Genomic DNA, 60,948 nt, shown 5'->3' with positions numbered 1-60,948 from the left:
TCTATTGGCCACATTTAGTTAGGTCCCATTCCCGTTTCCTTTGTTTCCATCAGTTTGGTTCTTTAACCGTAACCGGTTTCCGTTGCAACTTCAAAACGTAATGAATACAAACCTGCTAATAAACTCGGAATGGAAGTCCGTCGTTTTAGTTGCTTTAAACCAATAGGCCCCATAATTTGAAGACGTCGTTGTTAAATACAGCCTATACGATAGTATACTGATACAGTATTGTTTATTCGGTAGGCTAATACATTCTGTATAATAAATGTAATTAGTAGTTGCACCGCCAATGTAACCTTACATGGTCAAATGAATTAGGTCTACCCGTGTCATTTGTATCCGTGATGTTGCAGGTTTCACCGGTGGGAGGCGCCTGATTAGAATTTTCTCACAGGTGAGATGCATAAAACAGGTAAGATGAGGATCGACGCCACTTCTGCTTCGTTTGTCATTGGCGTTGAGGTGAGTAGCGAACGTGTTTGTGGTCAATAGATTTTTAACATAACCTGCATTCCTATTTCTTGTTGAGCATATGTATATTTCTGTGCCATGCAGCCTATAGGCTACCTGGTGAGAGAAATCATATTTCCTTTTTTTGTGGGTGGGGTGTAGCATTGAGTTTATTTTATAGTGCTTCTCTTTTGATTATTGCACATTTTGCCATCTCTTTTATAATTGCCTACATTAGGCCTGTTGATAACTATACAGTGTACAAAACTTTAGGTACATCTTTTACCCTAAGAAGGGCCTCAATTTGTTGGGGCATGGATTCTGCAAGGTGTCAAGTGCTTCCCACAATTGTGTGAAGTTGGCTGGATGTCCTTTGGGTGGTGGACCATTCTTGATACAAATGGGAAACTGTTGTGAGTGGAAAAACCCAGCAGTGTTGCAGTTCTTGACGCACTCAAACTGGTGCGCCTGGCACATACTACCATACCTGGTTCAAAGGCACAAATCTTTTGTCTACCTGCCATTCAGAGGGTGAATAGGTAGTCTAGTAGTTAGTGTTGGATCAGTAACTGTAAGCTTAATCTGTCATTCTGCCCCTGAACAAGGCAGTTAACCCACTGTTCCTAGGCTGTCATTGACAATAATATTTGTTGTTAACTGACTTGCCTAGTTTAATAAAGGTAAGATAAAATTAGGCCCCCCCCCCGAGCTTGAATTACTAGGATAGCTGCACTCATCACTTTCCCACCGCACACAAAAGACTGAGCTACATTATTTATGCATCTCTGGGGATGACAATCAATTGCTTGGAAACCATCTAGAAAGTTACTGAGATACCTGATCGTTTTGTGGTTTACACTGGACCCCTGAGAACAGCAAGGTCTGACTGTTTCCTCTGTGTAGGCCCACCAGGGCTGTATTGGTGACGTGTGCTCACCTGGGCAACCAATAGCAATGTCTCATTCTCCTTTGGATCAATATTTTTCAATTTAGTTGCTGCTGGAGTCAATATTATTTAAATTCATGTGTTGCTAGTTATTGGCTGCCTGTATGTAGATCATAGTTTAGCATGTACTTTGTTTTTCAAAGAGAATTTGAAAGGTGGCTAGATTTTAACCTACATGATCATTTGGAACTGGATGAAATGAAAAGACAACTTGCCCCAGTGGCTTTTGCATACAGTTTACAATGGTCTACACAGACAAATGTGTTAAACAGGAACCAGTAAGCGGTTCACTTCATGCAAATTGACTTCTACTGTGGAAGTTAATTGTCCATACAGTTTATACACTGTCGTGGATTGACCTATCCCTTTTTTTTAGGTATCCACAGCTCTGTAAAATGGGTTCCAAACTCGAGAGTGCAATGGAGGGGCTAATTCGAGTGTTTCACTCATACTCTTCAAAAGAAGGGGACAAGTACAAGCTGAGCAAAGTTGAGCTGAAGAATCTGTTACAGGGGGAACTGAGTGACTTCCTGGCGGTGAGTTTGATTCCTAATGCTGTCGAGGGGAAGGATATGTGTGGTTTCAATATTACATTTTTATGGACATAAACAAAATGAACTTCCCCAAAGCAAGTCATACAAACAATTATTGGGGAAGTCTTGATTTATTGAACAGTTGTGGGACCCATCACCTTCAAGACATATTCTACTAGAATAATTTAAATAATTCTATGGCCTTGTCTAGAAACAACGCTTATCACCTAGACATTTCTTAAATCTGAAATTATTTCACGGGTATAACAATATGGCATGACATCGATCTTTCCATCTGATTGGCTTTGTGCAATTTTCTGTGTATTGTCTATTCCAATTATTTCATATCTACAACTGTTCCAAGAGTCATGTGGCTGCTTCTGGTCTGGACCTACATTTCATTAACCATTCCTACTCCTCTCCCTCAGGCAAGTAAGGACCCTATGGTAGTAGAGAAGATCATGAGTGATCTGGATGAAAACAAAGATGGCGAAGTGGACTTTCAGGAGTTTGTCATCTTGGTTGCTGCGCTGACCGTGGCCTGTAACGAGTTCTTTGTAGAGAGCCTGAATGAATGAGTTTGGAAACAGTCTGTGACCTCTGCGTTCTACTCATTATTTCTTGTTAATAAAACAAACATGTATGCTTTCATTTTTTAAAATACTTTTTGACAGAAACCCGCAAAGGTTTCAATATTCTCACATAATGGTTATTTCTAACAAAGGCTCTTTTGACTGTTGTAAAATGATTGCTGCTGTCGAGAATCCTGCAATGAACTGACCACTTTCAGTGTACTATCACACTCTCATTGCACTAGTAGTTAACATTCTGCTCAGCTCAATAAAGGTGATTGCTGTCTAAATATGTTAAACTTGGCTCATCGTAGACTTGAGTGCACATTACCGGTACATGTCTTTTGCATGTATAATCTGGGGCGGTATGAATAAATTCCCAGGAGTGCTGATTTAGGATCAGTTATGCCTTTTAGATCACAATGACTAAGCTTACATTGACAGTATAGACCTGATCCTAGAACAGTACTTTTACTGAGACTCTACATATGGCCCCTGGTCTGCTACCTATGCTTAAACATGGCAAACTGCACCCAACATTATCGTGAAGGATTTGCACTGAAATGCATAACTCCTTCTGTTTGGCTAAAAACAAACAGTTCTCCCACAGCAGACTGATTAGAATGCAGCCAGCCAGCCAATCTTAATTACATGCAAGGCTTGCTATAAATCTAGTGTGTGGGACTGGCAGCAACAGAACACTGCAGTCTGAACTTAATACTGGCGTCTGAGGCCCAAGTCAGGATGCTTCAGTCATGTGTTAAACACGCCCTGTAACAAACGCATGTGTGGTGCAGACTGTAAAATTCAAACTATTTTTGGTTCAATAGAGGTACATCAAGATACTGTCCATATGGCACATTTGTGGTCATGAGTCATGGACAAGTAGGATACGACCAATGGTATGTGGCGACTGTTCTTATAAAATGTGGCTGATCACGATGTACTTGGTGTAACTCTAGCGGGTTGAATAAATTGAACAATAGCACCAACAAACAAGGTCTGTGGATAAGGTTGAGACGTCTAGAGCTTGCCGGCTTAAAATGAGCGTGCACTGAGCAACAGGTCAGGGGTTTCGTGTATGGCTGCTGTGTGAAATACGTTGGACTAATCCTTCCTTCAAAACTACAGGTCGATTTTGAGTGTCAGTGACTAATGTGTCAATCCCTGAAAAAATTCATGAACAATGACTACTGGAAACAGGCTTTGGAAAATAACGATTCATCTGGTGAAGTCTAAATACTAGTCTTCATTTACACAATTTGAAAGAAAAGGGGCACATTCCATTAACACAAGTTTGTCCAGACATGAATATGAAAAAGCAATTGCTTTGTGTATGGTTGCGTGCCCTTCTTTCCACATTGAAATTAGTAATTTGACTCTGGCCATGTCTGAATACCCATACTTGCATCCTAAATATTTTGATTATGCAAAAAACAGTATGCAACATTTTGAAAATCAAGTATACTTTAAATAGCCAGATATCCTTATTTAAGCTTTGACAACCAGATATGGGGATGTGCTAACAAAATTAACCAATAACATGAAACAATGCAATTTTGCATGATGCATTCTCAGTATGGGAAAACAAAGTTTTATAGTATGCAATTTTCAAATATCAAGTATGGTTTAAATGTTACACATTTCAGCTCATCTAGTTGAATTCAATGCACATTTTTCCACAATACATTGGAAGAGGGGGGCTGTGAGTGATTGGCTACTTAGAACTAGGGCCTAACAAAATTAAACAACTTAATTAGGAAGATGCTGAATAGCAACGCTTCTGCGGTGGTGTTCAAATGTAATGTTTGCCAAGTAGTTTTTTGTTCTCTTTAAAGTGATCATGAGTGTAGCGTCATAGGCTACATCTTTTTAATTTTTATATTTTTTATTACCCAAAGTGGATTTCTGTTCTCAGTGTTCCGATGTCATTCCCAATTATCAGTGCTTTAGTTATGTTGCTGTCCAGCAGTTTTGAATTTGCGATGCACCTGACTACGTTTTTTTTTGTCGATTTGAACATTTGAAAAGTTTGTGTGTGTACTAGGGTATTTGATTTCATTTATATATGCACTTGGGTTTGACTAAATATGTTAATGAAACAAAAACCAGATTTAAGTGCCTTTGAACAGGGTATGGTAGTAGGTGCCAAGTGCACAGGTTTGTGTCAAGAACTGTAACACTGCTGGGTTTTTCACACACGTTTCCCACGTGTATCAAGAATGGTTCACAACCCAAAGGACATCAAGACAACTATAACTCCATTACTATTCTATTCAGACAGTACGTGCAAAATAGTTTGTGACAATGAGTACATAGTATACAGTTGAAGTATGTAGTACGCTAGTATGGATATTCAGACAGCTACTCACTTCTAAACTTACACTCAAGTCCTTGAGCACCAATGAGTAAGGGTGTAAACTCTGAACACAACACACGGTTCTAGAGGTGTCCTTGGTTACGGAAGGGTGCACTCAGTCTCTTTGTCCCTTGTCGGCTGCTTCAAAGCCATCAGTACCAGGTTTCGGGGAGAGAACGCAGGGTCAAAGAGTGGCACCAGCTGACTCTTTATACCTACAACAATCAAGCAATAACAAATAACACCTTTACTGTTAGCACTGGGCCCACAAGAAAAGATGTATGGAATCCAGATACAATATCAGTATACATTAAGATCTGATAATACACAGTCTCTGTACATTTCCTCACCTTTCTCCTGCAGGTATAGCATCCTGTCCAGCAGCACCAGTGTCTCCACCACCGGTGCCAGTAGCAGAGCCAGGCTGAAGTAGACCACCACACGACCCTCCTGCCTCAGCATGGCCTCCACTCTGCAGGTGTCCAGGGGCAGGTCAGGGGGCAGGCCAACGCGGGGCAGACCCAGACGAGCATACCTGTTGGTACATGGTGAGAGGGGGTCAAGGGTACATATAAGATAGATGATCATGTTTGACCTAAAAGCGATAGAGAGAACGCAGATATTGAATTCCTAAATGTGATCATCAAAATTCTCCTTATACACAAGGATAATACCAAATAGTTTCTAAGACATATGCAAAGGATGAATTTCTTAAGTTTTCATCCTAACATACAGTGAAAGCTGCTGCCTAATGATAGACTGAAGAGGTATAGATACAAACTTGGGTAAACACTCACTCTGTAAAGGGTAGTAGATGTGCTTTCTTTATTGCCTGGACTCCCGGCCTGCGCAGCTCTGGCTTCGCCTCCCTGATAACTGTCTCTAGGGTTGCCCGATAACAGTGCATCCTTAGCAACCCACTCTCCTCCCGCAGCCTGTGCATGTAGTCCTCTATGGCGTGACACGCCCCCTCCCGCGCCTTATAGGACAGCTGGTGTCCCGGCAACCCCTGCACCCAGGAGCTCATTGGGTAGCCAAACTCTAAGTGAGATGCCTCACTGGTGGGCAAAGGGGATAGGGGAGGGGCTATGAGGCCAGGGGGGTTGGGGTTCTCACTGGTGGTGATCTTCATGTAGCAGCACGCCACGGAGGTGATGCCACGAACGTGAGGGCAGCTGGCAAAGTGGCGAAGGAGGGTGGCACTGAGGTCCCCGCAGGCATGGAGGCCCGTTAGGATAAAATCTGGACATTCCTGCCCCTCTTCTACAGGGCAGACAACTTCTGTGGATGAACTCTCTTGGCAGAGTGGGTGGACATATGGGCCTTGCCCGGCTTCAGTGTTGCATTGACGTTTTGGAAACAAGAGTGAGTTAGACCGGGGTTCATGTTTTACACTAGTAAAAGAGTTTGTACATGTATTGTCATTATTCTTGGTGGGGATGCAGCCTGGCCATTGTCTGAACAACCCAGGAATTCTGATTCTGTAGTCAACACAGGCTGGTCTCCATGACCATGTTGCTGATCATGTTCTGACATGGACTCCCGCTGTCTCTTCTTACTGGATCCAGCCGGAGCGGTCTGATCCTCACAGACACATTTACCATTTCCTACCTGCTTGACGAAGTCTTTCCATGATGCTTTGGGGTTGACCCAGCCAGCCACATGGCAGGGTGAGGGGCCAGATCTAGAGATCGGAGGTCCATTCTGAAAGAGTAAGAGCAGTATAAATATTGAATTCTTCATTACATTGCATATTAGCAATATTCACCTAATTTCTTAACTCTGGTTTTACAAAAAATGCCTAGTCTGAGCCAATCAACTGTGCCTTTTTTGCACTTTGCTGAGTGTCCTGGTGCATTACCTTCCTCTGCCGCTCCTTCTCCAGCATCCACAGAAGCTGTCCATCATATTTGGATGCCATGGAAACTAGAGTGGGATCAGCCTCAATTCCAGTCACAGACAGACCAAGCCCAAAAGACAAGAAACGAGTCAAATGGCCCTAGGGAGACCAGTAGGGATACACAATCATGTAGCGTGACAAATCTCATTGTTAGGCAGATTACAAAAAGTAATATTGTGTGACACCTAGGTCTGATAACAAGACTGAATATTAGGTTACCTGTCCAGAACCCACATCCACCACACTATTGCAGTCTGTCAGGTCACAAAGCTGTTTCACCAACTGTGGAGAGAGATGAACAGATCAGTATCAACAACAACTGAAATGCGTATTTAAATCAACAGCATATATAAAAAAGCAGTATGCACATTCATATTTATGCAAATGAGTATGCACATCTTTACCGTTCCCAGACTCCGGATCTCATGCTGCTTCTTGGGTTTCACATGTTTCCTAAATATGTGTCCCAGCAGTGAGCTCTGACTCTTGTTCTCCAAGAACTCCTCTGGCTTCAGCATGCCCACTTCATGTCTCCGCTTGCCCTGTGGTGTCCTGGGGAATGTCAGGGCATGCGCGGTGGCCCGGAAAGCCAATAGTGAAAGAGGCCATACACAAGAGTAGCTGAAATAAAAAAGTAAAATTGTACAAGTTATTTCAAACTGTTTTATGATATAGAATCCAATTCAAATTGAACAAATACACTGGTATGACCGAATACCTTCTATTCACATTCAATCTGTCCAATAGGAGGTCAGCTATTTGTGGGGGTGACAGGTCACAGAGGATCTGTTGCCATCTGGTAGGCAATGTAGCCCATAGATCCTCACTGAAGAATTCCTATGGCAGGAGAAAACATGATCAATAACACATTAATTGAAGAGTAGCAAGAGAAATTGATTCAGGTGCCCTTTGATCCAGGGATCCAGCTTCATCGGAGCATGTAGGGTGAAGTTGCCTCTAGACGCTGACTTTTGGTCAGTTTAGCATTTTTCCAAATAATGGTTTTAGGTCAGGACGAGGGAGGGGAAGTTAATCCTAGATCTGTAGGGGAAACTTCAACCTGGAGCAGAGGACGTGATCATCTTATAATCAAATAACATTATAAAAACCTGCAGCAAAGTAACTTAGAAAACAGAGAAATATAACGAGTTGTTTGCTACGTACAATTATGAAGGAATCGGAGATGTGTTTGTATGTCGACAGAAAATATGTAAGCTTTCTTGCCAACTCTCTTTGCTGCTCTTCTGAAAGTGTCGGTGAGCACATCATTCGACCGTCAAATTGGCAACTGACCGGTTATAAATTGTGAACATTAAACATTTCAACAATACAATATTACAACCGATTGAAATAGTTTTATATAACGACGATAAGTAGTGTTTGTTTGTAGCTCTTCCTCACAACACGACCTCTGAACCGGAAATAGTCGATTGTTTGGCTGTTAAGGATGTCGGAAGCATGGTGCTTTGTTTATAGGTCGGTGTATATATCTAATTTGTTGTTTAACGATGATTTGTTCACCATATTATCAGGACACAATATAAGTTTAGACATACAGTTAAATTAGTCTGTCTGGAGAATAAAGTTGAATTCCTAGCTAGCTAATGTTCGAGTCACTGTTTCGGGTAGCTTAGCATCAGAGCTAGCTAGTATTACTGTAGATTGATAGCAAGCTAGTCAAGGGCCCAATGCTAGCTCGCCTAAGCCGTATTTTCTACTGTAATATCCTGACAGCTATCTAGCAAGCTAACATTTACACCTCACGGATTACACATACTTTTCGAAAATACCTAAAGTTAATTGTGGCTAGTTAGTTACGTGGCCTCAATGTGTTTCATGATAAGCTAGTACCAAACTAGCTAGATTATATACACGGCGAACTAGCTGGCTAGTTAACTTCTTTGTTTGTCATGACTAGAATGTTTTCCCACAATTTCAGACATACCAGCTGATTTGTTAACATAAATCAATTTTCTTTCTGTCCAGGTATCACAATATCGCTTCAATTGATGTCATGACAATTGGGTCAGAATGACATTTGATTAAAACAAATATTTGAACCTAATTTTGCACAGCAGTGAAGGCCTTTATGTCCAGTTGGAGGGAGTGGGACGTCAACCGTTTTAGTCCAAGACCAAACCTAGCCCCAGCTGAGGAAGATTCCCCTCCAAGATGTCGGACATTATGTTAAACCTGGACTGTTCTGACAGCAGAGGGCCCTGTAAGGACTCATCGGGAAGCAACAAACACAAGGCATTTGACGACAGGCGGCGACTCTTGGAGAAAAAGGGTTACCTCAACAAGAAGCAGAACCAGCACAATCATAGACAGGGGAATAAACATCAGGGCCCGCCTCCCTGGGCCAATCGGCCATCTCAACCCAATGCTGCACACAACAAAAGCTCTGCTCAGACTCAGAATACTCACAGTAAAAGTTCATATCACATACCCAGTTCAGAGCATGCCAGAGGTGCTGCTTCCAAGCCTGCATCATCCACAAGCAGCTCAACATCCTTGACCATTACTGTGAAGAATTCCACCCATCCTGAGCAATCCACTTCAACTATCACCCTGGGGCACCAACCCCCACCCACCAGGACTGTTGCCCACTGCGCCCCTGTCCCAAGAGGGTCAGCCCCCTTTTGTAACCCCCTGAAGTACCTTGCCATGGACTGTGAGATGGTTGGCACGGGCCCCAAGGGTCGCAACAGTGAGCTAGCACGATGCAGTATTGTCTCCTATGATGGAGACGTGGTGTATGACAGGTACATCAAGCCCACCAACGCAGTCACTGACTACCGGACTCGTTGGAGTGGCATCTCCTGGCATCAACTGGTCAAAGCCATGCCATTTCAACATGCCAGGAAGGAGGTAAGAAGCCTCCCGAAGGAGGATGAAAAATGTTGTTTTTTTCCACCGAAAAGGACCTATGAGCATATCAAATTCGGTGTCAAATGAAAGCAGAGTCTAAATTTTGAAGGCATAGATACATTTTTCAACCATTTTCTATCTTGAAAATGTGATATTAGCAAAGGCTTTGATTTCTGGATAAACAGATGGAAAAGGGGCCTCAGAAAACATATCCCAAAAAAAGCATTTAAAAGGTATCAGAAATACATGAAAACATAGTAATGTAAAGACCCCTGCCAATTAATATCAACTCTTATATTTAGTTTTGGGTGAGTTGTTTACCACCTGTAAGTTTAATAAATATTGCCTTGTAATTCCATTACCAAAGCCCACATGTTTAAAATATGAGGAAGGAGGATAATTAAAGTTCACAGTAGTAACAAGTAATGGTAGACCTACCAATAAGTTATAGTGATTTTACTGACATAAATATTGTTTGAATTATTAAGTGATTCAAACTCATTCTATTACCAAATCCGTTACGGAATTACTGCAACTGAATTGGCTACAATGGGAAATCATAAGTCACAAAGTGTTAAAACAGTCTGGATAAGCCTCACTCTCTCTCACCATGAAGCAGTGTCATTCATTTTGAAATGGACTGTTATGTTTCACTATATTGGATCACTCAAATATATTGGTATATTGGTATCACTCCGCGGCGGAGGAATACATCCGAGGTGAGGAGTTACAGATTTTCTCCAGTGTACACCTGTGTCACGGCTGGGGTCCGCCCCTATACATAGACCCCATGGCCGCGACATGTTGTCTTTCATTTTCTCCGCGGATGTCCGTATGGTTTGAAGTACAAACTTTCTGAAGTTCGCTTGGTAAGTCACTAGTAAATCAAATCAATTTTATTTGTCACATACACATGGTTAGCAGATGTTAATGCGAGTGTAGCGAAATGCTTGTGCTTCTAGTTCCGACAATGCAGTAATAACCAACAAGTAATCTAGCTAAAAATTCCAAAACTACTACCTTATAGACACAAGTGTAAGGCGATAAAGAATATGTACATAAAGATATATGAATGAGTGATGGTACAGAGCGGCATAGGCAAGATACAGTAGATGGTATTGAGTGCAGTATATACATATGAGATGAGTATGTAAACAAAGTGGCATAGTTAAAGTGGCTAGTGATACATGTATTACATAAGGATGCAGTAGATGATATAGAGTACAGGATATACGTATGTATACATATGAAATGAATAATGTAGGGTATGTAAACATTATATTAGGTAGCATTTTTTAAAGTGGCTAGTGATATATTTTACATCATTTCCCATCAATTCCCATTATTAAAGTGGCTGGAGTTGAGTCAGTGTGTTGGCAGCAGCCACTCAATGTTAGTGGTGGCTGTTTAACAGTCTGATGGCCTTGAGATAGAAGCTGTTTTTCAGTCTCTCGGTCCCAGCTTTGATGCACCTGTACTGACCTCGCCTTCTGGATGATAGTGGGGTGAACAGGCAGTGGCTCGGGTGGTTGTTGTCCTTGATGATCTCACCAGGCGGTGATACAGCCCGACAGGATGCTCTCGATTGTGCATCTGTAGAAGTTTGTGAGTGCTTTTGGTGAGAAGCCGAATCTCTTCAGCCTCCTGAGGTTGAAGAGGCGCTGCTGCGCCTTCTTCACGATGCTGTCTGTGTGGTTGGACCAATTCAGTTTGTCTGTGATGTGTATGCCAAGGAACTTAAAACTTACTACCCTCTCCACTTCTGTTCCATCGATGTGGATAGGGGGTTATTCCCTCTGCTGTTTCCTGAAGTCCACAATCATCTCCTTAGTTTTGTTGACGTTGAGTGTGAGGTTATTTTCCTGACACTACATTCCGAGGGCCCTCACCTCCTCCCTGTAGGCCGTCTCGTCGTTGTTGGTAATCAAGCCTACCACTGTTGTGCCGTCCTCAAACTTGATGATTGAGTTGGAGGCGTGCGTGGCCACGCAGTCGTGGGTGAACAGGGAGTACAGGAGAGGGCTCAGAACGCACCCTTGTGGGGCCCCAGTGTTGAGGATCAGCGGGGTGGAGATGTTGTTGCCTACCCTCACCACCTGGGGGTGGCCCGTCAGGAAATCCAGTACCCAGTTGCACAGGGCGGGGTCGAGCTTGATGACGAGCTTGGAGGGCACTATGGTGTTAAATCCCGAGCTGTAGTCGATGAACAGCATTCTCACATAGGTATTCCTCTTGTCCAGATGGGTTAGGGCAGTGTGCAGTGTGGTTGAGATTGCATCGTCTGTGGACCTATTTGGGCGGTAAGCAAATTGGAGTGGGTCTAGGGTGTCAGGTAGGGTGGAGGTGATATGGTCCTTGACTAGTCTCTCAAAGCACTTCATGATGACGGAAGTGAGTGCTACGGGGCGGTAGTCGTTTAGCTCAGTTACCTTAGCTTTCTTGGGAACAGGAACAAGTGTAAGTGTAATATCTTGCGTGGAAGTATACTCACTGGCTGTTTGCAGCCTGGAGCAGCTGGCCACATGGCCAGACCCTCTTGAGTGCTCCACTCGCGGTTGATCTGTATTTTCTGCCCGTGGTTTGTCGTGCTTGGGTTTCGTTAGCGTTACACTACGACTCCATGTGCATTAATATATTGGTGACTCTTGCTGCCACAAACTAATTTACCTTGCACAACTTGCCGACTGACTTGTACAGACTTGTGTTGTGAATTGCTTTTTTCATGCTGATCCCCGCGCCTTTGTTAATTATCTTACAGGGTTTTCTTCTTGTTCTTTCCCCTGCAGAGTGCGAGTATTATGGAAAACTACGTTGAGACATTAACTTTGGGTTCCTTAACCGGTGTTACTCCATATGGTGCTGTTTTTACTGGTTGAATATTAAACCGTTAGGTAATGTTGGAGTAAAACAAATAAATCAATCCATTGCCAGGTTGCTGTTTTTTTTGTCTGCCTGTTTTTCCCACAGGGGTCTTTCCCTGTGTTTGCAGAGGTACTGGGTAATTTATCCCTCACAGGGTTCCTATTCCTCCAAGTGGGTCATGACATATAGTGGGGCAAAAAAGTATTTAGTCAGCCACCAATTGTGCAAGTTCACTCTCACGATACATGACCCCATTCATTCTTTCCTTTACACGGATCAGTCGTCCTGGTCCCTTTGCAGAAAAACAGCCCCAAAGCATGATGTTTCCACCCCATGCTTCACAGTAGGTATGGTGTTCTTTGGATGGAACTCAGCATTCTTTGTTCTTCAAACACGACGAGTTTAGTTTTTACCAAAAAGTTATATTTTGGTTTCATCTGACCATATGACATTCTCCCAATCTTCTGGATCATCCAAATGCTCTCTAGCAAACTTCAGACGGGCCTGGACATGTACTGGCTTAAGCTGGGGACACGTCTGGCACTGCAGCATTTGAGTCCCTGGTGAGGTATTGTGTTACTGATGGTAGGCTTTGTTACTTTGGTCCCAGCTCTCTGCAGGTCATTCACTAGGTCCCCCCGTGTGGTTCTGGGATTTTTGCTCACCGTTCTTGTGATCATTTTGACCCCACGGGGTGAGATCTTGCGTGGAGCCCCAGATCGAGGGAGATTATCAGTGGTCTTGTATGTCTTCCATTTCCTAATAATTGCTCCCACAGTTTATTTCTTCAAACCAAGCTGCTTACCTATTGCAGATTCAGTCTTCCCAGCCTGGTGCAGGTCTACAATTTTGTTTCTGGTGTCCTTTGACAGCTATTTGGTCTTGGCCATAGTGGAGTTTGGAGTGTGACTGTTTGAGGTTGTGGACAGGTGTCTTTTATACTGATACCACGTTCAAACAGGTGCCATTAATACAGGTAACGAGTGGAGGACAGAGGAGCCTCTTAAAGAAGAAGTTACAGGTCTGTGAGAGCCAGAAATCTTGCTTGTTTGTAGGAGACTAAATACTTATTTTCCACCATAATTTTCAAATAAATTCATAAAAAATCCTACAATGTGATTTTCTGGATTTTTTTTCTAATTTTGTCTGTCATAGTTGAAGTGTACCTATGATGAACATTACAGGCCTCTCTCATCTTTTTAAGTGGGAGAACTTTCACAATTGGTGGGTGACTAAATACTTTTTTGCCCCACTGTAGCTCTGCCAGGGTGTCAGTTGACTTGTTGGATTGGCTGAACTTATGGCTTCCCTTTGTGACAGGTGTGATGGTGACATCCCCCTCGGGATCCGCATACCTCGTGTATGCACTGCCTGGGTTTGAGCCACGTGGAGAGGGCGGTGGAGCGCCCTACTAGATGCCTGTTTTGTGTGGTGTTCTCAGAACGCCTGCGCCTGGCGATTGCAGGCCATGCACAAGTGGGTCGGTCAGGCTTGGGCTCAGGCTGGGGACAAGCTTCCTCCCCCAGGAGTGGTGCGGCAGCAAGCTGTTAGTCTGGGCCCAGTACCCCTCCCAGGAAGCGTGGCCAGAGCCACTGCAGGCAGAGCTGGGACCACCTTGAACGGAGAGCACATGCTCTTCGTCAGGAGGTTGATAGCTTCGGTGGCAGCAACAGCTGTTCCCTGTTGGCCAGTGATGAGCTGTTCCCGGGGGACAATGCTGGCACTGTTCACCACTGTGCGCGGGGCTACCAGGCTGACAGGCCATCAGAAGCCACCAGCAGGGCTTCATCGCCCCCAGCAGCTGGAGAGGCTATGAGGAGCCTACTCACTCGTGCCACTGCCCGTCCCAGGTACTCATGGCACCAGAGGAGAGGCGTGCCCCGGCAGGACCCCTGATACACCCTTCCCCGGCCTTGGCGCTTCTCCAGGTCTCAAAGGGTGAAGTGGGAGGAGGGTGTGGAGTCCCCCTGGGTGTTACCACAATGCTCAAGGGGCACTGATTCTGGTTCCCGGCCCCCGTCCTTCAGGACCTTCACGTCACCATGCCCCCCCCCCCCCCCCCAAGAAGTAATCCCTGCCGCTGGAGATCTCCTCACTCCTGGACAAGAGTGCCATCTGCAGGAGCGAGACATCAGTATGACTAGGTAGGTTTCGACCGATTCTGGACCTCCGCAACCTCAATGGGTACTTGGTACTTGAAGGTACTGAGGTTCCACATGCTGTCCCCAGCCTCGTGTTGCAGACCATGTCCAGGGACCAATGGTTTGTTGCGCTGAACCTGAGGTATACGTACTTCCTTGTTCCTATTCACCCAGCTCATTGGCAGTACCTCCGATTAACTTTCGAAGGTACAGCTTACAAATTCATGGTTCTTCCCTTTGGGCTCTCCTTGGCACCCCACACTTCCACAAAGTGCATGGACGCTGTCCTGGCACCTCACACATCCCGAGGATTGTTGATCCTCAATTGCCTGGATGATTGGCTGATTTGTGCCCTGACCAGGACCCAGGTCCTGCCAGACTGACATGCTCCTGACCCACATCGGCATGTTGGGCATTTTGTAAACGGCAAGAAGAGTCAACTGACGCTCACCCAGAGGGGGGCCTTCATTTGCATGGAACTGGACTGAGTCCTCATGAGAGCACGCCTGCTCACGAGAAGGGTTTAGGCGATCCATCTTGCCTTGACCACTTTCTGCAGAGGTGGGTGGAAGCCGCCCTGACCTGCCAACGTCTGTTGGGCTTGCTGACGGTGTCCTCGTTGCTGATTCCCCTGGGCCTGCTCCATCTCTGGCCTTTTCAATAGTGGTTCAACGTCCACCGGCTGCACCCAAAGCACCACCGTCACTGCCAGCTGCAGGCCTCAGGGCATTGTTAAAGTGGTGCTGTCGCTACTTTTTCTCAGGTGGGGTGGAGATGCTGAGGATGTGCAGCCGGGAGCTGGTCAACACCGACGCCTCCCAGATTGGCTGGGGGGTTGTGACCAAGGGCAGGTCGGCCAGCGGCTGTTGGCTACCCCCTTGGAGCAGCAGGCACATCAATACACTAGAGCTCTGAGCTGTACTACTGGCCTTGCGGTCTTTCCTTCCATATCTGAAAGGAATAATAATAATAATAATAATATATGCCATTTAGCAGACGCTTTTATCCAAAGCGACTTACAGTCATGTGTGCATACATTCTACGTATGGGTGGTCCCGGGAATCGAACCCACTACCCTGGCGTTACAAGCGCCATGCTCTACCAACTGAGCTACAGAAGGACGTCCTGATGAGAACGGACAACACCACAGTGGTGGCTTACATCAACCATGAGGGTAGACTGAGGTTCCACCGCCTTAAACTTATAGCGCGGGAGCTCCTTCTCAGGGCTGTCTAGCGTCTCTACACGCAGCACACGTACCTGACATCCTGAGTGTGGCAGCGGATATGCTCTCAAAGGAGGGTCCACCACCTTGGGACTGGCGTCTACATCCCCAGGTGGTGCAGCACCTATGGGGCAAGTTCGGGAGGGTGAATGTGGACCTGTTTGCCTCCCTGGAGAATGCACACTTCCCCCTGTGGTACTCCATGTCGGAGCCACCAGGGCCTCTGGGCTTGGATGCTCTGGCTCACGATTGACCAGAGCTGGAGCCCCCCTTTTCCTCTAATCCAGGCTATGCTGGACAGGACCAGAATGGCAGAGCATCGTCTGCTTCTGGTGGTCCCATACTGGCCCAGACGACCCTAGTTCAGCCTTCTCCTGTCCCTGTTGTCTGGGACATCCTGGCAACTTTCCCCGAGAACGGACTTGCTGTCTCAGGCTGGGGGATCTCTGGCATCCTATGGCCACACCGCCTTGGTCTGTGTGCTTGGTCACTGAACGGCACCAATGATCCATGTTAGGAATACAGGAGGGTTTAATGAACACCATGCAGAGCGCAAGGGCGCCGGCTACAACCGCAGCATACCAGTTGCGTTGGCGGTTGTTCTGCTTTTAGTGCACTGGTATTGAGGTTGTGCCCGAGTCATGCGGGGTGCAGTATGTCCTCCAATACCTGCAGTCTCGCTTGGATGAGGGCTTGACAGCCTCTACACTGAGCGGGTACTTGGCTGCTATATCTGCCTGCCATGTGGGGTGGATGGACAGGCCAGTGGGCGCCATCCCTTGGTCTACAGGTTTATGAAGGGGGTTCGTCACCTGCGTCCAGCTAGGACCCGCTCAATGCCAAAGCCGCCTTTCGAACTGTTGGAGTCTGCCTCCCTGAAACACTTCCATGCTCTTTCGGTAAGTTCTGAGTGGTGGATTGATCCCGGGGGGAGGAGTATATCACTCCGCCCCAACCCTCCATTCCCCCCGCAAGGTTCTGCAGACAGGCATGTGAACATCCCTTTTGCATTGTCAACGTCCGGCGCCGACAGAGATGGCCGCCTCGCTTCGCGTTCCTAGGAAACTATGCAGTTTTTTGTTTTTTTACATGTTTTTTCTTACATTAGTACCCCAGGTCATCTTAGGTTTCATTACATACAGTCGAGAAGAACTACTGAATATAAGAGCAGCTTCAACTCACCATCAGTACGACCAAGAATATGACTTTCGCGAAGCGGATCCTGTGTTCTGCCTTTCACCCAGGACAACGGAATGGATCCCAGCCGGCGACCCAAAAAAACGACTTCGTAAAAGAGGGAAACGTAGCGGTCTTCTGGTCAGACTCCGGAGACGGGCACATCGTGCACCACTCCCCAGTATACTTCTCGCCAATGTCCAGTCTCTTGACAACAAGGTTGATGAAATCCGAGCAAGGGTAGCATTCCAGAGGGACATCAGAGACTAACGTTCTTTGCTTCACGGAAACATGGCTCACTGGAGAGACGCTATCGGAGTCGTTGCAGCCAGCTGGTTTCTCCACGCATTGCGCCGACAGAAACAAACATCTTTCTGGTAAGAAGAGGGGCGGGGGCGTATGCCTTATGGCTAACGAGACGTGGTGTGGTCACAAAAGCATACAGGAACTCAAATCTTTCTGTTCACCTGATTTAGAATTCCTCACAATCAAATGTCGACCGCATTATCTACCTATGGAATTCTCTTCGATTATAATCACAGCCGTATATATTCCCCCCCCAAGCAGACACATTGATGGCTCTGAACAAACTTTATTTGACTCTTTGCAAACTGGAATCCATACATCCTGAGGCTGCATTCATTGTACCTGGGGATTTTAACAAGGCCAATCTGAAAACAAGACTCGAACTTGTCGCGGCCAAAGGGTCTATATATAGGGGCGGACCCCAGCCATGACACAGGTGTACAAGGGAGTAAATCTGTAAATCCTCACCTCGAATGTATCCCTCCGCCGCGGAGTGATACCAATAGCTCACATAACCATGGTTACATACGTAACCTTTGTTTTTACAGCATGAGTAGATGCGCTTGTTTTGAGGTCAAAGCGAGAGTTACATGTAGTGGCGTGTGCATATTTGTTCATATCCTTTGCTAGTTAGTGAGTTACTAGCCCAATTATTGATAATTTGTAGTCAGCAATGGGGGATTTATTGCTGCATAGAAGAGCACAAACATGAGCATTTTCTTTTGAAAAGTGAGTCAGGTAAAGAAAGGGGGCAGTGTTGGCCAGTGTTGTATTTTGAGACAGGCTTGAATAAACTAAGTAGCCAATAGGCAGAGGGTAGCATAATTTGTCTGATTCTCTGTAATGCTTTCGGAATAATTATGCATTTTATTTTGTAAAGTGGTTTCTTGCATCAAACAATATAATTTTAGTCACCTTGTCTGAAGGTCAAGTGGATTAACAGGTTAATGTCAAGCCCTGCATGTTTTTTTTCCAAGTCTCTTGTAATGTAGGCCTACATTGAACACACATTGGCTGTTGTTTTTGATGGTTGGCCACTCTGATAGAACTACATAATGATCAAATACTCACAGTAGCCTAATTGACCACTGTTTAAACTTACCTAAAGCGGGTACAGCATCAGTGTTCACAGTAAACGTGCACCGGAAGTTGCACTGAATTTTCACAATGTTCAAGTTTGCTTGCACTTAGCAGACCTGAAATTTGTTCAGTGATTAAAAAATGATGGAACATTGGTTGTATGGTTTGTTAAACTTTGAAATCAATGGTTTTTGTTTGGCATACATTTTCAAGTAAAAAACTGAGTCAAAGTTTAAATCCGTTACTGTGGAATTGCCCCTTAATTGATTCTTTTTGGACCTTTACTTTACTGAACATGAACATGATATCATTTGATCACTTATTTGTATTCCCCCCTCCTATAGATTCTGAAGATCCTTGCAGGAAAGGTGGTGATAGGGCATGCTGTCCACAATGACTTCAAGTCCCTAAGTTACAGTCACCCTGCTGTCTTAACGCGGGACACCTCCCGCATTCCTCTCCTCAACCAGAAGGCTGGCTTTCCAGAGAAAGATGTTGCCTCACTGAAAAGACTCACCAAGGCCCTGTTCAACCGCAACATCCAGGTGAGAAGAGACTTCTGATTGAAAATGGATTGATTTGAATATAATCTACAGTGATTCAGTCTGAGTTGTTCTCGACAAAAGTAGTAAGCTAATAAACCTCTTATTGTGTAGCTTATGTTATTTGTAGTAACAAGGAATTCCCCTTGTGTTCTCAGACTGGGAAGAAGGGGCACTCGTCTGTGGAGGATGCCAAAGCCACCATGGAACTGTACAAAGTTGTGGAGGTGGAGTGGGAGAGGACCTTGGCCTCCAAATAAATTTTAAAAAGCCAGTGAAAGCCTGTATGACTGACCTGGTGAACGGGTTGAGCGATGGTATGGACGTATCATGTTTAACATAATTTTAACATTCAGAAAACACTATCAGGTCTTCCACTTCTCACCTCAGCCACTTTTGTCTCTTTTTCTACTTCTGTTAAAAAAAGAACTAAAAGAACAGTTGCCTTCAGGGTTGCAGTTGTTTAGGATAACCTATGCCACAAGCTGACAGTCCTCCCCCACAAGGGTGCAGTCTATTTTCTTGGTTTAATTAATTAATTCCTAATACAGTACTGTGATTTTTAAAAATTGCTTTGAATTGTCTAGAGTTATTTGTTCAGACATTTCTAATTTGATATATTAAATTGTTAACATACAGTATTTCAGTACATGTTCATTTTGACGGGTGGAAGTAAAATCTATTTTAATGCAACTGCAGTATAATGATTAAATTGGTTTTAAACAAGCATTGTAATGGCAAACATGGGGGGGAAAAGAAATAAATGACCATTGCAAACTTTTAAGCCTATATTACTTATTGATAATAACCATTACACAGAGGCAATTGTATGTCTGTCCAGGGACTTGATATTTCTAGAATCTTTCCTGAGGGGTTCTTGTGAAAGTAGACTGTGGTCCTAATGACTCACAACTGTTACCAAGACACCATTCAACACAACAGTGCCAGACTGGTGTGATTAGACTACAGCTCCAGTAGTCATTAAACAAACATGCATTGTCGTCCAGTTTCTTTTCAGTGGATAATTTAGCGACGCATTAGCTTAATGGCAATACTCAATTAAAAGCATTTGTGTCAAAACTAAAAAAGATTTAAACTAGAAATCCCATTGATTCATGTTGCTGTTGTTGACATCTGTTGGAGCAGACTGTGGACTTATACTTCAGTGCTGTGGGACCCATAAAGAGAGGCCCCTGTTGTATCTTCTCCTGCCTTGGTCAGGGTGTGAACTGTGCTACTGCCTTTGGCTGTTCTGTTTTCCCCCTCCTTCTGTGAAGACCTATGCTAGGTATTCAAAGAGAATCGTTCTGTTCTTCTCATGTCAGCCTTGGCCTAACCTCTATTGACTGAGCAGGCAACTGAAAACCACGGTGTCGCTGGTGCCAGAGCTCCTGATGGCTAAATCCAGGACATTACACCTTCTCTCCAGAATGTATCAGTGATTCTGAGAGGGCACGCCACTCTGCCAGTCTTCCCGGCTGCCATCCATTCACTGTTTATGTGGACCCTTGTTTTATCTTGACTCTTCACAGCTATCCACTGAGATTAAAAGACAATTCATTTCACACATTTTTCTTTTTGACTTGTTGGAGCTTTCCATCGTTTCCTCTTGTCAGATGGTTTTTACCATTTCATGTCAAGGAATAAATTGTGTCTCATGCATATTTACTTTTAACTCCACTCCCACTTGTGTAGGCACCGCAGAGTGGACCTTTACAAATGGCAGAGAAGCCTGAGCTCTAAATTCTGCCACGAAATGCCTGTAGGTGCCGTGCAGAGAAGTCATTGCGTAAGGTTGAGAAATGACCTTATACCAATGCATTCATCTGTGACACAGCGGAAGAGGTTTGCAGCCTGAGAGATGAGCCAAACAGGTTCTCATTAATGTTGATTTGAAAAGGCAGTAAAGTATTATAGCAGTGGAACAATCAGGTCAGTGATCAGATTTAATCGCAGGTGGAATGCATGTCTTTGTGCCATGAAGGGATATAGCTGAATGAATTGGGAAATGTTGCCTGGAATGAGAGTATGTCCAGAGCAAGTTAAAGTTGTAACATACATGTGTTTTCTACAATGATGTTTTGGCCCTCACAACATTATCAATTTATAACATTGAGATGGATGGTGGCAATAACCAATAATGAACTAGACTGGGGGTGGGAAGTGCATGGCGAAAATATTGGCGACTCTCTCTGAGCCAGCCTACAATCATACCCATACCTCTGGGCCTGCAGTCCAACAGCGGCGTCCGTTCCACTGGCTTCCCAGCACCCATGTTGACCATCCCGCACCATGCCTATATGTTAAATTCCTTCACAGCCTGCCACTCAGCCGCAACTGTCAGCTGAGCAAGGCTATGAACAAAGCGGTATTCACCCTCCCCTCTTACCAAGACCTCTTGCTCAGCACTACTACTATGCTACACCCACTTTTCTAACTTCTGTCTGTTTATACTGTTGGGCCATTAAAACCTCTGTGGGTGGCCAGCATCCACCTTCTGTCCACAAGTGGTGAGCATAGCAGACATGAATCACGACTCTGACTCTGCAGCCTGTCCACGAGAAAGCAAGGTCCTGCTTTGTGTCTAGTTGGAAATCTAAATAAGTGTTTCCCACGTACTTTCAACCTGTATCATGTGTTACACTTTTATAGGAAACGGTTAACTCTGATAGCTGTGAAAGGACAAATAGTTCCTCCACACACTAATATTGTTGTGCAAGTAATCCAATACAGGTCTTGATGAATCCATAGAGATTTAGTTAAATTGGGAACTGAAATTGCATAAGCATCCAAATGGAACTCAAAGCAATGTGATTATGACACTTTGTTTGGCCTTTCATGTCGACAGGTTGAGAAAAAACATCTGCTATCATCCACGTTAGTCAAGATTATCCCAGATTACTAACCCTTAATCAATCCCTTTGTGCAGGGGCACATAATGAGGATAATGTTAGATTGTTCACCATTAGCTGTTAACCCTCAGTCTTGCATGAATTACTAATTTCTTGAGAGTTTTGCAATATTTCAGGGGAGCTTGTAGGAGGAGTATTTTAATGAAGATTCCCTCTCGCCTTTTTATGAGTGATCAGCGATGGTCATAATTGGTTATATTCTTCATGACAGGCAATGAATAGGCCTAATCAAATCATCATGATATGTTCTCTTCTCACTGAATTTGCAGCATGGAAACAAATAATTTGTGGTTTACAAGTTTGATTGATAAATTTAAACATTTATTCAAGATTGCTCTAAATAAAAATTGAAAGATTGAAAAACCAGCAGACTGAAGTGCTGTTTTCTTTTAATTGTAGTTTCGGTAACTGGAGTATGTGAATGGGCGCTGCTGGTAGCCTATAGGGCTCACTTCAGCATTCTCAGTGGTGCCCTCTGCTGCAAGATGGTGTGGGATCATGCTTTTCACATGTGTTGCTTATCGGACCGCAAAGCATCCTGGCTTCTGCTTTGACAGACTGACTTGCAACTTTGAATTCAGGCTATTGACTTCTGATATTATTTTCCCTTAAAGTGATTCCTTCAACCTGCATCCTTGTGAGTGATTGATTTGTCGTTTCGTTATACCCCCACATCCCCCTTTCTCCATTGTCCCGCAAATGGGAAAGTGTTCTTTGTCGGAGGAAGAAAGTGGGCTGTTCAAGATTTTGGTGTGCATAATTCTCTGCCCCCCAATCCCTCTTTACTTTGCTTCCTTCGCTGGCGGACGGAGCTCAAATCGTTATTTAGCTTTTTCAATTCAACGTGGGGAATCCTCGTACCTGACAACTCACTGTCTAATTCCATTCAAATTTGCTGGAAAAATATTTATTAGAAGTTGCACCTGTCGAGTCTGCTTCAAAATACAAAGGTACACAGAAAGGATATTTTGAGTGCGTCGTTTAAATGAGGTAGGTGATGGATTTGTAAATCATATATTTTTGGCATGTCCTTAATAAATATAAGAATACATTTCTGTCGCAAAATAACACGTTTTGCTCATCAATTAGCCAACAAATGTTTTTTATTTGTATAAGTCAAACAAAATCCTCAATACATTTTGCCAAAATTAGAGCAAATTAGAGACATTTTCGAAAAACGTTTGAAATAATACAGCCTATTTTTCGTCAAAAATATATTTTAAATATTTTCTATTACCTCTTTTATCCTACTGTTAATGCTATTTTGCTATTTTATGGAAGCTTTTTTATATATATATATATATATAAAGTTATTTTGACTTACCATTGAACCCACAATCCCAATTATTCAATGTAAAATAACATTTTCCTCATGCATTGTTTTCTGAGCACAGTTAAGCAGGATCCAGACAGATTGGACCTGCTATAGTGCTGTGTAAGGATACCCTCCAAACTGATTTTATTAAGTAAATCATAGGGGGCATGGGGCAATGATCACTGTTGTTGCAGGCCTACTTGTACCTATAGAAATACATGTTGTACTGTACTCCAAACTGACTACATATGGACATTCTGTGACAGGGAATAAAGCTTATTTTCCCCAACCAACTACTGTATTGACATTAATACCAGTGGCTTTCTTTAAAAATATGGATTAAGACATACCGTTCTCTGAACTGGAAAGGGAAAGGGGGATACCTAGTCAGTTGTACAACTGAATGCATTCAGCTGAAATGTGTCTTCTGAATCAGAGAGGTGCAGGGGGCTGCCTTAATCCACATCCACGTCATCGGCGCCCGGGGAACAACTGGGTGTCAAATGCTTGGACCTTTTGATGCCAGGTGATATTTGAGTGGGTTAACACAGATGTTTTGTGGAATGGCAAGTGATAGTTACGTTGGAACAGGTAGCTAGCTAATTGCTCTACACCTGTCACAGTCAGCATACATATTTTGCTACTTTATGTCATAGTAAGGGGCACTTACAATGTTTAGGCTATTTCAAGTGATTGGGTTCCACGCATGACATCTCAGTGTTGATTTATCAACACTTCTGTTTCTAAGTTGATGTTGTTGTTTTAAAAGAACATCGACCCATACAGTACGTTAACCTCGTTTAGTACTATGCCCCAATCAGGACCTGTCTGATGCAGTATCTATATCAACAAGCCTTGTACTTTTACAAGATGCTTTGATGCCGTGGTATCTGGGTTATTCTTCTCAGTTTGACTAACCTTGCAAATATGACTGTCCATTGCAAATGTGATATCACTGGTTTCTAAATAGGTCTTTGTGTTGTTGACTGAAGAAAGTGGACTGATTTGGTGACCTGCTGTGAGAGTTGCCAGAGTTTGCCTTGACAGTCTCCCATAAGCCCTTAAAGCGCTCAGAAGCCCTACATTTCTGCCTAATCAGCCCGTGGCACAGGCTACAAATGGGCCAAGGCTCCTGCCCCCCATCCACCTCCATGAGTCAGTTCCTTTGGCTGGAGTGGCTAATGGCTAACGCTAATAGCAATATGGCTAAAACCACTCCTCAGCTGGACCTTCTGTTGTGTCCTGTTGAATCACACCAAAGCTTCCTCCCTGCTGACTTTTTCTCTCTGTCGCTGTCTTTCTCCTCTCTTAGTGCACTCTGTACAGTTTTGTCCCCCTATCTCTCTCTCCCTCATAGCCCCCCTCCCCACACTTTGCTTCCTGCCAGCCCGGGCCTGTGAGGGGGTATGGGTTGCCCCTAGAGATGGGCAGATGGAGTCATTCGAGGTAACGTGAGGCAGGATTGGAGGGTGGGTGTGGTGGTGGTGGGGTGGAACGAGGCTGGGTAATGGAGGGTGGCAGACTGGCAGAGGTGGTGGTGTGTGTCGAAAATAATGACTAGGACAGCTGGTGTTTGATAAGCTACAGAGGAGAGAGGCTGTGTGTGTCAGGTGTGTGTGTTGATGTTCACAGTATCTCATTCTATTTGACCACAAAGAGTGACGTATCATACCATTACGTAAGCCAAAATAGTAATAATCTGTTACTAACCCTCATTATGGACTTCCACACTCACACACTGTATACTGCAGTCCTTCAGCCTGAAATTACCTTTCTTGGTCAGACCAAGGTGAAGTCATTGGTTATTCCAGCCACTTGTGATGCATGTCTGAGGTTGCCTGGGATGCGTCCTCCCCTCTCTCTCTCCCCAGAGGAAGCCCTCTCCCTCTCTCCTTGGAGTATGGAAATGTGGTTGTGGCTAAGGGCCATGTGCCCAACACAGCAGGGAAGAAAACTACTGTGTGTGTGTGTGTGCGTGCGTGCGTGTGTATGTTTCCGTGTGTTTATGTGTGTGTGTAAAAATTTGGAGGTATGAACAAAAATCCATATCATGATACATTTACTGAATTATCATGATAAGTTGAACGGTAAATGTACAACATTAATGTGCACTAGTTATTTTTTATATTACACTTAAAACTACTTATATCTCTTTGAATGTTGTGGCTACCATTGTCCCGTTTAATTTCAAACTTCACATTTCTCTAGTAAAGGCTACTTATCATTATTATCGATAGCAGTAAAATGCCCTCGTGGAACGGTTGGATCGGTCTGTATCGATCATTTTGGGGTTTATTTGTGTGTGTGTGGATATTGGGGGGGGGGGGATGTTTTGGGTGTTGGGGGAATTGAACACATATCAGTGCTGTCTGCTTATATACTTCATTAACAGTCAAAGGATTGAGGAAGATTGAATGGAGGGTAATTTAGGAACCGGAGAAAAAAAGACTTCATTCTCCTAGAAACCGGAGCTGAGACAAGTAGGGGAGGGAAGGCTGACAGGATGACGGTTCATTTGCTTGTCCACTCACCATCTACTGTTATGGATACTGCCACAGATCCATCAGCTCCCCAATTTCATTTCAACCAACAGTTATGATGTGGATGATTTACCCAATGATGTTCTTCACAGGTTCGAGACAGTTTCGTTCATGTGCAATTGACCCACTCTTCTATCATCACCACTCCTCTACTGTACTAGTCGAGATCACACTCTGACAACCCCCATGTTTACTAATGGATTTACAGTTTATATTATGCAACAGGTCACTGAACTTCAAACTTTGAAAACAGAGTTTTACACTGGAACTTTGGGTAATTGATCATAAAGCGCCGTCGGATTACTACAAAACCAACAATAATTACTGCCTTGAATTTTGAGTGAATTTAGTTCTTGATTCCAGTTCCTGATGTGATTTTCCAAAATATTTTTATATAAAAGGGAAGCAACAATCCAGACAGGCAATGTAGTGTTGAGATTCTCCTCCTCTAACCTCATCACTGGTTGCTTGTAAAATAGCTTGTAAAAAAGAATAAAGGGTATGGATGAGACGTTTACAATAAATCAACAATCTACTGTGGGCTGTCAGTAGAGATTTCATCACTTCCTCCTTAGACAAACTTTAGGACATCAAGACATTTGAACTACAGGGATATATCAGCAGATAGAATAGTCATTATAAAGATAAATGGCCTGATGATACATGAATGCCACCTACTGTACTAGATATTTTAGGTTGAATAAATCATTCACATTGAGTATATAGCCGAAGTTAGACTTGCATTTGAATAAAGGCAATGTACTGTAGTGTACACACCATTAAGAACACCTGTTCTGGCCATGGCATAGACTGACCAGGTGAATCCAGGTGAAAGCTATGATCCCATATTGACGTGTAGACAATCAGTGTAGATGAAGAGGAGATAAGTTAATTAAAGAAGGCTTTTTAAGCCTTGACAAAATGAAGACATGGATTGTGTATGTTTGCCATACAAAGCGTGAATGGGCAAGACAAAAGATTTAAGCGCCTTTGAACTGGGTATGGTAGTAGGTGCCAGGCGCAGCGGTTTGTGTCAAGAACGGCAACGCTGCTGGGTTATTCACGCTCAACAGTTTCCCATGTGTATGAAGAATGTTCCACCACCCAAAGGACATCCAGCCAACTTGGAACGCTTTTGACACCTTGTAGAGTCCATTCCCGAATTGAGGCTGTTCTGAGGGCAAAAGGGGTCTGATCAATAATAGGAAGGTGTTCTCTAATTGTGAGTGATCACTAAAGTACCCAGTGCACTGGGTTTGCAGCGTGACTGCGCAGATCATTCACCAAGACATCCTGGGGGGGGGGGGGGGGGGGAACTCTATTCACGTTACATTTTTGCACCTTCTAAGAAGCACACTGCTTATTTGAATACACCGGCCTGCTCAGAATGGGTAATGTGGCGGTCCTATTGAGTCAGTGGGGGAAATGTGTAGCTGTGTCTGTGTGTCTTTGGTGCGTGGGTAATGTTAATGGGGTGGGGGTGGTTGGGATTTAACATTTAGGTTGCTAAAAGGGATATAACGATGATAAAGCAGTGGAGTTGGAGAAAGGGCTTTGTGCCATGCCATCCTGGGGGAATTTGTGGGACATCAGAATTCTGCTCACACTCGAGAGCTCTCAAAGGCTGACTCATGCCAGCTGGATAACACCAAGGCCACACAGACAGTTACTCTCTAACACACTCTAGTTGACTGATGCAAAAAGGCACATGCAGTGCACAGCTACTTTATACACACACACACACACACACACACACACACACACACACACACACACACACACACACACACACACACACACACACACACACACACACACACACACACACACACACACACACACACACACACACACACACACACACACACACACACATACACACACACACTATCTGACTTAAAGAGATTTATATACACATACAAAACAGCACAAAGACATATCCATAGACTCATCAATTAACTTATTGGAAGCTCAACAAAATTCTGCAGAACTAAAGAACAATCCCTCACACTTGTCATACAAATCAATTTGTCAAAATGAAGAATGAATATTTGTTATTTCAAAAGGACTTCAGCTTGATCAGGACTGACGTTGCATGTGATGGATTAACACACCATCCTATCCGTTCTCAAGGTCTCTGCTAAATGACAGCGCTGATGTCTTAGCCACGGCTTTTACTTTACGGTCGTAGAGGCTGAGGTGGTTGGTGAAAGCTGGCCACTTGCCACTGTCTAGTATTATACTCTGAGGTTGATGAATGACTGTAAGCATGAATCAATATTTGTAAATGTCTTATCTTGTCTCCAGGTATCCAAAGAGGCCACAGGACCCTCTGAGAGTTATTGAGGGAGTCATCCCTACCTCTTTGCCTCTTCTCACTTTCTCTACAGCACTTCTCCATTTGTCTATTAAGCTTTCACAATAATGATAATGTCTTTATCTCTTTGTGTCTCCCCCCCCCCCACCTCTCTTTTTCTCTCTATTGCAGATTGGAGATGCTCCTGTCTTTGCTGCTGTGTGCCATCTGTTTGCTCATCCTACCGTCCTCCTCTACCCCCAGCCAAGCCTCAGGTGCGTGACCACCCTCCGTCAGCCTCGGCTATACTGACATCCATTCAATGATCTATGACATTTAACTTCTAAGGGTATAGGGGCACTTTCTAATCACTCCCCTGTCATTCATCATTTTTGCTGACACACAGTCTGGAAACTATTTTAGATGGTGTGACTTTAATAGCAAAAATCAAGGTTAACTGATGTGCAACAGGTGTGAAGAGGAAGTATCTCATCCGGTATTTGTTTCAACAACACCATGACGGCAAATGGCAAGACTTTTAAATGGGTTCCAGACTTTAACAAATAACATCAACTGCAACCTGAGACAACCTGTGAACTTTTTGACTGTATAAAGTCAGCAATTGAACCCCTTTGGTCTGCTCTCTCCAGATGACTCCAGACTCCTACAGGTGACCATCCCTACGACCCCTCCCTTATCTGCCGTCTTGGGGGGCTCTCTTACCCTACCTTGCCTGGTGTCTCTGTCCCACCCGCCCCCCAACATGAATGGCCGCCACGCCGTCCTCTCCCTACCCAGGGTCAAGTGGAGCATGCTGTCCCAGGGGCACGAGACTGAGATCCTTGTGGCCCGAGGGGACAGGGTGAAGGTCAGCGAGGCCTACAAGGACAGAGCCTCCCTGCTCCATTACGCTTCCTCCCCGGCCGACCTCACCCTGAGGCTGGATGGCCTGCAGTACAACGACTCTGGCTTCTACCGCTGTGAGGTGCAGCAGGGCCTGGAGGATGCCGACGGTGTGGCTCAGGTCAAGGTCAAAGGTGAGGCCAGGGGTTGAAGTCATAGATGTTGGGGATAAGCCAGAGTTCCTGACCTATGACAGTAACGACTCAGGAGTGTGTGTGTCAATGCTTGTATCTCAGCAGGCAGTGAGCCAGTCAGAATTGTCAGTCACAGGATGGCTCTAGGAGAGACAGAGAATGTCCTATAAAACACAGCATAGACACTGACTGTACATTACCACTTACACTGAGTATACAAATCATTAAGAACAGCTGCTCTTTCCATGACATAGACTGACCATGTGAATCCAGGTGAAAGCTATGATCCCTTATTGATGTCACTTGTTAAATCCACTTCAATCAGTGTAGATGAAAGGGAAGACTCAGATTAAAGAATGATTTTTAAGCCTTGATACAATTGAGACATGGATTGTGTATGTATGCCATTCAGAGGGTGAATGGGCAAGACTAGAGCAGTTTATAACCTAATGAATACGATATAGCCTATGCTTGTGAATGTAGCTGTAGTTCACACAAAATACTGAATCTGAAATAACGGCAAGACTGTGGACCTTCAACAGGGGTGGTGTTCCACTACCGGGATGCTTCCAGTCGCTATGCCTTTACCTTTGCGCAGGCCCGGGACGCCTGTGAAGAGATCGGGGCTCACATCGCCACCCCAGAGCAGCTCTTGGCAGCCTACCACAGTGGCTATGAGCGGTGTGATGCGGGCTGGCTCTCAGACCACTCAGTGAGGTAAGGGCCACAGGCAGATAAAAGACCACTGTGAATGTTCTCTCATATCAAGTGGACACAGATAGAGAGATGCTTTCATCCACTTCAATAGACTTTCCCCTTTGTTATAACAGTTGTATAACACTATGTGATATCAACACTCTTCTCCACAGATATCCCATCCAGATGCCACGAGAGGGATGTTTTGGAGACATGGACGGGCATCCTGGAGTGAGGAACTATGGGCTGCTGGAACCTGATGAGCTGTACGATGTATACTGTTATGTGGAGAACATAGAGGGTAGGAAAATATGTTATTTATTGGAGTGTTTCATGAATTTGATCAAGTGCAGATTATTACAACCTGACTTCTCCCTCCATGTCTACAGGGGAAGTGTTCCATGGCTCTTCCCCCCGAAGTTTCACCCTGTGGGAAGCTAAGGCATATTGTCTGGCTCAGGGAGCGGAGCTGGCTACCACAGGTCAGCTGTATGCAGCCTGGAATGACGGACTGAACGCCTGCAGCCCGGGGTGGTTGGCTGATGGGAGTGTACGCTACCCCATTGTCACTCCCAGGGAGCGTTGTGGTGGAGGGGAGCCTGGGGTCAGGACTGTCTATCGCCATTTGAACCAGACAGGCTTTCCAGAGGCACACACTCGCCATGACACTTACTGCTTCCGAGGTAAGAGGTTTTGAAAGTATTGCTGGGCTTCAGTAGTGGCATCCCAACGCAGTTCCTACGGTATTCTAACTCATCCTCTGGCCTAACTTGGATTCGTTGCCCTTGCATCTGACAGGCAACAGCAACACTCACACCGAATCTCCCCATGATTACCTGGCAACAGAGCCAGAGGACATCGGCCAGGACATTGTGACGCTGTCTGAGCCTCTGGAGGAATTCAGCCTGGGTCAGGTGACGGAGCAGGTGATGAGCGAAGAAGTTCAGGGCTACCTGACTGCACTCCCTATTCCAGCGGAGCAGCACCCATCAGAGCATATAGAGGAGCAGGGGGCTGTCCCTGGTGAGCAGTACCCAGAGCAGGGGGCTGTCCCTCGGGAGCACGGAGAAGAACAGGGGGTTGTTCCTGGAGAACACGGAGAGGAGCAGGGGGGTGTTACTGAGGAGGTGTACATCAAGGAGGACGGAGGGGAGCAGGAGGCTGTGCCTGGGCAGCACAGAGAGGAACAGGGGGTTCATCATGGGGAGCAGTACCCAGACCAGCCTGGAGAGGAGCAGGGGGCTGTCGATGGCCCGGGCCCTACTGTAGTCTATCACGAGGAGCTACCCTTTCCGGTTGAACCCCAAGACTCATTCACCCCCACATCCTTCCCCCAAGACCTGGAGCCCACAGAGGACACCTGGCAGCTGGTGAAAGAGGTCAGCAACCCAGAATCATATCAGCCCGCCCCTGAGGAGGTACACTTAGATTCAAACTACCCAGTCACACCCTATGATGAGCTGAATGCAAACCCAACACTGTATCCACCTTCTCCCGAGACAAATTATGAATCAGATGATCTTACAACTGCTCATGAAGACAACATTGGTATCCCCGATCCCTACCAGCCCTCGTTAGAGTCAAACATGGAATCAGGAGAGCCCTCTATAGAGGGTGTACCAGGGACTGCTCTGGAGGCCCCCGTGCCCACCACAGCATATGAGGAGGTGGACAGGTCCAGTGATCCACATCCCATGCCTGGCACAACCCCTGAGAGTGGTGAGTCTCAGTATGGTATTTCAGAGGAAAGCCATCTGCAAACAGGGATCACCCAGGAGACCGAACACTACACTTTTACCTCTGAGACCACAGGCTCTAATGTATCAGGAGTTGAAGCCACTACTAGTTATGACAGCTCTCCAGAGGAGCAACTGGAAAGCGGGCTGCCCATACCTCCTGAGGAAGACCACTCCAGAGATGAGCATGCCATCCAGGGGGAGCATGTCACGGACACGGTCTACCCAAGCACCTCTTATGACCTCTCAGGAGGGTCCATCAGGCCTGAGGGAGCCATCACTGGGGGTGTCGAGGATACATCTGTATCTTCCACTTCACCTCATGAGGAAACGGAGCTCTTCCCTGACCAGCCCACCACTCAGCCTCCATACTGGGAGAGCACATCTGAATACCACCGAACCAACTCTGTGGACCACAGTGCCAGTGTCCTTCTCCCTGAGGAGCATATCACATCACTGGACTCATTGGTCCTCCAGACAGGGGAGAACAGTGGCTCTGCTACTGCTGAGTCAGGAGACCTGGCTACCCTAAGCCCAGTGGAGATGGACCCCTATGAACTGATCCCTACCTCTGAATATGGTGAGTCCATAGAGAAGCCTTTTTGTGTCGTTTTTTTAAAAACACTTTTCTTTATGTAATGCACTGAAGATTTAGTGCAGTAAATATTTAATGGTATTGAATGACATAAAAAGCATGAGCTGGCGCACCCCCAAAAAATGTGGTGGAGGTGCTGACTAACGGTGAGTAAATTATACTCATTTAATTTGATGTAGCCCTTATTTTACCAGGTAAGTTGACTGAGAACACATTCTCGTTTACAGAAACAACCTGGGGTATAGTTACAGGGGAGAGGAGAGGGATGAACGAGCCAATTGGAAGCTGGGCATGATAAAGTGGCTATGAGGGCTAGATTGGGAATTTAGCCACTGGGGTTAACACCCCTACTCTTACGATAAGTGACATGGGATCTTTAGTGACCACAGAGAGGACACCCGTTTAACGTCCCATCTGAAAGACAGCACCCTACACAGGGCACTATCCACAATCACTGCCATTGGGATATTTTTTTAGACCAGAGGAAAGCATGCTTCCTACCAGCCCTCCAACACCACTTCCAGCAGCATCTGGTCTCCCATCCAGGAACTGACTAGGACCAACCCTGCTTAGCTTCAGAGACAAGACAGCAGTGGGATGGAGTGTGGTACTCTATAAAAGGCTATAAAATTATAGGCTATAAAAAAAAATGTTTTTTTAAAGAGAGTCGCACAGACTATATACCAGCTCCAAGTAATTTATTGGATAAACCAGCAACATTTCAGCATCACTTTGCCTTCAGGGTAATGTCATGAATGCTTGAACGTGAATGTCTACATAACCTGCTTCAAGCATTCATGACATTACCTTGAAGAAGGCACAGTGATGCCAAAACGTTGGACTGTGCGACTCTCTTTTAAATCAAATCAAATCAAATGTTATTGGTCACATACACATGGTTAGCAGATGTTAATGCGAGTGTAGCAAAATGCTTGTGCTTCTAGTTCCGACCATGCAGTAATATCTAACAATTTCACAACAACTACCTTATACACACAAGTGTAAAGGAATTAATAAGAATATTCTTATTAATATGTATATATAAATATATGGATGAGCGATGGCTGAACTGCATAGGCAAGATGCAGTAGATGGTATAGAGTACAGTATATACATATGAGATGAGTAATGTAGGGTATGTAAACATTATATAAAGTGGAATTGTTTAAAGTGACTAGTGATACATTTATTACATCCAATTTTTAATTATTAAGTGACTAGAGATTTCAGTCAGTATGTTGGCAGCAGCCACTCAATGTTAGTGATGGCTGTTTAACAGTCTGATGGCCTTGAGATAGAAGCTGTTTTTCAGTCTCTCGGTCCCAGCTTTGATGTACCTGTACTGACCTCGCCTTCTGGATGATAGCGGGGTGAACAGGCAGTGGCTCGGGTGGTTGTTGTCCTTGATGATCTTTTTGGCCTTCCTGTAACATTGGGTGCTGTAGGTGTCCTGGAAGGCAGGTAGTTTGTCCCTGGTGATGCGTTGTGAAGACCTCACTACCCTCTGGAGACCCTTACGGTTGTGGGTGGAGCAGTTGCCGTACCAGGCGGTGATACAGCCTGACAGGATGATCTCGATTGTGCATCTGTAAAAGTTTGTGAGTGTTTTTGGTGACAAGAAAAATGTCTTCAGCCTCCTGAGGTTGAAGAGGCACTGTTGCGCCTTATTCACCACGCTGTCTGTGTGGGTGGACCATTTCAGCTTGTCCGTGATGTGTACGCCGAGGAACTTAAAACTTTCCACATTCTCCACTACTGTCCCATCTATGTGGATAGGGGGTGCTCCCTCTGCTGTTTCATGAAGTCCACGATCATCTCCTTTGTTTTGTTGACGTTGAGTGTGAGGTTATTTTCCTGACACGACACTCCGAGAGCCCTCACCTCCTCCCTGTAGTGGTAATCAAGCCTGCCGCTGTAGTGTCATCTGCAAACTTGATAATTGAGTTGGAGGCATGCATGGCCACGCAGTCATGGGTGAACAGAGAGTACAGGAGAGGGCTGAGAACGCACCCTTGTGGGGCCCCAGTCCTGAGAATCATTTACATTACATTACATTTAAGTCATTTAGCAGACGCTCTTATCCAGAGCGACTTACAAATTGGTGCATTCACCTTATGACATCCAGTGGAACAACCACTTTACAATAGTGCATCTAAATATTTTAAGGGGGGGTGAGAAGGATTACTTTATCCTATCCTAGGTATTCCTTAAAGAGGTGGGGTTTCAGGTGTCTCCGGAAGGTGGTGATTGACTCCGCTGTCCTGGCGTCGTGAGGGAGTTTGTTCCACCATTGGGGAGCCAGAGCAGCGAACAGTTTTGACTGAGCTGAGCGGGAACTGTACTTCCTCAGTGGTAGGGAGGCGAGCAGGCCAGAGGTGGATGAACGCAGTGCCCTTATTTGGGTGTAGGGCCTGATCAGAGCCTGGAGGTACTGAGGTGCCGTTCCCCTCACAGCTCCGTAGGCAAGCACCATGGTCTTGTAGCGGATGCGAGCTTCAACTGGAAGCCAGTGGAGAGAGCGGAGGAGCGGGGTGACGTGAGAGAACTTGGGAAGGTTGAACACTAGACGGGCTGCGGCGTTCTGGATGAGTTGTAGGGGTTTAATGGCACAGGCAGGGAGCCCAGCCAACAGCGAGTTGCAGTAATCCAGACGGGAGATGACAAGTGCCTGGATTAGGACCTGCGCCGCTTCCTGTGTGAGGCAGGGTCGTACTCTGCGGATGTTGTAGAGCATGAACCTACAGGAACGGGCCACCGCCTTGATGTTAGTTGAGAACGACAGTTTGTTGTCCAGGATCACGCCAAGGTTCTTAGCGCTCTGGGAGGAGGACACAATGGAGTTGTCAACCGTGATGGCGAGATCATGGAACGGGCAGTCCTTCCCCGGGAGGAAGAGCAGCACCGTCTTGCCGAAGTTCAGCTTGAGGTGGTGATCCGTCATCCACACTGATATTTCTGCCAGACATGCAGAGATGCGATTCGCCACCTGGTCATCAGAAGGGGGAAAGGAGAAGATTAATTGTGTGTCGTCTGCATAGCAATGATAGGAGAGACCATGTGAGGTTATGACAGAGCCAAGTGACTTGGTGTATAGCGAGAATAGGAGAGGGCCTAGAACAGAGCCCTGGGGGACACCAGTGGTGAGAGCGCGTGGTGAGGAGACAGATTCTCGCCACGCCACCTGGTAGGAGCGACCTGTCAGGTAGGACGCAATCCAAGCGTGGGCCGCGCCGGAGATGCCCAACTCGGAGAGGGTGGAGAGGAGGATCTGATGGTTCACAGTATCGAAGGCAGCCGATAGGTCTAGAAGGATGAGAGCAGAGGAGAGAGAGTTAGCTTTAGCGGTGCGGAGCGCCTCCGTGATACAGAGAAGAGCAGTCTCAGTTGAATGACTAGTCTTGAAACCTGACTGATTTGGATCAAGAAGGTCATTCTGAGAGAGATAGCGGGAGAGCTGACCAAGGACGGCACGTTCAAGAGTTTTGGAGAGAAAAGAAAGAAGGGATACTGGTCTGTAGTTGTTGACATCGGAGGGATCGAGTGTAGGTTTTTTCAGAAGGGGTGCAACTCTCGCTCTCTTGAAGACGGAAGGGACGTAGCCAGCGGTCAGGGATAAGTTGATGAGCGAGGTGAGGTAAGGGAGAAGGTCTCCGGAAATGGTCTGGAGAAGAGAGGAGGGGATAGGGTCGAGCGGGCAGGTTGTTGGGCGGCCGGCCGTCACAAGACGCGAGATTTCATCTGGAGAGAGAGGGGAGAAAGAGGTCAGAGCACAGGGTAGGGCAGTGTGAGCAGAACCAGCGGTGTTGTTTGACTTAGCAAACGAGGATCGGATGTCGTCGATCTTCTTTTCAAAATGGTTGACGAAGTCATCTGCAGAGAGGGAGGAGGGGGGAGGGGGAGGAGGATTCAGGAGGGAGGAGAATGTGGCAAAGAGCTTCCTAGGGTTAGAGGCAGATGCTTGGAATTTAGAGTGGTAGAAAGTGGCTTTAGCAGCAGAGACAGAGGAGGAAAATGTAGAGAGGAGGGAGTGAAAGGATGCCAGGTCCGCAGGGAGGCGAGTTTTCCTCCATTTCCGCTCGGCCTTCCGGAGCCCTGTTCTGTGAGCTCGCATTGAGTCGTCAAGCCACGGAGCGGGAGGGGAGGACCGAGCCGGCCTGGAAGATAGGGGACATAGAGAGTCAAAGGATGCAGAAAGGGAGGAGAGGAGGGTTGAGGAGGCAGAATCAGGAGATAGGTTGGAGAAGGTTTGAGCAGAGGGAAGAGATGATAGGATGGAAGAGGAGAGAGTAGCGGGGGAGAGAGAGCGAAGGTTGGGACGGCGCGATACCATCCGAGTAGGGGCAGTGTGGGAAGTGTTGGATGAGAGCGAGAGGGAAAAGGATACAAGGTAGTGGTCGGAGACTTGGAGGGGAGTTGCAATGAGGTTAGTGGAAGAACAGCATCTAGTAAAGATGAGGTCGAGCGTATTGCCTGCCTTGTGAGTAGGGGGAAGGTGAGAGGGTGAGGTCAAAAGAGGAGAGGAGTGGAAAGAAGGAGGCAGAGAGGAATGAGTCAAAGGTAGACGTGGGGAGGTTAAAGTCGCCCAGAACTGTGAGAGGTGAGCCGTCCTCAGGAAAGGAGCTTATCAAGGCATCAAGCTCATTGATGAACTCTCCGAGGGGACCTGGAGGGCGATAAATGATAAGGATGTTAAGCTTGAAAGGGCTGGTAACTGTGACAGCATGAAATTCAAAGGAGGCGATAGACAGATGGGTAAGGGGAGAAAGAGAGAATGACCACATGGGAGAGATAAGGATCCCTATGCCACCACCCCGCTGACCAGAAGCTCTCGGGGTGTGCGAGAACACGTGGGCGGACGAAGAGAGAGCAGTAGGAGTAGCAGTGTTATCTGTGGTGATCCATGTTTCTGTCAGTGCCAAGAAGTCGAGGGACTGGAGGGAGGCATAGGCTGAGATGAACTCTGCCTTGTTGGCTGCAGATCGGCAGTTCCAGAGGCTACCGGAGACCTGGAACTCCACGTGGGTCGTGCGCGCTGGGACCACCAGATTAGGGTGGCAGCGGCCACGCGGTGTGGAGCGTTTGTATGGTCTGTGCAGAGAGGAGAGAACAGGGATAGACAGACACATAGTTGACAGGCTACAGAAGAGGCTACGCTAATGCAAGGAGATTGGAATGACAAGTGGACTACACGTCTCGAATGTTCAGAAAGTTAAGCTTACGTAGCAAGAATCTTATTGATTAAAATTATTAAAAATGATACAGTACTGCTGAAGTAGGCTAGCTGGCAGTGGCTGCGTTGTTGACTTTGTAGGCTAGCTGACAGTGGCTGCGTTGTTGACACTACACTAATCAAGTCGTTCCGTTGAGTGTAGTAGTTTCTACAGTGCTGCTATTCGGGGGCTAGCTGGCTAGCTAGCAGTGTTGATTACGTTACGTTGCGTTAAAAGAACGACAATAGCTGGCTAGCTAACCTAGAAAATCGCTCTAGACTACACAATTATCTTTGATACACAGACGGCTATGTAGCTAGCTATGTAGCTAGCTACGATCAAACAAATCAAACCGTTGTGCTGTAATGAAATGAAATGAAAAATGTGATACTACCTGTGGAGCGAAGCGGAATGCGACCGGGTTGTTGAGTGCGGAAGTTCTATTCAGTAGACGTTGGCTAGCTGTTGGCTAGCTAGCAGTGTCTCCTACGTTAAGGACGACAAATAGCTGGCTAGCTAACCTCGGTAAATTAAGATAATCACTCTAAGACTACACGCTCTAAACTACACAATTATCTTGGATACGAAGACAGCAAAGACAACTATGTAGCTAGCTAACACTACACTAATCAAGTCGTTCAGTTGAGTGTAATAGTTTCTACAGTGCTGCTATTCGGTAGACGGTGGACGTTTGCTAGCTGGCTAGCTGCTGGGCAGATAGCAGTGTAGACTACGTTAGGACGACGAAATACGAAGTTGCAATAGAAGTGCTGACTGTTTCACTTTGTTGTCCTCTTTCTTTTCCTTTTTCTTCTGTCCTTCTTTTGTCCTTATTTTGTCTTCCTTTCTTCTGTTAACTAGATATTTTTTGTTGTTATTCTTTGTAAGCTAGCTAGCTTCTTCCAGGAGAGAATCAGCGGGGTGGAGATGTTGTTTCCTACCCTCACCACCTGGGGGCGTCCCATCAGAAATACCAGGACCCAGTTGCACAGGGTGGGGTCGAGACCCAGGGTCTCGAGCTTAATGATGAGTTTGGAGGGTACTATGGTATTAAAGGCTGAGCTGTAGTCAATGAATAGCATTCTGACATAGGTATTCCTCTTGTCCAGATAGGTTAGTGCAGTGTGATTGCGATTGCGTCGTCTGTGGACCTATTGGGGCGGTTAGCAAATTGGAGTGGGTCTAGCGTGTCAGGTAGGGTGGAGGTGATATGATCCTTGACTATTCTCTCAAAGCACTTCATGATGACGGAAGTGAGTGCTACGGGGCGATAGTCGTTTAGCTCAGTTACCTTAGCTTTCTTGGGAACAGGAACAATGGTGGCCCTCTTGAAGCATGTGGGAACAGCAGACTGGGATAGGGATTGATTAAATATGTCCGTAAACACACCATCCAGCTGGTCTGCGCATGCTCCGAAGACGCGGCTAGGGATGCCGTCTGGGCAGGCAGCCTTGCGAGGGTTAACACGTTTAAATGTTTTACTCAGGTTTGCTGCGGTGAAGGAGAGCCCGTAAGTTTTGGTAGCGGGCTGTGTCGGTGGCACTGTATTGTCCTCAAAGCAAGCAAAGAAGCTGTTTAGTTTGTCTGGGAGCAAGACATCGGGGTCCGCGACGGGGCTGGTTTTCTTTTTGTAGTCCGTGATTGAGTGTAGTCCCTGTAACATACCTCTTGTGTCTGAGCCGTTGAATTGCGGCACTACTTTGTCTCTATACTGACGTTTAGCTTGTTTGGTTGCCTTGCGGAGGGAATAGCTACACTGTTTGAATTCGGTCATGTTTCCAGTCGCCTTGTGTCACGTTCTGACCTTTTTTGTTTGTTATGTCTTTGTTTTTAGTATGGTCAGGGTGTGAGTTGGGTGGGTAGTCTATGTTCTTTTTTCTATGTTGTGGTTTTGTGTTTGGCCTGGTATGGTTCTCAATCAGAGGCAGGTGTCCTTCGTTGTCTCTGATTGAGAATCATACTTAGGTAGCCTTTTCCCACCTGTGTGGTGTGGGTGATTGTTTTCTGTTATGTGTATGTCACCTTACAGAACTTTTTCATTTTCGTTCTCCTTTGTTATTTTGTTGAGTGTTCTCTGTTTAATAAACATAATGATGAACACTTACCACGCTGCGCTTTGGTGCTCACCTCATTCCAATGACGAACGTTACACCTTTCCCTGATTAAAAGCAGTGGTTTGTGCTTTCAGTTTTGTACGAATGCTGCCATCAATCCACGGTTTCTGGTTGGGGAAGGTTTTAATAGCAGCAGTGGGTACAACATCACTGATGCACTTGCTAATAAACTCGGTCACCGAATCAGAGTATACATCAATGTTGTTGTTCGACGCTATCCGGAACATATCCCGGTCCACGTGATCGAAGCAATCTTGAAGCGTGGAATCAGATTGGTTAGACCAGCGTTGAACAGACCTGAGCACGGGCATTTCCTGTTTTAGTTTCTGTCTATAGGCTGGGAGCCACAAAATGAAGTAGTGGTCAGATTTGCCGAAAGGAGGGCGAGGGAGGGCTTTGTATGCGTCGCGGAAGTTAGAATAACAATGATCCAGGATTTTGCCAGCCCGGGTTGCACATTCGATATGCTGATAAAATTTAGGGAACCTTATTTTCAGATTAGCCTTGTTAAAATCCCCAGCTACAATAAATGCAGCCTCGGGATATGTGGTTTCCAGTTTACATAGAGTCCAATGAAGTTCTTTCAGGGCCGTCGATGTGTCTGCTTGGGGGGATATACATGACTGTGATTATAATCAAAGAGAATTCTCTTGGTAGATAATGCGGTCGCCATTTGATTGTAAGGAATTCTAGGTCAGGTGAACAAAAGGACTTGAGTTCCTGTATGTTGTTATGATCACAACACGACTCGTTGATCATAAGGCATACACCCCCGCCCTTCTTCTTACCAGAGAGATGTTTGTTTCTGTAGGCGCGATGCGTGAAGAAACCAGGTGGCTGTACTGACTCTGATAACGTATCCCGAGTGAGCCATGTTTCTGTGAAACAGAGAATTTTGCAATCTCTGATGTCTCTCTGGAAGGCAACACTTGCTCGGATTTCGTCTACCTTGCTGTCAAGTGACTGGACATTGGCGAGTAGTATACTCGGGAGCGGTGGGCGATGTGCCCATCTACGGAGCCTGACCAGAAGACTTTATTAAATGACATAAAACATTTGTGCATATGTAATGTCTGCTACATTTTTTTTAAAGAGTTGAACACTCAAGTGCGGACAGGGTTACACTAACTGTCGGCTTGAATAATGTTTGTGATCTGTTTCCTGGCAGCTTATGACCCCACTCAGGAGCAGTCTGGTGTCACGTCACCCGACTCCTCTACCCTAGATGACCATGTGGAGCAGGAGGCAGGAGGCACAGTGGACTCATTACCAGAAGTTTCCAATGGTTCCACTGACCAGGATGAGCACACTGACCTGGGTTCAGTTCCAACTGACGAAGTCCTTACAGTTATTTATGACACTGACTCTAGTGAAGCCTCTGGGGTCCACAAGGGAATGCTTGACATTACCCTTTTGACATCCCCCATACCTATAACATATTCCCCCCCGACCCAGCGTTCCGTGGAAGCAGGGGCCAGCTCCCCAGGTGACTTCATAACCGTCATCCCAGAATCCAGCGTTCCATCTGGGTTTGAACCCCTGGAGGAAGGGCTGGAGAAGGTGGAGCAAGAGGGGTTGGGTGAAATCCCAGAAGTAGTCGAAACTACTACCCCAGAGACAGCTTCTGGTGAGGAGGTGAGTGGAGAAGAGGAGAGTGGTCAGGAGGTGAGTGGAGAAGAGGAGAGTGGTCAGGAGGCGAGTGGAGGCAAGGAGAGTGGTCAGGAGGCGAGTGGAGGCAAGGAGAGTGGTCAGGAGGCGAGTGGAGGCAAGGAGAGTGGTCAGGAGGCGAGTGGAGGCAAGGAGAGTGGTCAGGAGGCGAGTGGAGGCAAGGAGAGTGGTCAGGAGGCGAGTGGAGACAAGGAGAGTGGTCAGGAGGCGAGTGGAGGCAAGGAGAGTGGTCAGGAGGCGAGTGGAGGCAAGGAGAGTGGTCAGGAGGCGAATGGAGGCAAGGAGAGTGGTCAGGAGGCGAGTGGAGGCAAGGAGAGTGGTCAGGAGGCGAGTGGAGGCAAGGAGAGTGGTCAGGAGGCGAGTGGAGACAAGGAGAGTGGTCAGGAGGCGAGTGGAGGCAAGGAGAGTGGTCAGGAGGCGAGTGGAGGCAAGGAGAGTGGTCAGGAGGCGAGTGGAGACAAGGAGAGTGGTCAGGAGGCGAGTGGAGGCAAGGAGAGTGGTCAGGAGGCGAGTGGAGGCAAGGAGAGTGGTCAGGAGGCGAGTGGAGGCAAGGAGAGTGGTCAGGAGGCGAGTGGAGGCAAGGAGAGTGATCTGAAGGTGAGTGGAGGCAAGGAGAGTGATCTGAAGGTGAGTGGAGATGAGGACAGTGACCAGGAGGTGAGTGGCCAAGAGGAGGTGGAGTCCGGCCTAGGATCAGGATCAGACGAGGAGCACTCTGAATCTGCTGAATCTGGAGAAAGCTCAGGGATCCTTGAACCAGAAGTCCCATACATGAATGAAACTGTCATTCCCATCAATGGCACAACTGTCAACAGCATAGATGAAAGCGAGCGTGAGTCGAGTACAGATGCGCCTTCTACTGATATGGAAATCATGCTGCTCTCTGACTTGTCCCAGACCCCCCTGCCCTCCCCCACCATACCCCAAGAGTCCCGGGCTGATGTAAATCTGGATTACAGTGGGGAGACCTCACTCACTGAGGACCCTGACTCCTTTACTCCACTCACTAATGAGCCTGAGGAGACCCCCAGCCCGACGCCCACCACAGAGGACTACGATGACCAGACTACGACGGCAGCACCCCTATATCCAGAGGACGTTGATGAGGAGAAACTGATTACCATTCCTACTACTCCAAGATTTGGGAACATTTCAGGTAACGTTCAATGTAACTCAAACCATGACAATTATTTGAATACATGTGTTAATGCAAATCATAATTGCATACTTTCTACCATATACCTCACCTTAAATTACTCACTTGACTCTTGTATTTATTTTATGGTCTCATGCCTCCCCCACTCTGCTTAGTCATTAGAAAGTTTTTAAAAAATGCATTCACATGGCAGTCAGAGTAAACAACTGACTCAGCAAAAGAAGGGGATTATCGTTGTTTCTGTTGGAGGTAAACACACAGCAGGAGGAGCTGTCTCTGTTCATAGCAGCAAAGGATTGGGAACATAATATACAGTGAGCTCCAAATGTATTCGGACAGTGACATTTTTTGTTTTTGTCTTGGCTCTACTCCGCCACCTTGGATTTGAAATGATGCAACGACTATGAAATTCTAACCACTTCTACATTAATGTGGATGCTACCATGATTACGGATAACCATGAATGAATTGTGAATGATGATGACTGAGAAAGTTACAGAGACATAGATAACATCCCCCCCCCCCCCCAAAGAAAAAGTATCTCCAAAATGACAAAATACATTATTTATCATTCATTTGTATTGGACACAAAATAATCTGAAACTCAACCAAAACAAATGCATCCAACAGGTTTGTAGGGTCACAAGCTTGATGTACTGTATTTAGTCATTGGGTGCTAGGAATATGGGACCAAATACTAGACTTTAACACACAAGTGAGTTTGTCCAAATACTTTTGGTTGCCTAAAGTGGGGGGACTATCTACAGAAAGTGCTGTAAATTCACCCTATATTGACGAGATTACCCTTACATTAAAGCTTAAAGTCTGCACTTTAAACTCACATTCATTGTATATATTCAAAGTGCTGGAGCCAAAACAAAAATAAATAAAGGGGCAGTGCAGTCAAAACATGATTTCCTGTTTTTTTGTTATGATATTTCCACACTATGAGGTCAAAATAACACAATAATTATGATAATTCCATTTTAGTGGAAGAGCTTTTTGAAGAGGAATAAACCTTTTCAGGTGGGTGGGAGTTTTTGGCCCACAGCATAACATCACAATCTGATCTGATTATTCTGACCAATGACCAGTCATCTTTTATTTGCATATGTATCCTCTTACTTTGAAGGGGCTCTAGAGTCTAGACCAGGGGTGGGAAATTCCAGTCCTAAAGGGCCTGATTGATGTCACAGTTTTTCCCCAGCTCCTGCTAACACACCTGACTCCAATAATCACCTAATCATGATCTTTTGTTTAGAATGCAATTTGATTAATCAGCTGTGTTTGCTAGGGATGAAGAGAAGGTGTGACACCAATCAGGCCCTTGAGGACTGACCCCTGGTCTAGACAATCATATCCGCCAAGCAGGGCTGTATATGTAAATATATTTCAATTTGTATCAACACGCTCACACGATCATACTGGGCATTTTAATGGCAAAAGGAGACTCAGGGACTTATTTTCATGAAATAAACACAGTGATTTATTAGACATAAAGTGATTATTTAAAAATATATATTTTTAAAGACTACATGGGGGCATTGACAAAATGGCATGGTAAAAAAGAGCATGGAAGCATATGTGCTAAAAACATTTGAAAAGGTCACCTATGTCTAAAAGTTCCTCAGCACAGCAGCTTGAATAGGTAAAATTATATTTTCTGTAAACTGAACTCTATAGTCAGTCAGTCTGATGATGAGTACTGTTGGTATAATGGCTCCCTCCAGTGGCAGTCAAATAAATTCCCATGTAAATCAACAATAAAGTGATCCCGTCATATCTGTCCTTTACTTTGACACTATAAAGAGGGGATTCAAAAATGGAACACACACACACACACCAACAATATTTTAGATACGTTGTTACTGCATTTACATTGGTGTCAATAGTTGTTCTCTCCTACCTTTGTCTCAGATTCCTGCCATGAGAATCCTTGTTATAACGGGGGAACATGTGTGGACAGTGGGTCTTCAACCAAGTGCCTTTGCTTGCACACCTATGGAGGAGACATGTGCCAGACAGGTACAGTAACAGATTTCATGTTTTGTTTTCTCAAAGATGTTAAAACAATTAACATATCACTCCCCCTTGTGTATATGTTTGTCTCCTCTGTGTGCATCTAACCTCTTCTTCTTCATGTTGGTCAGACCTGGAGGTGTGTGAGCCGGGTTGGGAAAAGTTCATGGGCTTCTGTTACCGACATTTCACCAAGCGCCAGGGCTGGGAGGTGGCAGAGCAGCACTGTCGTATGTGTGGCGGTCACCTGATCTCGGTCATGACCCCTGAGGAACAGGACTACATTAATGGTACAGCAGGCCTGAAAACATGTACTTTGATCTTGTAACAGACAGCTCCAAGTGCTCTGCATAACCTGACCTCTGTAACCCTCATCCGTGGATTGTTAAAACGGTGTAATTCAAACATTTAAATGGGGGAAATGTGTTAATTGAACTCTTTGTCGTAGCTTTATTCAGTGTGAACAGAACCTACAGTCCCCAAATGCATAAACTGAATGCGTAATGAACCCTCTGTAACCCCAGTACCATCTGTGAGGAATGTTTTGTAAACTAAAAACACTTGTTTAAACAGATGGCTTTGACTGTTTAAGGTCGTATCGTCCAGAGAAGATGCAACATTGTCTTCTTTCATGTTTTACCTGCCATTCACTCATTTTACCATGAAACATGGGAGGGCTTGGATGCCAGTGTTAGTATTATGTCTGGAAATATGGAGGAGATTATCTAGCATTCCTTAGTTGTTTCCCATGGCCTGTAGACTGACACTGACCCCTATCTGCTAGTGAGCGAGTGTTTGCAGGCCCAAAGTTACAGTGCGCTCTCTCTTTCCCTTTAGATAAGTACAGAGAGTACCAGTGGACGGGACTGAATGACAGGACCATAGAGGGAGACTTCCGCTGGTCTGACGGGAATCCTCTGGTAAATCTCACATAGTCTGTGTACCCATGAAATATGTCTAGGTTCTCCATAAACATAATGTTATTTGCATGAACGTGCCTCTGGGATTGTAACCTATTGGTATACAGAACATCCTCACTTATGGTTTGTAAGACCTGATGCAAAAATAACCTCCTCCTGGTATGTGATCTGCTTCTTATACTACTTCTCAGCTACTTTAAATGTCAACTAACATTATTAAAACTCCCCTACTTCTTCATCCTACTTCCCATCTTTCTCTGCCAGTTGTATGAGAACTGGTACCGGGGCCAGCCTGACAGTTACTTCCTGTCTGGAGAGGACTGTGTGGTGATGGTATGGCATGACGGGGGGCGCTGGAGCGATGTGCCCTGTAACTACCACCTCTCCTACACCTGCAAGAAGGGCACCTGTGAGTACACAACCAAAACCACCACGGTAGTGTAGCATAGAAGTTGTCCTCAATATCTCAGTATAGTTTGAATGTATTTGCACTCCTAACCGCATGATTTCTGTTCAGCTTTCTGTGGCCAACCCCCCATCATTGCCAATGCCAAGGTGTTTGGTAAGTCGCGTCTGCGCTACGAGACCAACTCCAAGGTGCGCTACTACTGTGAAGAAGGATTCCTCCAGACACAGAACCCCGTCATTAAGTGCCTAATCAACGGCCAATGGGAGGAGGCTCTGATCACCTGTCACCCTGGTGAGGACAGATATTAATTCTATTGACTGACATACAACTAAATAAATGTATGATGTGTGGGATAGGTCTCTAATGTTATCATTGTATGACCCGCATAAGTTATTTTATGTTCACTGTGATAATGACATGATGTACCTGCTATGTTTTTCCAGCCCTGACTAACTTGGCAGAGCAGAAGGTCACGACGCCACCCTATCAGAATGAGGGGGTGGAGGTGGTGGACACAGCCACGGAGAAAGCCACTTCAGAGTTCTGGGACATCAAGTGGAACTAATAAGCTCATCAAACTCAATATGCCCCTTCCCTCTGCCCCCTTCCCTGGAATCCTATGTTCCACTCAAAGACTGTCCAACCTTGTCCCTCCAACAAGGTGGAGCCTTGTAAAATAAATGTTCTCCCAGAGAACGAGTCATCACATTCCTGTCACCAGCTCTTTCCAGAATAAACCCATTTAGAACATCAACAGACTTGATCGATCACACTTACAATAAGAGTACATCTCAACATAAGGCCACTACTAGAGGAAATTCATCACATTTGCACAGTACAGTTTGTCATTGGAATGAGCTTTAACGAAGATGTCCCATCCATCATTGGGCTTGTTTGTTGCATGTGATTGTTGACTAGTGAAATACTTCAATGTCCACCTGTGCTACGACACTGTTGGATTAGTGAATTTGACTGCCAGTAACATGTATTATGACATGTTTATGATGGTATACAGTATGATTTTGATGGAGAGTTTTAGTAAAGTGCAACCTAAATCTCAACCTCAGCTGGTCTGACATTAACTGAAGCCACTTTCCCACTCTGCCACAAAGACAGAATTAAGATTTCCACTTTTGTATGCTTTTGTATAAGAAGATCTCCTTATCAATCCACATCTTCTCAATTCCCACAACCCAAAGCATTTTCTCAACATGTCCTCTTATGTGCTTCTTTGTTTTTCAGGTGTCTTAAACTTTAGACCCAATATTAGAAGCCGATATCCACTTTAAAAGTACTTGGTTTGAGAATAGCCAGAATCCAAAGTTTGTTATTTTAAAACGTAATCCCTAAGATACTAGGAAGAACATGTGAAAATGTCCACAATGGTATTTCAATTTTCATGCATCAATTACATCATTGTCTTAGTTCCAGTGGAAGTACTACTTTACGTTGGTAGTGTTTAACTGTAATCAAATAATTCTAATTGCTAATCCCATTTGTGACTGCACAATTACACAATGAACTTGTTATGAAAGAAAAAATGTCATTGTAAAACGAATTACAACTTAATTTTGTTAATGTAGAGTTATTGGATAATAGAAAATAAATATCTAATAAAACGATTACAATGTATGTATCCATGTGAATATAGTTGCATTTGAATAATATTTTAATGCCATTGATCAAATACACTTTCAAGATCTTTTATTGTATTACAGTTATGGTCAATGCATATACTTTCTCCCATTCTGCTATTCACGCATTCTCTTACATCAGATAAGAAGCTAGCAGCATTTTATGAATTTGTCATTGTGTAATAACTTTCCTGTTACATTAGAATAGTGTAAAAAAGCCTGTTACACAAACGCAGGGAAACATGTACAGCAGTTGTTACCTGTAGCAGTAAAGCTCAAAAAAATGGCAGGCTTTTATTGATGTGTCCAATGAAAAAAAGGTGTTAAACCTTTGAGGTTTCCTGTAATAACATATTGTAATATTGCAGAAAAGCGTAATGAAACCTGTAGGGGACACTGGTAGTCTTCACAATGGCTGCGTCTTGGATCTATGAAGTCAGTGGATGTAGGCTCCACACGCTATGGGTCTCATGAAAGCTACCTGTAGCAGTAGGCACCATAGAGACGCAGGGTCTTGCTGGGGTACCCAAAGGTGCGCACCCCAGCCTCGGGAATACCGCCACAGCGCTCTCTAGGGGTGGTGATAGGGAAACGCACACTGCCGTCCTTCAACCAACCTCCATTACAGCGGTCATAGCTCAGGAAACGCCAGGCTGAATAGAGCTGTCCAACCAGAGCTAACTCTCCTCCCTCACCCCTGCACGCCTGCACTGCCTCCCCAAACGTGAGTGGCCCTCCAACGAAGAACACAAAGCCTGGAAGAGAGGAAGGGGAATACAAGTTCTTTAACCTGCTATAGCAGTGTTTGCCAACTGGCGGCCCGTGGTTCTATTAGGCCTGCGGGTGATTTTCTGAGCTTTTTTATTTTATTGTTGGACATAAAAGACTGTAAAAACATCAGCAAATCAGCTCCAAGTGATTTCAATTTTGGAAATCTGTGATCGTATACAAATGTAAGCAAGGTTCAAAATGATTATGTTTTAGTCAAATGTTATACAGTATCTGTTTGGGCTTCTTGCTGTCAATTGTTGCAGAACACAAATTATTTGTAAGTATGTCCCTGCACCCTGACCGTCAGCTCAAGAAAAAAAATCCTCCCTCTGCTGAATCTAGTTGATAACCCCTGTGCTAAAGCATTAGAAGTCATTTGTTGTCTCAGTCATTCTGGATCTGAAGTGTTGACATGCACTCACAACAATATCATTACTCTTATTTAAGGTAAGTATGGTGCTGTATCCATCCCTATATGGCAGTGATCATCAACTAGATTCAGCACAGATTTTTAAAATAATTATAAGTCCAACCAGATATAACGTTTGACTGAAACATAATCATTTCAAACCTTGCTTATATGATCACATACCTGTATATCTCTCTATTATGTGTGGGAATACTTTCAAACATATTTCCTAAATTAAAATGTACAATCTTTTATGTCCAACAATAAAAAATGTAAACTTATTAGCGAACCGTGCTATATGGTTAAACCACCCACCGTCTTTATAATTCAACATTTCCACTGTGGTTTGTATTTTCAGATGTCAGTGGATGTTCTAATGTCACTAAAGGGCAACTAGTTTCTCACAGATGGACTTGTTCACAAGTGGGCCTGAACAACAGCCTTTATTGTCCATCCTCATCCTCTCAGGACCATTAACGAGCCCACTCCTATGTATCGCCAAATGTCACCCTGTTGCTATGAAAAGTTTTACAGTCAGAATAACATAAGACTGTTCTGAACACAGTCTTTTGCCAATACTATAACATAATTGCAATCTTATTCATGTTTGATTAATATGTTGGTTCCAGACTATTTTTAAAATGTACCACATCGACCAAATCCAATTTAACTCCTTTTATTCATTTTCAGTAAGCAGCATCCCGAATTAAAAGGGGTGGAACTAATTTGGCACATGAAGACTGTACTGACATTGCTATTTGACAGCTTCACAAAGCACCAAAACCCACTCAGCTGACCTGTGGTTCTAGAGGTGAAACAGAAGGCATCAAAGTGGTCCCGGATCCTGTCCCGGGGGCCATAGCTGCGAATTCCAGGCAGCAGCTCCCCCCCACATTCTGCTCGTGGGTGCAGGATGGGGTAGTGGACTGTCCCATCGATGAGCCATCCTGCGTTGCACCAATCCAGACCCTCTGTCCAGGCTACACAATGAGAATGTGTTACTGTTTACTTTGTGAAAGTTAGCCTTACATAAACCTCTATGGCATCAGCAAAGTTACAGAGTAAACTGTCAATGTTTTACTGATTGAATATTGAATACCTCTGTATAGCTGCTTGAATGTGGCCAATGTGCCATCCTGTTCAACACAGGCCTCCTTAGCTTCCTGGTAGGTGAATTTGTAGCGCCCGTTTTTGCTCTGATATGGAAACACCATCCCTAAAAGTAAATAGAAGTTGTCTCTTTTTATGTTGATGTTAAGTCACACAACATATCAAAAACTTTGTCTGATTTTCCTTATTTTTCTCCAAATATATTTTTGTCTGAATAGCAAGCAATACGGTTTCTTTACAACATTTGAAATGTTTAGAAAGGTTACAAGAATCATCTAAATGTACCTTCTATCCCCAATGTAATGATGACACTCTCATCCTTGATACCGTTGATCAGCTCACAGCGATATCTACCACCGTCTTCTAGTTCCAGGTTGCTGAGTCGTAGTGAGGCATCCATGGCATGAGCCTTACGAAGCGAGGCCCGTGGCCCAAGCAGGCCATAGGGTTTGTGGGCTGAACCGTTTGTGATCATGACAATGTTCTCGCTTCCATGACGAAGTGGTTCCAGTTTGGTCCATTTCACCTTGTAATGGCTTGGTTTGAATCGCAGTACACATGGCAAAGTGGCATTTCCTCCCCGAGGGCTGGTTACTTCGGCATAAACAGGTGGCTCAAGCAGATACTTCAATTTCTTTGTTGCTGAGGGAATTAAAACAGCTTCCTTGTAGACTATTCCTCCATCATTCAACAATGAAAGTCATATACATTACATTGAGTTATTATTTTATGGTCATCATTATGCAATGTCACTGACCTATAGCTAGTGGCCTAAATTGAACAGATTCAATAGATGGATGCAATTCTGCATACTCTCCTGTCATAAGCTAAAATACCTTTTATACTCAGAAAATGATAAATACCTTGTCTGTTTGGGAGATATATAGCAGACGTCCAACTGAAACAACTTGTGGTTAGTATCAAAATAGCAGCACAGTTCATAATGAAGCAAGTCCCCCTCCCTGTCCCTGCAATAGAATAACGACATTATCTGATTTAGAATGGTTACATAATATGGTAGAGCATTTTTGATTGTACTCAGAAAAGCAGTTTTATACATAGAACATTTGCCCATAGGAGGACCACAACAGATCAACAGACACCAAAAGAAAATCCCAAAGCTCTAACCTGCAGCAGTTGATGAGATGAGGATTTATTTTTCTCTTCAAAACAGTGGTGACTGATCACCTTTGAGGGTTATTCAGCCTTTGAGGGTTATTCTCTGAGACCCTTTCTGCCACTGCAATTTCTCCCTCCTCCCTTTGACCTTCAAGGTCTCTCTCTCTCTCTCTCTCTCTCTCTCTCTCTCTCTCTCTCTCTCTCTCTCTCTCTCTCTCTCTCTCTCTCTCTCTCTCTCTCTCTCTCTCTCTCTCTCTTCTTCCCTTGCCCCCTCTCCCTTCTTCCCTCCCTCACCCTCCTTCAAGCACCCTCTCCATCTCCCTTCTTCCACCCCCCCTCTCTCAGACCCTGTAAACAGGGTTGTTCTCCTTTCTGCTCCAGATGTTAATGAGGATGTGATCTGACAGGCTGCCATTGTGTCTCTCTCTGCCTCCATCCTCTACTTGTCAATAAGGGACACGTGAGAGGAAGTGAGGAAGAGTTGCCCGTTTTCAAAGGGTTTGAAACTATGTGTCTTACTGTATTTATGTAATAGAGAAACAGTTAGAGAAAGGGATATTTATACATGTTAGTTTTGAGCCTGGTATTGTCTATGGGTAAAACAGCAGCATAGCCCCATGGAAGTAACCATGTTGTAGTCCATGCTATGACTTTCAGTAGCAAGGATGTAACCTACTGCTAGCTCAACCACTGACGTAGCGCAGTTTCTCTGAACCCCAGAAAAGTTGGAGTCTTCAGAAAATCTCATGCGTCAGCCACTCACGAAGTTTAGACTACTTACTGATCGCTGTCCATGGTTCTTAAATTGCGACGTCTCCACTGCTGCCTATCACATTATGTGGTGCTAAGCTTGCAGTAGCCTATAGCTTTGCTTTAATGGATTCATGTTTACTTTTATTTGGTCTGCATTTTCTTATGTTAAGCCGAACGTTTATGTTTCATGAAGCTATAGGCCTACTGTGTCTGCTATTTAGAATGATGGCTGGCGACAATATTGTATGTACTTGTTCAGCAATTAAAGTTGGAAATTCAAACATTGCAGATTGTAAAATGAATTTTCCATGTAACAGCCCAATGTAGATTGACAACACAAACACTTTGCTTGCTACATGTTGACATTGAAAAGGAGGGTTACTGACAAAATTATTTATCAAAAAATATAATAACATTTAGACATACTGTAGGTGTGAGATGATGGGCGCATGGGCACCCAGAGCTCATGGGACCCCCACCTTGCGGGGGCTACTAGGGTTTCCCCTACGCCAGTGAGCTCAATTTTTCATCCCAAAACCCTATTGATCACAAGCCTGCCTGTACGCTGAGGACCTTTCCATCTTGCAGAGAGGGAGGAAGCTGTGTGAGTCCTGGCTTACTCTGGCCCTGTGGCCCCAGACACAAGGGCTGCATTGTGAGAGCCACAGTCTCCTTTCCCCCCCCAAAGACAACAGGCGGCGGGCTGACATACAAACACGAGGAGAAGGGAAAAATGAAATAATAGAATTCCTCTGCTTCCCCTGTCCCTTCTCCATTGTGCTCAGCCATCAATGGAACTCTTTCTGGCTCTTTAGTTCACAGCAATTAGTATTCATCAGGACACGCTTAAGTGACAACTGTCCGTCTCTGTCCTTCCTTCTTTCCATGCAGCTCTCTCTTTCTCTCACTCCCTCTCTCACTGTACTTCAACCCCAGCTCTCCATGTATTTTCTATCATACTGTATGTGTTGGTCTTATTGATACACTGCTCAAAACAATAAAGGGAACACTAAAATAACACATCCTAGATCTGAATGGGTGAAGTATTCTTATTAAATACTTTTTTCTTTACATAGTTGAATGTGCTGACAAAAAATGATCAATGGAAATCAAATTTATCAACCCATGGAGGTCTGGATTTGGAGTCACACTCAAAATTAAAGTGGAAAACCACACTACAGGCTGATCCGACTTTGATGTAATGTCCTTAAAACAAGTCAAAATGAGGCTCAGTAGTGTGTGTGGCCTCCACGTGCTTGTATGACCTCCCTACAACGCCTGGGCATGCTCCTGATGAGGTGACGGATGGTCTCCTGAAGGATCTCCTTCCTCCCAGACCTGGACTAAAGCATCCGCCAACTCCTGGACAGTCTGTGGTGCAATGTGGCATTGGTGGATGGAGCGAGACATGATGTCCCAGATGTGCTCAATTGGATTCAGGTCTGGGGAATGGGCGGGCCAGTCCATAGCATCAATGCCTTCCTCTTGCAGGAGCTGCTGACACACTCTAGCCACATGAGGTCTAGCAGTGTCTTGCATGAGGAGGAACCCAGGGCCAACCACACCAGCATATGGTCTCACAAGGGGTCTGAGGATCTCATCTCGGTACCTAATGGCAGTCAGGTTACCTCTGGCGAGCACATGGAGGGCTGTGCAGCCCCCAAACTAAATGCCACCCCACACCATGACTGACCCACCGCCAAATCGGTCATGCTGGAGGATGTTGCAGGCAGCAGAACGTTCTCCACGACATCTCCAGACTGTCACGTCTGTCACATGTGCTCAGTGTAAACCTGCTTTCATCTGTGAAGAGCACAGGGCGCCAGTGGCGAATTTGCCATGCTCTGGACACTACGCTGACAGACACAGCAAACCTTCTTGCCACAGCTCGCATTGATGTACCATCCTGGATGAGCTGCACTACCTGAACCGCTTGTGTGGGTTGTAGACTCCGTCTCATGCTACCACTAGAGTGAAAGCACCGCCAGAATTCAAAAGTGAACAAACCATCAGCCAGGAAGCATAGGAACTGAGAAGTGGTCTGTGGTTATCACCTGCAGAACCACTCCTTTATTGGGGGTGTCTTGCTAATTGCCTATAATTTCCACCTGTTGTCTATTCCATTTGCACAACAGCATGTGAAATGTATTGTCAATCAGTGTTGCTTCCTAAGTGGACACTTTGATTTCACAGAAGTGTTATTGACTTGGAGTTACTTTGTGTTGTTTAAGTGTTCCCTTTATTTTTTTGAGCAGTGTACATTTGAGTTAAGTTCAGGGGTTAGATCAGGGGCGCCAAACTCATTCCACGGAGGGCAGAGTGTTTGCTGGTTTTTGTTATTTCCGTTCAAATCAAATCAAAGTCAGATCAAAATGTATTTGTCACATGCACCGAATACAACAACTGTAGACCTTATTGTGAAATGCTTACTTATACAAACACTTAACCAACAGTGCAGTTCAAGAAAGAGTTAAGTAAATATTTACCAAATAAACTAAAGTAAAAAAAATTTTTAAAGTAACACAACAAAATAACAATAATGAGGCTATATACAGGGGGTATCGGTACCGAGGTACCATTCAGTAGCGGCGTGTGGGTAAAATCACTGAGGAAGCCAAGTCAAGCCAGTAAAAAGTCAACTACACATAAATTCAACTACACATACGTTTGTTTCATCACAAACCGGAGAGCAACATCTGTCTGGTGAAGTCCACAAAGCAAATATTGCATGTAACAAACCGTTATATCACGTGCAGAATGGTCAAGCAAGTTAATGTTTGACAGTTTACTAAACAACTAATGATTTAGAACCACAGAGTTATCGCAAATCTGCAAAAAGGCAACAGGAGCACTGCCTCAGCTATTTCAACACTATTTCAACTAACATTTAAACATCGTCAAATCAACAGCTTAGTTTGCACATGGTTAGTTTCATACACTGAAAACAAACGTAAAGATACAAAACCGATTTAGTCAATGTTGTGTGTGTGCATGTGTGTGAGCACTTGTGCGAGCAAGAAAAATCATTTTTGGACTCACCCTACTTGTAGACTAGTTGCACGCCAATGTCATCCTCCTCTCTTTTATGTTGGCAAAACGATCCATGGCTCTGTCATACAGTAAGTAAGCTTTTAGTTTTCGTTGTCCTAGGCTACCTAGCTAACATGCTTGCTAGCCTAACTTCCCCGCATGGGCAAATATTGACCAGCTAAATTAGCTAGCTAGTTAATTTTTAGCCTAAAAGGGCTAGACTACATCGAGACTACATATTGAACTTCAATCTTATCAGGCAAATTGCACAGAATATTCATTTATGGTTACATCAGAATCACATCATAATCATTGGCCTGTACAGAGAATTAAGTCAAAACCACAAGTCCAAATCCCCATCTCCATCCATGGATTAGGAAAGGGCCGATAGCTACTGCAGGACATCAACACAAGAAGACCAATTACATTTTGCTTAGGGTGAGATTTGACTAGGGTGAAGCTAAATCCAAACTGGCCTCCCTTTGGGGGCGTTTCGATGTACCAGGACAACACACTGTTGAGCTCAGGTCAGCACTAATTGGCAAATTATCTTAAATTTGTTTTATTAAAGGCCAAATGATTGCTGGCATCAATCAATCTAATGCTACAGTCGCAACATGTCATACTCTTTTTGTCCAGACAGCATCAGATACATTGGCTACACACACTGAGACAGTGTACATGGGCTACACACAATGCCATCCTTCTCTTTCATGATGCAGAAACAATCTATGACTCTGTCATACAGTACACAATTTTAGTTTTTGTTGTCCTAAACTACCTGGCTAAAATGGTTCATCACTAGCCTAACTTCCTTTCATGGGCAATGATGTGCCAGGCCAGCTAATTAATAACATTAGCCTACTACATCTACCTACATGTTGAACTTCCATCCTGTCATTGTATGAATTTAAGGTTGGATCAGAATCGCCGTTATAATAATTGGCCGGTACGGATAATTTAATAAAACCACAAGTCCAAATCTCTATCTCCATCCATGGCTAATTTGGGAAATGGATAATTTTAGCTAGCTAGATGCAAATGCAACAATTCAAGTTATTTCTGTCAATGACGTTTGGCTTCTAAAGTGATTGGTTTGAAGCTAAGTCCAAACTGGCTTTCTGACTTCCCTTGCATTCAATGCTGTGGTACTCTTTCTGACCAGATAGCATCAGATAGATGGGCTACACATACTCAGTCAGAAGGGCACTGTTTCGTTTGATCTGATGATTTCTCCGGTGAGATACATTCAGCCTCTTGCAAATTGAAGGAAATGTACAAAGCACAGAGAGATGTCTGTATTTTTTGTATGTTTTGTTCTTGGTAAAGTTTTGGAAGAAGCCTGGCTTCCCTTGCCATCCATGAATACTCACAACTGTCATTAGGGCCACGAGGGTAGATTGACTAACACAAGACTAACTGACAGGTTTTCTCTGTGTTTTCTACTAGTGTACTGTATGTACTCTGTGTTGGAAGTTATCACAAATGTATCGACCCCTCTCTATATTGCTTCTCTCCGTTATCGCTTGTTCCCATTCTCATTATAAACATTTTTACTCTTACCCTCACAATTTCTCTTGCCCTTGGGTAAACAGTACTAAATATCCTGTTTCAAATATTTTTATTAAACACACACAAGAATGGTGTATAGGTATACATGACAGGTATACAATTCTTATCTAAACATAAAAGAGCATACAGGAACAACAAGACCCAGAGTTCTGGGTGCAGAACAAATAATACAAAACACGACATACAAAACAAGGACCCCCCCCCTCCCAACTGCTCGGGTGGTAGGGCCAGCACACGCTGCCCAAAGGTAGATTAAAATTTTACCATTGAGAGTGCATTAATAAGTACAAATTCACAGCGCCGACTCGTCCAAGTAGGAGAGGAAAGGCTGCCAGATTTTATCAAATGTTGATAATTTATTGTTCAGAATATATCTAATTCTTTCTAAGTGTACAGTGTTTGCCAATTCACTGAGCCATAATTTGGTAGAGGGCGCTTCCCTCCTTTTCCAAAACAACAAGATTAGTTTTTTTGCCGAGATGAGATCATACGAGATTAGTTGTTTTTGGGGGTTGGTTAATCTGTTTAGGGACTCAGATACTCCCAGGATTATCAGAAGCGGGTCTGGATCTATTGAAGTCTCCAAAACTTCAGAGAGGATCCTAAAAATTCCACACCAATAACCATGCAAGCTAGAGCATAGGGCAAAGCAGTGGAGTAGTGTACCCTGCGCAGCCTGACATTTATCACATGTAGGGGATGTGTCAGGAAATATCCTATGCAGTTTAGTTTTGGAATAGTGTAATCTGTGTAATACCTTGAATTGTATGAGACGATGTCTGGAATTAATGGAGCATGTGTGGATATACTCCAAGCTCTCTTCCCAGTCTGCCACTGAGATGTCAGTCCCTAGTTCTTCCTCCCATTTTGACTTGATGGCATCAGTAGAAGGTGTGCTAACAGATTGAAAAGCATCATATAGACGCGATATCAGTTTATCTGAGGTGGGGCATATTTTTATGCATCCGTCAAACATGGAAGGTTTAGCATTCCCAAATGTTGGGAGGTGTTTTCTAACGTAGTCTCTCATTTGTAGGTATCTGAAAAAATTACTTCTGGGAAGATTATAAATTTCCCTCAGCAGCTCAAAGGAAGCAAAGGTCCCTTCTATGTATAAATCCCCTATGGTGCTTATCCCCAACTCTCCCCATCGCTCAAAGGTGTTATCAAGGTTAGAAGGGGCAAAGGAGGGATTCCTGGCGACAGGGAGCATGAATGACATTGGTCTGAGCTCAAAGTGGACTTTAATTTGCTTCCAGATTCGGACTGTGCTATGTATTATAGGATTGTTACGATAAAGTGACATCTCCAGATTGACAGGCGACAAAATCACAGCGCCAATAGAGAAGGGGTGACACTCCTCCCGCTCCATACTAAGCCAGCTGTATGCCGGGAGTACGTCATCCAACAGAAACGTAACAATGCGGAGGTTAGCGGCCCAGTAATAAAATATAAAATTTGGGAGAGACAATCCTCCTTCCATCTTGGATTTACAGAGGTGTTTTTTACCTATCCTGTGTGTTTTATAATCCCAGATGAAAGGATTGATAATTGAGTCCAGTTGTTTATGAAAGGATTTAGGTATGAATACTGGGATGTTCTGATATAGGTAGAGCAGTTGTGGGAGGAAGACCATTTTAATGGCATTAATTCTTCCGAGCAGAGAAATTGGGAGAGTTCTCCAAAATAGTATGTTTGCTTTGAGTTTTTGTATCAGAGAGGGGAAATTCTCTTTAAATAGTAAGGAGTATTGTTTGGTAACTACAATTCCTAGGTAGGTAAATTTTTCTGAAGATAACTTAAATGGGAGATGTTCTAGCCAGGAGGTATTTTGCGACCGTATGGGCATTAATTCACTCTTGTTCCAATTTATTTTGTATCCCGAGAAGGTACCAAACAAATTGATCACATCAAGAATAGCTGGGATACTAGCCTGGGGTTCTGTTACATAGAGGAGGATGTCATCTGCGTATAGGGAGATCTTATTTAGAGTATCTTTAGTATTATAGCCGTGTATTGCTGCATGAGATCTAATCGTCTGAGCGAGCGGTTCAATAATTAGGGCGAAGAGCATAGGCGACAGCGCACAACCCTGCCTTGTCCCCCTGTTGAGGTTAAATCGGGGCGACAATGATTGGTTAGTGAGTATTCTGGCACAGGGGTTCCTATATAAAAGCTGGATCCAATTCATGAACCTATCTCCAATATTACATTTCTGTAGGACCTTGAATAGATAGGGCCACTCAACTTGGTCAAAGGCCTTTTCGGCGTCAAGAGATATGACGGCAAGGTCCACGTTGGGTAACCTCTGAGAATACATAATATTGAAGATTGAGATTGAAGAATGAGTTTCTGTTAGGGATAAAGCCGGTCTCCGAATGGACCAATTTGCCAATTAAAGTGCTAAGCCTGTTAGCCAGAGTTTTTGCTAAAATCTTTTGGTCTGTATTAAGGAGAGATATTGGTCTGTATGACCCTACCTCTTCTGGATCTTTACCCTTCTTATGTATAACTGTAATGAACGCTTCGTCCAAAGTAGAAGGGAGAGCTCCATCCTCATTGGCCTGAATCAACATTTTGTGCAGATAGGGAGAGAGCATGTTGCTAATGTTTTATAGAATTCACCAGGGTATCCATCTGGGCCTGGGGTCTTGCCACTCTTTAGAGATTTAATTGTTTCTCGGATTTCATCAAGAGATATTTCCTTATTCAGGAAGTTAGAATCTTCCTGGTTCAGGGCAGGAAGATTACAGTCCTCCAAAAATGTTTGCATAATTAAGGGGTTAGGATCCGCTTTAGATGTATATAGAGTCTCATAAAACTGCCGGAATCTGTCATTGATGTCTTTGGGGGAAGAGAGTAATTCCCCAGATGCAGATTTAACCCTGTGAATCATTCGGTCACTCACATTTTTTCGAAGTTGTCTGGCGAGTAATTTGTGTGGTTTGTCACCAAACTCAAAATATTTTTGCTTGGCATAGAGAAAAGATTTAGCAATTTTAGCTGAGAGAATCTGATTATATTCAAATTTTAAAGAGGTAATTTTTTTATGTTTCTCCATAGATGGGTGGCTAGCATTCTCCCTATCCAGTAAGTGAATTTGTCCCTCTAGTTCTTCCAGTTTTCCTCTGTTTTGCCTACTCCTGGCAGCCTGAAAGGAGATGATACAGCCTCTCAGATAAGCCTTCAGTGTTTCCCACAATAATGCTGGGGAGGTCTCTGTGTTGTCGTTGATATCAAAGAAAAATTTAATTTGGTCTTTAAGATATTCACAGAATGTCGGTTCTGTGAGGAGCTGAGGATTCAACCTCCAGACCCTCTCGTTTGGTACAATGTCACCCAATCTCAGGGAGAAGGTGAGTGGACTGTGGTCCGAGATTATAATATCATGATACCTCACATTACAGGTATAGGGGAGTAGTCTAGCATCCAACAAAAAGTAGTCAATTCGAGTGTAAACCTTGTGAACATGAGAGTAAAAGGAGTATTCCCTACCCGTAGGGTTAGCGATACTCCATATAATAATAATAATAATAATATATCAAATAAGTTTGAATTTTTTATGTAGGTATTCAAGAATTCGCTTGAATAGGAGGTAGGGGTTCGCCGGGTAGAGGATCTATCCAAATATTGGTCTAGCACACCGTTAAGGTCCCCTCCAATGACCAGGTTAGTATGGGAGATATCTGGAATCAGGGCAAGGACTCTTTTGAAAAAAGAGGGGTTGTCAATGTTTGGCCCATAGATATTTAGTAGAGTTACTGAGGTAGAGTGGATTTCTCCTATTGCGATCACATACCGACCCTCTTTATCCGCAATAGTGGTTTTATGTAGAAAGGGGATTCCTTTCCGTACCAGAATCGCTGTGCCTCTCGTTTTGGCAGAGAGGTTAGAGTGATACACTTGCCCCACCCACCTACACTTAAGTCTGCTATGAGAGTTATTCTTCAGATGGGTTTCTTGCAAAAATATAATATCAGACGAGAGTGCTTTCAAGTGGGCTAGGACCTTGCCCCTCTTAATTGGTTTGTTTAAACCCTTGACATTCCAGGAAGTGAATGTAAGCCCCACCCTCCTCTCGTTTGTAGTTCCTATGGTGGCCTGCATACCATGTAACTTGATAAAAAGGTAAGAAAGCGCACCAAACCATCACGATCAGCATATGTAGCACCTACACCCGAGCAGTATCCAACCCACCCCTCCCCCCCTGCAAGCACCTTTACTTCCCACCCTGTTCCCCTAATACACAACACTTACCCCCCCCCCCATCAACCCACATTTAAAAGGAATGTACAAACAGGAGAGAAAAAAAAGGAAAAATAAAAATAATAAACACATTGTCTGGCCGATGCCAAAAAGCACGGCGTGACCTCGAACAAGAGGTAAAACAAAAATAAAGTACCAACTATACGTTCACCTCTCACTATCCTAGAACTTCTACTAACATATGAACTGAGGAGGCTCCCGAGAGTTAAGTGTTCAGTTAGCATCTAATAAACCTAAACCGAATAAGTTGCAACTTAAACATATTGCGCATTTAAGCGTCATCCTGGGTCAATCCCAGAGATAAGCAAGATATAGCCTCAAGATAATATTGCTAAGCACTGCCGGTCAAAAAATAAACCATCCGCAACCGACCTAGTCAGCCATACCTTTACATACTGTGGGTCAGGAGATCGGAACAAGGATTTGTTAAATTAAACGTGCCCCCCATAAAAAAATATGTTTAATAAAAAATAAGTAAAAATATATACCTTATATATATATATATATACATACACATACATACACACATACATACACCTATACACATATATATATATATATATATATATATATATATATATATATATATATATATATATATATATATATATATATATATATATATATACACACACATACATATACACATGCATACACACATACATACACACATATACACACACACACACACACATATA

At 44.5% G+C, this 60,948-nt stretch overlaps 5 protein-coding genes across 8 annotated transcripts; 3 read left to right on the top strand and 2 right to left on the bottom strand.

Annotated features, from left to right (window-relative positions):
• Window positions 1–362: 362 nt before the first annotated feature.
• LOC123997747 (protein S100-A1) lies at window positions 363–2,580 on the top strand. The gene is made up of 3 exons (XM_046302273.1): window positions 363–462; window positions 1,773–1,932; window positions 2,358–2,580. Exons 2-3 carry the CDS (start codon window positions 1,792–1,794, stop codon window positions 2,505–2,507), a joined length of 291 nt encoding a protein of 96 aa, XP_046158229.1. The 5' UTR covers window positions 363–462; window positions 1,773–1,791; the 3' UTR covers window positions 2,508–2,580.
• LOC123997744 (methyltransferase-like protein 25B) lies at window positions 2,042–8,180 on the bottom strand. The gene is given in 9 exon segments (XM_046302269.1): window positions 2,042–5,075; window positions 5,211–5,395; window positions 5,658–6,294; window positions 6,297–6,564; window positions 6,722–6,859; window positions 6,980–7,042; window positions 7,165–7,381; window positions 7,479–7,597; window positions 7,925–8,180. Coding segments are annotated over 9 exon segments (1,848 nt in total). The 5' UTR covers window positions 8,030–8,180; the 3' UTR covers window positions 2,042–4,959.
• LOC123997746 (interferon-stimulated 20 kDa exonuclease-like 2) lies at window positions 8,095–19,743 on the top strand. The gene is made up of 4 exons (XM_046302272.1): window positions 8,095–8,236; window positions 8,747–9,631; window positions 18,766–18,966; window positions 19,122–19,743. Exons 2-4 carry the CDS (start codon window positions 8,933–8,935, stop codon window positions 19,221–19,223), a joined length of 1,002 nt encoding a protein of 333 aa, XP_046158228.1. The 5' UTR covers window positions 8,095–8,236; window positions 8,747–8,932; the 3' UTR covers window positions 19,224–19,743.
• Window positions 19,744–19,895: 152 nt separating this feature from the next.
• Window positions 19,896–47,222, top strand: LOC123997743 (brevican core protein-like). Of its 3 annotated transcripts, XM_046302267.1 has the most exons (15): window positions 22,536–22,865; window positions 28,219–28,301; window positions 28,677–29,063; window positions 29,606–29,780; window positions 29,933–30,060; window positions 30,149–30,442; window positions 30,558–32,075; window positions 40,583–41,049; window positions 41,980–42,238; window positions 44,156–44,263; window positions 44,389–44,547; window positions 45,095–45,177; window positions 45,442–45,586; window positions 45,695–45,877; window positions 46,030–47,222. In XM_046302267.1, the coding sequence occupies exons 1-15, from the start codon at window positions 22,861–22,863 to the stop codon at window positions 46,149–46,151; spliced, it is 4,116 nt and encodes a 1,371-aa protein (XP_046158223.1). In that variant the 5' UTR covers window positions 22,536–22,860; the 3' UTR covers window positions 46,152–47,222. The 3 variants fall into 3 exon arrangements, with proteins under 3 accessions (XP_046158222.1, XP_046158221.1, XP_046158223.1); XM_046302266.1 differs by lacking the exon at window positions 22,536–22,865 and adding an exon at window positions 19,896–22,512 and having other exon boundaries at window positions 40,583–42,238; XM_046302265.1 differs by having other exon boundaries at window positions 22,534–22,865; window positions 40,583–42,238.
• A 62-nt stretch (window positions 47,223–47,284) lies between these two features.
• On the bottom strand, window positions 47,285–54,821 carry LOC123997745 (hyaluronan and proteoglycan link protein 2-like). 2 transcript variants are annotated; one of them, XM_046302271.1, is made up of 6 exons: window positions 54,422–54,821; window positions 50,374–50,478; window positions 49,796–50,152; window positions 49,500–49,616; window positions 49,198–49,380; window positions 47,285–47,975 (listed from the first exon to the last, which is right to left on the bottom strand). In XM_046302271.1, the coding sequence occupies exons 2-6, from the start codon at window positions 50,450–50,452 to the stop codon at window positions 47,698–47,700; spliced, it is 1,014 nt and encodes a 337-aa protein (XP_046158227.1). In that variant the 5' UTR covers window positions 50,453–50,478; window positions 54,422–54,821; the 3' UTR covers window positions 47,285–47,697. The 2 variants fall into 2 exon arrangements, with proteins under 2 accessions (XP_046158227.1, XP_046158226.1); XM_046302270.1 differs by lacking the exon at window positions 54,422–54,821 and adding an exon at window positions 50,639–50,788.
• Window positions 54,822–60,948: the final 6,127 nt, after the last annotated feature.

This window comes from Oncorhynchus gorbuscha, linkage group LG15 (assembly GCF_021184085.1).
Source record: "Oncorhynchus gorbuscha isolate QuinsamMale2020 ecotype Even-year linkage group LG15, OgorEven_v1.0, whole genome shotgun sequence".
Lineage (NCBI taxonomy): Eukaryota > Metazoa > Chordata > Actinopteri > Salmoniformes > Salmonidae > Oncorhynchus > Oncorhynchus gorbuscha.
The sequence above is the reverse complement of the archived record's forward strand: the minus strand, read 5'-3'. Positions and strand labels throughout refer to the sequence as shown.

What these genes read in the sequence shown, in the direction of transcription:
- LOC123997747 (XM_046302273.1), top strand. Translation starts at nt 1,792, where the DNA reads ATGGGTTCCAAACTCGAGAGTGCAATGGAGGGGCTAATTCGAGTGTTT. An exon ending in AACTGAGTGACTTCCTGGCG is followed by an intron (nt 1,933 to 2,357) that starts GTGAGTTTGATT and finishes CCTCTCCCTCAG; the next exon opens with GCAAGTAAGGACCCTATGGT.
- LOC123997746 (XM_046302272.1), top strand. Translation starts at nt 8,933, where the DNA reads ATGTCGGACATTATGTTAAACCTGGACTGTTCTGACAGCAGAGGGCCC. An exon ending in TTCAACATGCCAGGAAGGAG is followed by an intron (nt 9,632 to 18,765) that starts GTAAGAAGCCTC and finishes CCCCTCCTATAG; the next exon opens with ATTCTGAAGATCCTTGCAGG. An exon ending in TGTTCAACCGCAACATCCAG is followed by an intron (nt 18,967 to 19,121) that starts GTGAGAAGAGAC and finishes TTGTGTTCTCAG; the next exon opens with ACTGGGAAGAAGGGGCACTC.
- LOC123997743 (XM_046302265.1), top strand. An exon ending in GATCCCTACCTCTGAATATG is followed by an intron (nt 32,076 to 40,582) that starts GTGAGTCCATAG and finishes GTTTCCTGGCAG; the next exon opens with CTTATGACCCCACTCAGGAG. An exon ending in TCTGATCACCTGTCACCCTG is followed by an intron (nt 45,878 to 46,029) that starts GTGAGGACAGAT and finishes ATGTTTTTCCAG; the next exon opens with CCCTGACTAACTTGGCAGAG.
- LOC123997745 (XM_046302271.1), bottom strand. Translation starts at nt 50,452, where the DNA reads ATGAACTGTGCTGCTATTTTGATACTAACCACAAGTTGTTTCAGTTGG. An exon ending in ATATCTCCCAAACAGACAAG is followed by an intron (nt 50,153 to 50,373) that starts GTATTTATCATT and finishes TAATTCCCTCAG; the next exon opens with CAACAAAGAAATTGAAGTAT. An exon ending in TTTCACCTCTAGAACCACAG is followed by an intron (nt 47,976 to 49,197) that starts GTCAGCTGAGTG and finishes CCTCTCTTCCAG; the next exon opens with GCTTTGTGTTCTTCGTTGGA.